This window comes from Cucurbita pepo, chromosome 11, assembly GCF_057944985.1.
Source record: "Cucurbita pepo subsp. pepo isolate OVF chromosome 11, ASM5794498v1, whole genome shotgun sequence".
Classification (NCBI taxonomy): Eukaryota; Viridiplantae; Streptophyta; class Magnoliopsida; order Cucurbitales; family Cucurbitaceae; genus Cucurbita; species Cucurbita pepo.
In genome coordinates this window covers 4,859,769-4,919,572 of record NC_141808.1, presented here as the reverse complement: position 1 = coordinate 4,919,572, position 59,804 = coordinate 4,859,769, and the positions used below count along the sequence as shown (strand labels likewise).

Genomic DNA, 59,804 nt, shown 5'->3' with positions numbered 1-59,804 from the left:
CCTCCATTTGTCACTAAAATGTCAGCTTATTAGTAGAAAAGCTTTGACGAGGATGAAGATCGACGGGAGAAGCCTCGACCATGAGAGGCCCCTACTCTCTCTAGTTAAAATGTTAGAAGCACGTGCTAAAAAAAACTGAGTAACGATCGATGTTTTTCGAAGGTTTCCTTAGGAGGAATAATCAAGCTTGATGATTTAGAATAGAATGTCGAAGAAAAGGAGTTATAAAATAGTAAAAAAATGCTTAAAGATACCCTAATCCAGAACGTTTCAAGCACGTGCTAAAAAAATTGAGTAACAGTTGATGTTTTTCGTAATTTTCTTGGGGAATGATCAAGCTTGATGATTTAGAATTGATCGAACAAAAAAGGAGTGTATAAAACAGTAAAAAAAAGTGTTTAAAATCGAAACCCTAATTTTCGACATTCTATTCTAAGTCATCAAGGTTGATCATTCACCAAGAAAATTTCGAAAAACATCAACGTTACTCAGTATTTTTAGCACGTGCTTCAAAAGTCCCGAATTATGTTTTTCGAAATTCTCTTGGGGAATGATCAACCTTGATGATTTAGAATAGAATGTCGAAGAAAAGGAGTGTATAAAACAGTAAAAAAAAGTGTTTAAAATCTAAACGCCAATCATTTCCAACATTTTCGACCCTTAAAAAGTTGTTTTTGACATTATTGAGGCCATTTTAAGTCCGTAGGACTCCTATTTGCTCAAATTTAATATATTTTTTTTAGCTAAAACTAGGAGTAATCAATATGTTTAGCTAAACTAAGTTTAATACTATGTCCTAAGAACACCTATAAAATAGTTAGGGAGGTTAGACGAACACGACTCTCCACAATGGTATGATATTGTCCACTTTGAGCATAAGCTCTCGTGACTTTGCTTTGGGTTTCCCCAAAAGGCCTCACACCAATGGATAGAGTATTCCTTGTTATAAACCAACGATCATTCCCTAAATTAGCAAATGTGGAACTTTCATCGTTCAACAAGGGAATCTGGGCTAAACAAGTGAGTGACTCTACATTTGTTGGTTGGAAGGATTGTATGATGAAGCATGCTTGCCCTGTGGCCCTTACATGCACACAATTAGGAATGTTATGCTATTTTAAGTATGTTATGTGATGACCTATGAGGCCATGTTATGAATGTGTGTGATGCCATGCTACGTCATGATATGTAATGCCATGTGAAGCCATGTTATGAATGTGTGTGATATAAGTCGTGATAAGTACTATTCATACGTGATTCATATGTGTACTATGACATGAATGAAAGGAAAAACGAAATGATTCTTATTATATGCTATGATTTTAAGCTATTATGCATTTATCAATGTCATGTGCATTAGGATATTTCCTCGTTATGTTATGTTAGTACAGACGCATACCTTCGATATTTTTGTTCATCATCATATCATGTGAGCCTTTCACTCTGTGGTGTCCGGCGACGCATTAGCGTGTTTAGTTCGATGAAGCCAGACCCAGGGGTACGTATACGAGTCTGCCTGCTATGTCCATGTGTGCGTGCGTGGGCCGTGTATGGGGAAGTACCACACATCCAACCCTACCTAAACTGGGCAGAACTCAAGCTCATGATACGTTGTTTTAAAAGATAGGTTCCATCATGTATGTGTATGTTTGCATTACCTGACTCCAACAATGAGATTACTTACTGAGTATTTACTAAAATACTCGAGCTACATGCTAGTCTTATTTTTCATGTAAAGATAAAGCGTCCATGCACGGATAACGATGAATGCTGGAATGGTCATGGAAGCTGAGATAGGACGGTAGTATGCATTGTTTTCAATTAATAGTTCCATAGGTAGCTCTTGATTTTTGTACAAAAAAATCTATGTTACCGACGACGACATTATTTTTATTTATTGTTTTAAATTAAACATGTAAGTTCATGGCTTCGTTTAAAATTTTTATTTAGATTTTCGCATATGTTATTAAAGGCATGCATGTAATGACGTGTCTGATCTAGGTAAGAAAATTAGGGGCGTTACACTATTACTCAGACAAATTAGATTAATCTCATAAACCTTAGAGGTTGGTTAAATTGATTTTTGAAAGTTAATTATCACCTTTTTAAAATAATTAAAAAAAACTAATCCAACTCTAAGTCAACTCAACTCCTACTTACTTACAGATATTTCCTTTCAATCAACTAAAATACCTTAATCTATATAAAACTATCCATAGAGTTTTCTCATAGTCAATTTTTATTTTAAGTTCGTTATTATGAATTATTATATTTATATTAATGAATGAAAGTAATGTTAAGCTAGGTTTTTAATTCTATCTCAAACTAATTTACTTTAGGAATAATCTTGATATTTTACTATTTTCAACAGTTTAAAACAAAACATTATCGGTAATGCCCCTAATTTTTTTAGGTTAATTAGTGACGTTACCCTAGCATGCTTTAATCACATAGGCAGAAATTCATATAAATACTTTTAAAATAAAGGCATTGACTTACATATTCAGTTCGAAACATAAATAAATATAACATGGTTTTTAACATAAAACAAATTGGCATAAAACACCTACCAACTACTAATTAAATTCAAATTCAATGCTGCTGTCCTATCATGATCTATCCTAACTTCCATGGTCTTTCCAGTGTTTATCGTCATTCGTGCATGAGAGTTTTGGCTTTACTTAAAAAATATAGGGTAACATGTGACTTGAGTATTTTACGAAATTCTCGGTAAGTCAACCCACTATTGGAGTTAGTAAAGCAGTCACACACAATACATGATTGAGATCTATCTTTTAAAACCGTAACATGACCTTAGGCTCTTTCTAGTTTCGGATAGGGTTTGATGCATGGTACTTTTTCACTCACGGCCCACGTACACGCTCATGGACCCACTAGGCGGGCTCGTACACGTACCCCTTGGGCCTGACTTGGTTGGGACAAAATATTACACGTCACTGGATGCCTCAGAAAAGGAAAGACCCACATGATATCATGACAAACATAAATATCGAAGGTACGCATCCGTACTAGCATAACATTACGGGGAAGTATCCCGATGTACATGACATACATACATGCATGAGGTCCCATGATTTTCATTCCTAACATAATAGTTGTTTCATTTCGTTTCTCTTTCCCCCCATAACATATTTCATATATGGATCATGTACATGGTATATATCACGTAATCCATCACGTAACTTATATGGTAAGACATAAAATTTCATACATGACATTTCATTTCATTCATAATATAGTGTATTGGATATCACATGCATACATGGTAATACAAAGAGCATATAAGCATCACATAATTAATATGATGCATGCACCATCATACATCAACCAATTAGCTTACTCCAACCGTAAGACCACTAAAAGATTGGCCTTGACCGAAGTTACTAATTACTCGACAGCCGCTTCGAAAACTATATTCCAATGCTTAATTCTCACCTATATCAATTCATATAACATGCTTACGGCATATAAACCTCTTAGCCTAACTAAACATGATGATTATTTCTAACATAAGTCTTACACCTAACTAAATTTGGATGGATAGGAGTCTTACGGGTCTCAAATGCCTTAAATAAGGTAAAAATGGTTTTACGAAGGTCCAAAACTTAGGAAATGGTATATAATTTTTAAACGAGCTGTCTAGCTGAGAAGCCAAGTCCACTGCGCCGCCAAGCTGCGTCCACGCGGGAATGAGGCGGGTCATTATTCAAGTTAACTGCGGGCTGTATGGGTTGGGTTGAGTCACACTGGGCTGATACGTTCCGGGATGGACTGCTTGTATTGGGTCGTGGGCGTTGTAGAAGTGTGGTTCACCTATAGCAGAGGCCCGAGAGAGATACGACAACCTAAAATCCAAGATTTGTCTCCCTTACCTGCCCAGGTCCGTAAATGTGTGGATTTGGATGTGTTTATAAGGGATGAGAGATGTGAATTTAAGGGAGGGTTGTGTTGGTTACTTTTGCAAAAATAATGCCTCGCTGGAAATCGCGAGATATGGGACCAGATTTAAATATATATATTTTAATTCCAAACCATTACATTATCTCAAAGTCTAAATCCATTGAAAACAAATTAAATTTAATTTTAAGCTGCTTGAAACATGAAAAATGTAAACTCATTAGGAAGATAAAACCGTGAATGTGAATGTTAGTTTTGTATGGATAGTTGAATATACTTATGGACTTTTCCTAAATCGATTAATGCAATGTCGAGAATTCAGGGGTATAAAACTTTCTATGACGGATTTTTCATGATAAAATTTATATGACATTCTGAGTTAAAATAAATATAAAATCTTAAATTTAATGCTTCCAATATACTTAAACCATCAAGTTTGCAAATAACATATTACAAATATGAAATTAAAATGCTTACCATGTGACAACATTACTTCAACAATAATTATTTTAATGTATTTAAAATACATTAATTATTTTATTAATGTATTATAATATAATTTTTTTTGTGAGTTGATATAGACCACGTATTAAATATTAATTTGAACTCTGTAATAAATAAACCATTTTTCTTTTATATTTAATATGTTTATGAACCTACATGTCACTTATTTAAATTCTTCATTTAATGATCATTCACTAATTATACGCCATTCCACGATAAATTTAGAGTTGCACTCCTATACGCTGCACGACAAGTTGTTACATAGATGAAATTATTACTAGATCCTTTAAGAGCTTATCGTAATTATGGTTAGGTCAAACGTTTGTTTTGCCCTTGTAACTATATTTAAGTCGTTAATTACAACAAATTCTTGAAAGAACAATTGTTTATGATCCAACCATGATAAGAGGGTAGGGACCTTTTATTCAAGTTCTCATGTCATCACTTAGAAAACTACTCTTTTACTTACTTGATATTAAAATAACTGAATTACATCTCATAAGACATGTCCTCAACTCTCTGTTTGGTTAGTCTCTAAAATGGAAGACATATTGAATTGGTTAGGAAAGTTGTTCAAACCTTGCAAATCAAATGATAAACCCTAATAAGTAGAGTTCGTAACTCACTTAGAATTAAGATCGAGTTGCATATGATCATACGGTAAAATATTAATCTTCTCAAGTAAAAAATTTATTAGAAAGAAAAATGGATAAATTATTTTGGTTTAGTCCTACACAAACTCATTCTACGAGGTATCTCTACTCATATTTTCACTTGAAAGACTTGGATCAAATCATTTGTAACAATCGTGGCTCATAACAACAATGTTATCAGAATAAAGCACCCAACTTTATCCATATTTTATAAACCATTTATATTACTACTTAAACATGATCTTTCCAGAGGTCCACGACGTGACACTAATAACTTTCAATTTTTCATAGGATGGATACTCTTTAAACTCTAAATAAATTTTTTTAAATCAAATTATTAATTACGAGATTTTAAGACATAAATTCTCATGACATTTCTTCAGATTAAACACCAAGTTTATGCACGTTGGAACTAGTTGATCTATAATGTTTATCCGTCATTCCTGTTTTCTTGGAGATACACTGTAGATTGAACCAGTTGATATATTAATGAAACTATCCTTTCCCATCTATTTCGATCAAATAGTGCGTCAAAAATTATTACTTATAAAGTTTTGCTAACTCTACAAAAAATATATTCTTAACGTGTTAGATTAATCTGATTAGACATGAATTTAATAGCCGTTGGATAACGTTGGAACATGGGAATAGTAACATATGAAATGCTCTAATGCATCGCCTACCATAATAAACTTATTACAGACGTCTAAAAGTTCTTTTAAGTGAGAAGGATAACTTGGATTATTTTATTTTTAATAGATTTAAACTATTTTTGTCTATTCCTTTTCAATAGGTCTATTTTTGTCCCAAGACTCATCTTAATCTCTTCATTTTCATTTTCCTCTCATCCTTCCTAAAATATAGTCTACATGTATTAAATGGATTCCATTATGTATAAATTGTAGGTTAAAATTTTGCAAACAGAAAGTCAAGTAGTCGTGTTTAAAAAGTATATAGACCAAAATGAATCAAATTTAAAAATGCAAGAACAAAAAACAACGAACATTTAGAACGTAGAGATATTAAAATGATCAAATGTCAAAGGGGATCCATATAGTAGTTAAACCATACATGTCTAATATCTATGTTGAATAAAAGAAAACTTGGATACAAAAATGGTACTAATTCTATAAAATTGGCTACTCTTTGTAAGGTAGTAACTCAGCTTCGTATGGAGTAATGTGCATCTATACATATGAAGAAACCAACTAATTATTCTCGAAGCTTGTTTGAATTGACCTTTGAAACTCTTTAAAATATTTTTAAATGTAAGAAAATATACTTTAAACTCATGCATTTCCTTGAATATACGGAAATTAATCTCAAAATTTTGTTTGTCTAGTTTATTTTTAGATTCTAAGAAAAAAAAAAAAAGTTAAATAGATCTAGCTTATAAATATTTGAACTTTCCATTTGTGTTTAGTAAATCTCTGACAAAATTAAATTTTTAAAATTTAAATGATATGTTAAATATAAATTTAATACAATATCGGCCTTACTCGAAAGTTTGATTCACTGTTCTTACTATTGACACAAATTACCGGTCTAGGTAGGATCCCTAAGTCTCCAACTCGACTACACAGTCATCTGGATCACATTACTTCACATTTATCTAAAAACAAAAATTAAAAATAATTTTGACGAGTAATTAATTTACTCCTCAACTAGCTAACTTATCATTAACAAATTTTATTATTTTTTGGAAATATTTTAAGTTTTATTCCCAATGGGTTATTCTTAGGCTTTTGGTGTGGATAGAGTCCTCCATCCAACCATTACCTTGGCTCCTAGTCTCATCTACTAGGACCTCCCCGTTGATATTAAGGTGTTCTAGCAACCTTAAGTTTTATTTGTTGGCTCTATTTATGTTCACTACAAATTTTAGACTCGTACGTAAGGCTCACTCTCGGTCAAATACGGTTTGTCCACTAAATTCTCTGGTCATAAATATTTATTGTTCCCAACTTGGCACACATCGCATTGGTTACGGGTTTTGCCGGGATTAGTAGACTAAGAATACTCATTCACATCTCCATATCGTAAATAGTTCATAAGCATAAACTAGAGTCGTACATCATACTTACTAATCACGATTCTCTAATATGCTCACATTTTAGGCATGGATTCATGATTATTATTATTATTATTATTATTATTATTTAGCTCGTGCCATTTACATACATTCAACGTTTCTAGCTCTTAATCCCATGGTAACATGCTTGTTTAGGAGCTTCGAGATACTACTTACATGAATCGTCAATTCCTTTGCTTTCATAATTGTTCATAATATGGTAATTTCGTCACAAATTCTCTTAATTTGACCTATATCTAATGATTTTCAAGGTTAGTATAAGCTAATATTGATAAAACAGGTCAAAAGGAGTTGAACAGAACGAGCTGAAACTTGAAATAAGCCTCCACCACCCACATGCGTACTACACTCGTTGCCCACATGTCCCACTCCTTGGTTACTCGCACCTCCACGTGCGCGTGAAGCCTGTGCACTGATGCGTCGTTCAACCTCGAAATAGCCTGAAATTCTAAATTTTTTTCATCATTTCATTCCATACCCCTTACATGATATCCACTAACTTCATAATTCACGGTGGGTTATCATCCCAGAAAGTTAAATAATATCTTCGAGGATAACACCATTGGGCTCAATTTTGTTTCTCTTCTTGTTTCCTTTAGAAAAGAAACTTTAAAGGAATTCATTGACAAAAGGAACAAGAACAGCCTAAGGAGGTAGAGGGAACCGTGCCCAAACGCTACAACCTATTTTCTGCAAGAGACCGCATAAAGATCCAAAAAAATCACAGCTGAAGGGGATCTTGATCAATCCAAGTGTACTCCGCATGACGTATCACAAGCAACCCTACAACTCCATTCATCCAGAATAATTGAGAAAACAACAGATAAAATTTTATACATTTATATTGATTCTAGAGCGGATTCTAAAAAATAGATTACAAATTTTCTAGAGCTGATTCTGAAAAATATACGGCAAGTGCGCCCAATAGAATGTATCAATCACGTAACAAGACATGTGAAGAATTGAGAGAAAATTGGATCGAGGGTTTGTCCATTAGGATTGGAAATGGACAAGCCCGACTAACCAATTGGGCATGAACGGGCCTCGACCGACCAATATTGCTGAAAAATGACTAAAGAAATTTTTTTTCCATCACATCGTTTTAATATATTTTTGATACACGCTAAAAACAATAAAATCAAAAATATTTATTCTCATCGATATATTTCTCGGGAGAAAAAGAGGAGAACTTGTGAGATAGGAATAAAAGTAAGAAAAGTAGAGAGTAATACTATAGAGTTTGAAAAGTAATATATATAAATGTATATATTAAAATTTTGATAAACTCTTTGAGGATAATTTTTATCGTGTTCTTTTGTTGAAAATTGTAGGATGTACATTTATCTAATATATAAATTTAATGAAGGAGTTATGTTCAACCAAACCAAACCAGTCCTCCCTCCTTTAAGGTAAAACTAATTATAGGGCCTGCCTTAAACCACGTAATTATCTTTTAACAAATTTAGCTAGTTTGAATTGGTTATTTTTGTGTTTGTATATAAAGAGGGTTTGAGTTGGTGAATGCATTCAAATCAATTCTTATTCCTAAGAAGTTTGAGAATTTGTACCAAAAGAAAAGAAAATAAGGTAAGGTAGAAGAGACAGGTGAACTAGAAAGGATGGGATTGATATCAAAGTTTATGGCATTAATACCACTGTTGCTATTGTTGGTGTCTAATGCTACCGTTGATGCTACTAGCGGTGTTTTTGATATTACGACATTTGGTGCCAAACCTAATGCTGATGCTACTAAAGTACGTGTACATTTGTTTAAGTTGATAAACGAAAATTTCATTTTGTACAAAATATTTTTCTCAAATGAAATGGTTGAATTCACAGGCTTTAGCAGATGCATGGAAGGAAGCATGTGCTTCGGCTACTCCAAGTAAAGTATTGGTTCCAAAAGGAACTTATCAATTAGGAGAATCCAGGCTCAAAGGTCCATGTAAAAGTGCTATTGAGCTTCTAGTTGAAGGAACATTACAAGCTTCTCCTACCGACACGGAAGGAGATGGGTTGCTTGTTATGGAATACGTCGATCATTTGACATTGTCTGGTACTGGAGTTTTCGATGGCCAAGGAAAAGCTGGTTGGGAAAAGAATGATTGCCACCTGAAGAAAGAATGCAAAAAGCTTCCCATGGTAAATTCTCGTACTACTTTAATTATAAAAAGAACTTATAATCTGGGTTAGCATTATATGCTTTAACATGGGAGTGTTTTTTCTTTGTTTGTTTAAAATGGGCAGAATTTGAAGTTCAATTTCATCACAAATTCGATAGTGAAGGACATAACTTCGTTGGATAGCAAGAATTTTCATATCAATGTTTTGGCCGGCAAGAATCTTACCTTCGATCACCTGAAAATTACTGCACCACACAATAGTCCCAACACCGATGGAATTCACTTGGGCGATTCAGAAGACGTTTACATTCTCAATACCGCAATTGCAACGGGAGATGATTGTATATCTGTAGGATACACTAACAGAAAAATAACCATTAGTGATGTTACTTGCGGACCGGGACATGGCATTAGCATAGGCAGCTTGGGCAAGTACAAAACTGAAAAAGAAGTAGTAGGAGTTACAGTGAAGAAATGCAAATTAATCGGTACTACAAATGGTGTCAGGATCAAATCATGGCCAGATTCTGCCGTCTCATACCCAGCCTCTGACATGCATTTTGAAGATATTGAAATGGAAAATGTTGCCAACCCTATCATCATAGATCAAGAATATTGTCCATGGAATCAGTGCAACCGAAAGGTGTGTATTAAATTCGAACCTCGTTGGTTTCCAACTTATTTTCTTTTGAACAAGTATTAATTAATGTTTAATGTTTATTTTGAACATCCAGGTTCCATCCGCCATTAAGATTAGCAAAGTTAGTTTCAAGAATATCAGGGGTACATCTTCTACTCCGGTTGCAGTCAAACTCGTTTGCAGTAAAAGTAATCCATGTGAGGGGGTGGAAATTGCTGATATTGACCTCACTTATAGTGGTAAAGAAGGGCCAGCTGTGTCTGAGTGTGCAAATGTGAAACCGACCGTTTCTGGAAAGCAAAACCCTCCCATCTGTGCTAAACCAGCGCCACCTGAGACCACTCCGTCGACTGATTGAATAATCTTTTAATGCCGACAAATGTTTCAAACCATTCTTCCTATCATTTTTATTTTAACTTTCAAAATTCGATTTACAACATGCCATGATGTTGGGCATGTTTTCAATAATTGTATTTTTAAAATTTAGGAGAATTAATACTTAACGATTCTATTTTTATACTATAATAAAGTCCTCTTACATAATTGACATTGCTTTTGCTTTGAAGGAGGAGAAGACCAGAAGACCATGAATTTAGTATCACGCTGTTTGTGGAGGTTCCTTACAATGGAAAAATTACAAATGGAAAGTATTAATAAATAATTTTAAAAATACAGCAATAAGATTTATGGAATACACCATTAAAATTTCAAAATCTGTTATATAAAATATACCGTTTATAAAAAGAAATATTAAGGACAAAGTCTCCCTTTATAATTTAATTCAAAATAAACTATCATTGGAATTAACTTAGAAAATATGGGTAGCAAACTAGAAAGATCTTAATAAAGGAAAATAAAATCATACGTATTTCATTAGTTCATAAGAATAAGTACTAAATTAATCAAAGCTATCAAGAAAAAGGCTATTCTTATAAGAAGAGTTTTGCTGAATCCATTGCAATATAGCAAAAAACGAATGAAAATAATAAAACCAGCAATCATTATGATTTGCTTGTTTCGGAAAATATCTTACCATTATGATTTGCTTGTTTCGAAAAATATCTTATCCCAGAGGGCGTAGAGAGTTTAGAATTCTAATTTAAATAGGAATACAAGATTTTACAATGCAAACAAGGTAAAAACTAGTTTTAGAAGAAACCGACATATTAGATATAAAAACAATTCTAGAAATAGTTGAAATATTCTAAAACAACTGAAAAATGGGAGGGATTATTTGTAAACATATCACAATTTTGTTGGGTGAGGGAGAAGTCAAAAAAAAGTTTTGAGGAGAAAGGGAGAAGTACTTTGGGTCCGATTCAGCCTCCATTTGTCACTAAAATGTCAGCTTATTAGTAGAAAAGCTTTGACGAGGATGAAGATCGACGGGAGAAGCCTCGACCATGAGAGGCCCCTACTCTCTCTAGTTAAAATGTTAGAAGCACGTGCTAAAAAAAACTGAGTAACGATCGATGTTTTTCGAAGGTTTCCTTAGGAGGAATAATCAAGCTTGATGATTTAGAATAGAATGTCGAAGAAAAGGAGTTATAAAATAGTAAAAAAATGCTTAAAGATACCCTAATCCAGAACGTTTCAAGCACGTGCTAAAAAAATTGAGTAACAGTTGATGTTTTTCGTAATTTTCTTGGGGAATGATCAAGCTTGATGATTTAGAATTGATCGAACAAAAAAGGAGTGTATAAAACAGTAAAAAAAAGTGTTTAAAATCGAAACCCTAATTTTCGACATTCTATTCTAAGTCATCAAGGTTGATCATTCACCAAGAAAATTTCGAAAAACATCAACGTTACTCAGTATTTTTAGCACGTGCTTCAAAAGTCCCGAATTATGTTTTTCGAAATTCTCTTGGGGAATGATCAACCTTGATGATTTAGAATAGAATGTCGAAGAAAAGGAGTGTATAAAACAGTAAAAAAAAGTGTTTAAAATCTAAACGCCAATCATTTCCAACATTTTCGACCCTTAAAAAGTTGTTTTTGACATTATTGAGGCCATTTTAAGTCCGTAGGACTCCTATTTGCTCAAATTTAATATATTTTTTTTAGCTAAAACTAGGAGTAATCAATATGTTTAGCTAAACTAAGTTTAATACTATGTCCTAAGAACACCTATAAAATAGTTAGGGAGGTTAGACGAACACGACTCTCCACAATGGTATGATATTGTCCACTTTGAGCATAAGCTCTCGTGACTTTGCTTTGGGTTTCCCCAAAAGGCCTCACACCAATGGATAGAGTATTCCTTGTTATAAACCAACGATCATTCCCTAAATTAGCAAATGTGGAACTTTCATCGTTCAACAAGGGAATCTGGGCTAAACAAGTGAGTGACTCTACATTTGTTGGTTGGAAGGATTGTATGATGAAGCATGCTTGCCCTGTGGCCCTTACATGCACACAATTAGGAATGTTATGCTATTTTAAGTATGTTATGTGATGACCTATGAGGCCATGTTATGAATGTGTGTGATGCCATGCTACGTCATGATATGTAATGCCATGTGAAGCCATGTTATGAATGTGTGTGATATAAGTCGTGATAAGTACTATTCATACGTGATTCATATGTGTACTATGACATGAATGAAAGGAAAAACGAAATGATTCTTATTATATGCTATGATTTTAAGCTATTATGCATTTATCAATGTCATGTGCATTAGGATATTTCCTCGTTATGTTATGTTAGTACAGACGCATACCTTCGATATTTTTGTTCATCATCATATCATGTGAGCCTTTCACTCTGTGGTGTCCGGCGACGCATTAGCGTGTTTAGTTCGATGAAGCCAGACCCAGGGGTACGTATACGAGTCTGCCTGCTATGTCCATGTGTGCGTGCGTGGGCCGTGTATGGGGAAGTACCACACATCCAACCCTACCTAAACTGGGCAGAACTCAAGCTCATGATACGTTGTTTTAAAAGATAGGTTCCATCATGTATGTGTATGTTTGCATTACCTGACTCCAACAATGAGATTACTTACTGAGTATTTACTAAAATACTCGAGCTACATGCTAGCCTTATTTTTCATGTAAAGATAAAGCGTCCATGCACGGATAACGATGGATGCTGGAATGGTCATGGAAGCTGAGATAGGACGGTAGTATGCATTGTTTTCAATTAATAGTTCCATAGGTAGCTTTTGATTTTTGTACAAAAAAATCTATGTTACCGACGACGACATTATTTTTATTTATTGTTTTAAATTAAACATGTAAGTTCATGGCTTCGTTTAAAATTTTATTTAGATTTTCGCATATGTTATTAAAGGCATGCATGTAATGACGTGTCTGATCTAGGTAAGAAAATTAGGGGCGTTACACTATTACTCAGACAAATTAGATTAACCTCATAAACCTTACAGGTTGGTTAAATTGATTTTTGAAAGTTAATTATCAAGTTTTTAAAATAATTAAAAAAAACTAATCCAACTCTAAGTCAACTCAACTCCTACTTACAGATATTTCCTTTCAATCAACTAAAATACCTTAATCTATATAAAACTATCCATAGAGTTTCCTCATAGTCAATTTTTATTTTAAGTTCGTTATTATGAATTATTATATTTATATTAATGAATGAAAGTAATGTTAAGCTAGGTTTTTAATTCTATCTCAAACTAATTTACTTTAGGAATAATCTTGATATTTTACTATTTTCAACAGTTTAAAACAAAACATTATCGGTAATGCCCCTAATTTTTTTAGGTTAATTAGTGACGTTACCCTAGCATGCTTTAATCACATAGGCAGAAATTCATATAAATACTTTTAAAATAAAGGCATTGACTTACATATTCAATTCGAAACATAAATAAATATAACATGGTTTTTAACATAAAACAAATTGGCATAAAACACCTACCAACTACTAATTAAATTCAAATTCAATGCTGTTGTCCTATCATGATCTATCCTAACTTCCATGGTCTTTCCAGTGTTTATCGTCATTCGTGCATGAGAGTTTTGGCTTTACTTAAAAAATATAAGGTAACATGTGACTTGAGTATTTTACGAAATTCTCGGTAAGTCAACCCACTATTGGAGTTAGTAAAGCAGTCACACACAATACATGATTGAGATCTATCTTTTAAAACCGTAACATGACCTTAGGCTCTTTCTAGTTTCGGATAGGGTTTGATGCATGGTACTTTTTCACTCACGGCCCACGTACACGCTCATGGACCCACTAGGCGGGCTCGTACACGTACCCCTTGGGCCTGACTTGGTTGGGACAAAATATTACACGTCACTGGATGCCTCAGAAAAGGAAAGACCCACATGATATCATGACAAACATAAATATCGAAGGTACGCATCCGTACTAGCATAACATTACGGGGAAGTATCCCGATGTACATGACATACATACATGCATGAGGTCCCATGATTTTCATTCCTAACATAATAGTTGTTTCATTTCGTTTCTCTTTCCCCCCATAACATATTTCATATATGGATCATGTACATGGTATATATCACGTAATCCATCACGTAACTTATATGGTAAGACATAAAATTTCATACATGACATTTCATTTCATTCATAATATAGTGTATTGGATATCACATGCATACATGGTAATACAAAGAGCATATAAGCATCACATAATTAATATGATGCATGCACCATCATACATCAACCAATTAGCTTACTCCAACCGTAAGACCACTAAAAGATTGGCCTTGACCGAAGTTACTAATTACTCGACAGCCGCTTCGAAAACTATATTCCAATGCTTAATTCTCACCTATATCAATTCATATAACATGCTTACCGCATATAAACCTCTTAGCCTAACTAAACATGATGATTATTTCTAACATAAGTCTTACACCTAACTAAATTTGGATGGATAGGAGTCTTACGGGTCTCAAATGCCTTAAATAAGGTAAAAATGGTTTTACGAAGGTCCAAAACTTAGGAAATGGTATATAATTTTTAAACGAGCTGTCTAGCTGAGAAGCCAAGTCCACTGCGCCGCCAAGCTGCGTCCACGCGGGAATGAGGCGGGTCATTATTCAAGTTAACTGCGGGCTGTATGGGTTGGGTTGAGTCACACTGGGCTGATACGTTCCGGGATGGACTGCTTGTATTGGGTCGTGGGCGTTGTAGAAGTGTGGTTCACCTATAGCAGAGGCCCGAGAGAGATACGACAACCTAAAATCCAAGATTTGTCTCCCTTACCTGCCCAGGTCCGTAAATGTGTGGATTTGGATGTGTTTATAAGGGATGAGAGATGTGAATTTAAGGGAGGGTTGTGTTGGTTACTTTTGCAAAAATAATGCCTCGCTGGAAATCGCGAGATATGGGACCAGATTTAAATATATATATTTTAATTCCAAACCATTACATTATCTCAAAGTCTAAATCCATTGAAAACAAATTAAATTTAATTTTAAGCTGCTTGAAACATGAAAAATGTAAACTCATTAGGAAGATAAAACCGTGAATGTGAATGTTAGTTTTGTATGGATAGTTGAATATACTTATGGACTTTTCCTAAATCGATTAATGCAATGTCGAGAATTCAGGGGTATAAAACTTTCTATGACGGATTTTTCATGATAAAATTTATATGACATTCTGAGTTAAAATAAATATAAAATCTTAAATTTAATGCTTCCAATATACTTAAACCATCAAGTTTGCAAATAACATATTACAAATATGAAATTAAAATGCTTACCATGTGACAACATTACTTCAACAATAATTATTTTAATGTATTTAAAATACATTAATTATTTTATTAATGTATTATAATATAATTTTTTTTGTGAGTTGATATAGACCACGTATTAAATATTAATTTGAACTCTGTAATAAATAAACCATTTTTCTTTTATATTTAATATGTTTATGAACCTACATGTCACTTATTTAAATTCTTCATTTAATGATCATTCACTAATTATACGCCATTCCACGATAAATTTAGAGTTGCACTCCTATACGCTGCACGACAAGTTGTTACATAGATGAAATTATTACTAGATCCTTTAAGAGCTTATCGTAATTATGGTTAGGTCAAACGTTTGTTTTGCCCTTGTAACTATATTTAAGTCGTTAATTACAACAAATTCTTGAAAGAACAATTGTTTATGATCCAACCATGATAAGAGGGTAGGGACCTTTTATTCAAGTTCTCATGTCATCACTTAGAAAACTACTCTTTTACTTACTTGATATTAAAATAACTGAATTACATCTCATAAGACATGTCCTCAACTCTCTGTTTGGTTAGTCTCTAAAATGGAAGACATATTGAATTGGTTAGGAAAGTTGTTCAAACCTTGCAAATCAAATGATAAACCCTAATAAGTAGAGTTCGTAACTCACTTAGAATTAAGATCGAGTTGCATATGATCATACGGTAAAATATTAATCTTCTCAAGTAAAAAATTTATTAGAAAGAAAAATGGATAAATTATTTTGGTTTAGTCCTACACAAACTCATTCTACGAGGTATCTCTACTCATATTTTCACTTGAAAGACTTGGATCAAATCATTTGTAACAATCGTGGCTCATAACAACAATGTTATCAGAATAAAGCACCCAACTTTATCCATATTTTATAAACCATTTATATTACTACTTAAACATGATCTTTCCAGAGGTCCACGACGTGACACTAATAACTTTCAATTTTTCATAGGATGGATACTCTTTAAACTCTAAATAAATTTTTTTAAATCAAATTATTAATTACGAGATTTTAAGACATAAATTCTCATGACATTTCTTCAGATTAAACACCAAGTTTATGCACGTTGGAACTAGTTGATCTATAATGTTTATCCGTCATTCCTGTTTTCTTGGAGATACACTGTAGATTGAACCAGTTGATATATTAATGAAACTATCCTTTCCCATCTATTTCGATCAAATAGTGCGTCAAAAATTATTACTTATAAAGTTTTGCTAACTCTACGAAAAATATATTCTTAACGTGTTAGATTAATCTGATTAGACATGAATTTAATAGCCGTTGGATAACGTTGGAACATGGGAATAGTAACATATGAAATGCTCTAATGCATCGCCTACCATAATAAACTTATTACAAACGTCTAAAAGTTCTTTTAAGTGAGAAGGATAACTTGGATTATTTTATTTTTAATAGATTTAAACTACTTTCGTCTATTCCTTTTCAATAGGTCTATTTTTGTCCCAAGGCTCATCTTAATCTCTTCATTTTCATTTTCCTCTCATCCTTCCTAAAATATAGTCTACATGTATTAAATGGATTCCATTATGTATAAATTGTAGGTTAAAATTTTGCAAACAGAAAGTCAAGTAGTCGTGTTTAAAAAGTATATAGACCAAAATGAATCAAATTTAAAAATGCAAGAACAAAAAACAACGAACATTTAGAACGTAGAGATATTAAAATGATCAAATGTCAAAGGGGATCCATATAGTAGTTAAACCATACATGTCTAATATCTATGTTGAATAAAAGAAAACTTGGATACAAAAATGGTACTAATTCTATAAAATTGGCTACTCTTTGTAAGGTAGTAACTCAGCTTCGTATGGAGTAATGTGCATCTATACATATGAAGAAACCAACTAATTATTCTCGAAGCTTGTTTGGATTGACCTTTGAAACTCTTTAAAATATTTTTAAATGTAAGAAAATATACTTTAAACTCATGCATTTCCTTGAATATATGGAAATTAATCTCAAAATTTTGTTTGTCTAGTTTATTTTTAGATTCTAAGAAAAAAAAAAAAAGTTAAATAGATCTAGCTTATAAATATTTGAACTTTCCATTTGTGTTTAGTAAATCTCTGACAAAATTAAATTTTTAAAAATTAAATGATATGTTAAATATAAATTTAATACAATATCGGCCTTACTCGAAAGTTTGATTCACTGTTCTTACTATTGACACAAATTACCGGTCTAGGTAGGATCCCTAAGTCTCCAACTCGACTACACAGTCATCTGGATCACATTACTTCACATTTATCTAAAAACAAAAATTAAAAATAATTTTGACGAGTAATTAATTTACTCCTCAACTAGCTAACTTATCATTAACAAATTTTATTATTTTTTGGAAATATTTTAAGTTTTATTCCCAATGGGTTATTCTTAGGCTTTTGGTGTGGATAGAGTCCTCCATCCAACCATTACCTTGGCTCCTAGTCTCATCTACTAGGACCTCCCCGTTGATATTAAGGTGTTCTAGCAACCTTAAGTTTTATTTGTTGGCTCTATTTATGTTCACTACAAATTTTAGACTCGTACGTAAGGCTCACTCTCGGTCAAATACGGTTTGTCCACTAAATTCTCTGGTCATAAATATTTATTGTTCCCAACTTGGCACACATCGCATTGGTTACGGGTTTTGCCGGGATTAGTAGACTAAGAATACTCATTCACATCTCCATATCGTAAATAGTTCATAAGCATAAACTAGAGTCGTACATCATACTTACTAATCACGATTCTCTAATATGCTCACATTTTAGGCATGGATTCATGATTATTATTATTATTATTATTATTATTATTTAACTCGTGCCATTTACATACATTCAACGTTTCTAGCTCTTAATCCCATGGTAACATGCTTGTTTAGGAGCTTCGAGATACTACTTACATGAATCGTCAATTCCTTTGCTTTCATAATTGTTCATAATATGGTAATTTCGTCACAAATTCTCTTAATTTGACCTATATCTAATGATTTTCAAGGTTAGTATAAGCTAATATTGATAAAACAGGTCAAAAGGAGTTGAACAGAACGAGCTGAAACTTGAAATAAGCCTCCACCACCCACATGCGTACTACACTCGTTGCCCACATGTCCCACTCCTTGGTTACTCGCACCTCCACGTGCGCGTGAAGCCTGTGCACTGATGCGTCGTTCAACCTCGAAATAGCCTGAAATTCTAAATTTTTTTCATCATTTCATTCCATACCCCTTACATGATATCCACTAACTTCATAATTCACGGTGGGTTATCATCCCAGAAAGTTAAATAATATCTTCGAGGATAACACCATTGGGCTCAATTTTGTTTCTCTTCTTGTTTCCTTTAGAAAAGAAACTTTAAAGGAATTCATTGACAAAAGGAACAAGAACAGCCTAAGGAGGTAGAGGGAACCGTGCCCAAACGCTACAACCTATTTTCTGCAAGAGACCGCATAAAGATCCAAAAAAATCACAGCTGAAGGGGATCTTGATCAATCCAAGTGTACTCCGCATGACGTATCACAAGCAACCCTACAACTCCATTCATCCAGAATAATTGAGAAAACAACAGATAAAATTCTATACATTTATATTGATTCTAGAGCGGATTCTAAAAAATAGATTACAAATTTTCTAGAGCTGATTCTGAAAAATATACGGCAAGTGCGCCCAATAGAATGTATCAATCACGTAACAAGACATGTGAAGAATTGAGAGAAAATTGGATCGAGGGTTTGTCCATTAGGATTGGAAATGGACAAGCCCGACTAACCAATTGGGCATGAACGGGCCTCGACCGACCAATATTGCTGAAAAATGACTAAAGAAATTTTTTTTCCATCACATCGTTTTAATATATTTTTGATACACGCTAAAAACAATAAAATCAAAAATATTTATTCTCATCGATATATTTCTCGGGAGAAAAAGAGGAGAACTTGTGAGATAGGAATAAAAGTAAGAAAAGTAGAGAGTAATACTATAGAGTTTGAAAAGTAATATATATAAATGTATATATTAAAATTTTGATAAACTCTTTGAGGATAATTTTTATCGTGTTCTTTTGTTGAAAATTGTAGGATGTACATTTATCTAATATATAAATTTAATGAAGGAGTTATGTTCAACCAAACCAAACCAGTCCTCCCTCCTTTAAGGTAAAACTAATTATAGGGCCTGCCTTAAACCACGTAATTATCTTTTAACAAATTTAGCTAGTTTGAATTGGTTATTTTTGTGTTTGTATATAAAGAGGGTTTGAGTTGGTGAATGCATTCAAATCAATTCTTATTCCTAAGAAGTTTGAGAATTTGTACCAAAAGAAAAGAAAATAAGGTAAGGTAGAAGAGACAGGTGAACTAGAAAGGATGGGATTGATATCAAAGTTTATGGCATTAATACCACTGTTGCTATTGTTGGTGTCTAATGCTACCGTTGATGCTACTAGCGGTGTTTTTGATATTACGACATTTGGTGCCAAACCTAATGCTGATGCTACTAAAGTACGTGTACATTTGTTTAAGTTGATAAACGAAAATTTCATTTTGTACAAAATATTTTTCTCAAATGAAATGGTTGAATTCACAGGCTTTAGCAGATGCATGGAAGGAAGCATGTGCTTCGGCTACTCCAAGTAAAGTATTGGTTCCAAAAGGAACTTATCAATTAGGAGAATCCAGGCTCAAAGGTCCATGTAAAAGTGCTATTGAGCTTCTAGTTGAAGGAACATTACAAGCTTCTCCTACCGACACGGAAGGAGATGGGTTGCTTGTTATGGAATACGTCGATCATTTGACATTGTCTGGTACTGGAGTTTTCGATGGCCAAGGAAAAGCTGGTTGGGAAAAGAATGATTGCCACCTGAAGAAAGAATGCAAAAAGCTTCCCATGGTAAATTCTCGTACTACTTTAATTATAAAAAGAACTTATAATCTGGGTTAGCATTATATGCTTTAACATGGGAGTGTTTTTTCTTTGTTTGTTTAAAATGGGCAGAATTTGAAGTTCAATTTCATCACAAATTCGATAGTGAAGGACATAACTTCGTTGGATAGCAAGAATTTTCATATCAATGTTTTGGCCGGCAAGAATCTTACCTTCGATCACCTGAAAATTACTGCACCACACAATAGTCCCAACACCGATGGAATTCACTTGGGCGATTCAGAAGACGTTTACATTCTCAATACCGCAATTGCAACGGGAGATGATTGTATATCTGTAGGATACACTAACAGAAAAATAACCATTAGTGATGTTACTTGCGGACCGGGACATGGCATTAGCATAGGCAGCTTGGGCAAGTACAAAACTGAAAAAGAAGTAGTAGGAGTTACAGTGAAGAAATGCAAATTAATCGGTACTACAAATGGTGTCAGGATCAAATCATGGCCAGATTCTGCCGTCTCATACCCAGCCTCTGACATGCATTTTGAAGATATTGAAATGGAAAATGTTGCCAACCCTATCATCATAGATCAAGAATATTGTCCATGGAATCAGTGCAACCGAAAGGTGTGTATTAAATTCGAACCTCGTTGGTTTCCAACTTATTTTCTTTTGAACAAGTATTAATTAATGTTTAATGTTTATTTTGAACATCCAGGTTCCATCCGCCATTAAGATTAGCAAAGTTAGTTTCAAGAATATCAGGGGTACATCTTCTACTCCGGTTGCAGTCAAACTCGTTTGCAGTAAAAGTAATCCATGTGAGGGGGTGGAAATTGCTGATATTGACCTCACTTATAGTGGTAAAGAAGGGCCAGCTGTGTCTGAGTGTGCAAATGTGAAACCGACCGTTTCTGGAAAGCAAAACCCTCCCATCTGTGCTAAACCAGCGCCACCTGAGACCACTCCGTCGACTGATTGAATAATCTTTTAATGCCGACAAATGTTTCAAACCATTCTTCCTATCATTTTTATTTTAACTTTCAAAATTCGATTTACAACATGCCATGATGTTGGGCATGTTTTCAATAATTGTATTTTTAAAATTTAGGAGAATTAATACTTAACGATTCTATTTTTATACTATAATAAAGTCCTCTTACATAATTGACATTGCTTTTGCTTTGAAGGAGGAGAAGACCAGAAGACCATGAATTTAGTATCACGCTGTTTGTGGAGGTTCCTTACAATGGAAAAATTACAAATGGAAAGTATTAATAAATAATTTTAAAAATACAGCAATAAGATTTATGGAATACACCATTAAAATTTCAAAATCTGTTATATAAAATACACCGTTTATAAAAAGAAATATTAAGGACAAAGTCTCCCTTTATAATTTAATTCAAAATAAACTATCATTGGAATTAACTTAGAAAATATGGGTAGCAAACTAGAAAGATCTTAATAAAGGAAAATAAAATCATACGTATTTCATTAGTTCATAAGAATAAGTACTAAATTAATCAAAGCTATCAAGAAAAAGGCTATTCTTATAAGAAGAGTTTTGCTGAATCCATTGCAATATAGCAAAAAACGAATGAAAATAATAAAACCAGCAATCATTATGATTTGCTTGTTTCGGAAAATATCTTACCATTATGATTTGCTTGTTTCGAAAAATATCTTATCCCAGAGGGCGTAGAGAGTTTAGAATTCTAATTTGAATAGGAATACAGGATTTTACAATGCAAACAAGGTAAAAACTAGTTTTAGAAGAAACCGACATATTAGATATAAAAACAATTCTAGAAATAGTTGAAATATTCTAAAACAACTGAAAAATGGGAGGGATTATTTGTAAACATATCACAATTTTGTTGGGTGAGGGAGAAGTCAAAAAAAAGTTTTGAGGAGAAAGGGAGAAGTACTTTGGGTCCGATTCAGCCTCCATTTGTCACTAAAATGTCAGCTTATTAGTAGAAAAGCTTTGACGAGGATGAAGATCGACGGGAGAAGCCTCGACCATGAGAGGCCCCTACTCTCTCTAGTTAAAATGTTAGAAGCACGTGCTAAAAAAAACTGAGTAACGATCGATGTTTTTCGAAGGTTTCCTTAGGAGGAATGATCAAGCTTGATGATTTAGAATAGAATGTCGAAGAAAAGGAGTTATAAAATAGTAAAAAAGTGCTTAAAGATACCCTAATCCAGAACGTTTCAAGCACGTGCTAAAAAAATTGAGTAACAGTTGATGTTTTTCGTAATTTTCTTGGGGAATGATCAAGCTTGATGATTTAGAATTGATCGAACAAAAAAGGAGTGTATAAAACAGTAAAAAAAAGTGTTTAAAATCGAAACCCTAATTTTCGACATTCTATTCTAAGTCATCAAGGTTGATCATTCACCAAGAAAATTTCGAAAAACATCAACGTTACTCAGTATTTTTAGCACGTGCTTCAAAAGTCCCGAATTATGTTTTTCGAAATTCTCTTGGGGAATGATCAACCTTGATGATTTAGAATAGAATGTCGAAGAAAAGGAGTGTATAAAACAGTAAAAAAAAGTGTTTAAAATCTAAACGCCAATCATTTCCAACATTTTCGACCCTTAAAAAGTTGTTTTTGACAGTATTGAGGCCATTTTAAGTCCGTAGGACTCCTATTTGCTCAAATTTAATATATTTTTTTTAGCTAAAACTAGGAGTAATCAATATGTTTAGCTAAACTAAGTTTAATACTATGTCCTAAGAACACCTATAAAATAGTTAGGGAGGTTAGACGAACACGACTCTCCACAATGGTATGATATTGTCCACTTTGAGCATAAGCTCTCGTGACTTTGCTTTGGGTTTCCCCAAAAGGCCTCACACCAATGGATAGAGTATTCCTTGTTATAAACCAACGATCATTCCCTAAATTAGCAAATGTGGAACTTTCATCGTTCAACAAGGGAATCTGGGCTAAACAAGTGAGTGACTCTACATTTGTTGGTTGGAAGGATTGTATGATGAAGCATGCTTGCCCTGTGGCCCTTACATGCACACAATTAGGAATGTTATGCTATTTTAAGTATGTTATGTGATGACCTATGAGGCCATGTTATGAATGTGTGTGATGCCATGCTACGTCATGATATGTAATGCCATGTGAAGCCATGTTATGAATGTGTGTGATATAAGTCGTGATAAGTACTATTCATACGTGATTCATATGTGTACTATGACATGAATGAAAGGAAAAACGAAATGATTCTTATTATATGCTATGATTTTAAGCTATTATGCATTTATCAATGTCATGTGCATTAGGATATTTCCTCGTTATGTTATGTTAGTACAGACGCATACCTTCGATATTTTTGTTCATCATCATATCATGTGAGCCTTTCACTCTGTGGTGTCCGGCGACGCATTAGCGTGTTTAGTTCGATGAAGCCAGACCCAGGGGTACGTATACGAGTCTGCCTGCTATGTCCATGTGTGCGTGCGTGGGCCGTGTATGGGGAAGTACCACACATCCAACCCTACCTAAACTGGGCAGAACTCAAGCTCATGATACGTTGTTTTAAAAGATAGGTTCCATCATGTATGTGTATGTTTGCATTACCTGACTCCAACAATGAGATTACTTACTGAGTATTTACTAAAATACTCGAGCTACATGCTAGTCTTATTTTTCATGTAAAGATAAAGCGTCCATGCACGGATAACGATGAATGCTGGAATGGTCATGGAAGCTGAGATAGGACGGTAGTATGCATTGTTTTCAATTAATAGTTCCATAGGTAGCTCTTGATTTTTGTACAAAAAAATCTATGTTACCGACGACGACATTATTTTTATTTATTGTTTTAAATTAAACATGTAAGTTCATGGCTTCGTTTAAAATTTTTATTTAGATTTTCGCATATGTTATTAAAGGCATGCATGTAATGACGTGTCTGATCTAGGTAAGAAAATTAGGGGCGTTACACTATTACTCAGACAAATTAGATTAATCTCATAAACCTTAGAGGTTGGTTAAATTGATTTTTGAAAGTTAATTATCACCTTTTTAAAATAATTAAAAAAAACTAATCCAACTCTAAGTCAACTCAACTCCTACTTACTTACAGATATTTCCTTTCAATCAACTAAAATACCTTAATCTATATAAAACTATCCATAGAGTTTTCTCATAGTCAATTTTTATTTTAAGTTCGTTATTATGAATTATTATATTTATATTAATGAATGAAAGTAATGTTAAGCTAGGTTTTTAATTCTATCTCAAACTAATTTACTTTAGGAATAATCTTGATATTTTACTATTTTCAACCGTTTAAAACAAAACATTATTGGTAATGCCCCTAATTTTTTTAGGTTAATTAGTGACGTTACCCTAGCATGCTTTAATCACATAGGCAGAAATTCATATAAATACTTTTAAAATAAAGGCATTGACTTACATATTCAGTTCGAAACATAAATAAATATAACATGGTTTTTAACATAAAACAAATTGGCATAAAACACCTACCAACTACTAATTAAATTCAAATTCAATGCTGCTGTCCTATCATGATCTATCCTAACTTCCATGGTCTTTCCAGTGTTTATCGTCATTCGTGCATGAGAGTTTTGGCTTTACTTAAAAAATATAAGGTAACATGTGACTTGAGTATTTTACGAAATTCTCGGTAAGTCAACCCACTATTGGAGTTAGTAAAGCAGTCACACACAATACATGATTGAGATCTATCTTTTAAAACCGTAACATGACCTTAGGCTCTTTCTAGTTTCGGATAGGGTTTGATGCATGGTACTTTTTCACTCACGGCCCACGTACACGCTCATGGACCCATTAGGCGGGCTCGTACACCTACCCCTTGGGCCTCACTTGGTTGGGACAAAATATTACACGTCACTGGATGCCTCAGAAAAGGAAAGACCCACATGATATCATGACAAACATAAATATCGAAGGTACGCATCCGTACTAGCATAACATTACGGGGAAGTATCCCGATGTACATGACATACATACATGCATGAGGTCCCATGATTTTCATTCCTAACATAATAGTTGTTTCATTTCGTTTCTCTTTCCCCCCATAACATATTTCATATATGGATCATGTACATGGTATATATCACGTAATCCATCACGTAACTTATATGGTAAGACATAAAATTTCATACATGACATTTCATTTCATTCATAATATAGTGTATTGGATATCACATGCATACATGGTAATACAAAGAGCATATAAGCATCACATAATTAATATGATGCATGCACCATCATACATCAACCAATTAGCTTACTCCAACCGTAAGACCACTAAAAGATTGGCCTTGACCGAAGTTACTAATTACTCGACAGCCGCTTCGAAAACTATATTCCAATGCTTAATTCTCACCTATATCAATTCATATAACATGCTTACGGCATATAAACCTCTTAGCCTAACTAAACATGATGATTATTTCTAACATAAGTCCTACACCTAACTAAATTTGGATAGATAGGAGTCTTACGGATCTCAAATGCCTTAAATAAGGTAAAAATGGTTTTAGGAAGGTCCAAAACTTAGGAAATGGTATATAATTTTTAAACGAGCTGTCTAGCTGAGAAGCCAAGTCCACTGCGCCGCCAAGCTGCGTCAACGCGGGAATGAGGCGGGTCATTATTCAAGTTAACTGCGGGCTGTATGGGTTGGGTTGAGTCACACTGGGCTGATACGTTCCGGGATGGACTGCTTGTATTGGGTCGTGGGCGTTGTAGAAGTGTGGTTCACCTATAGCAGAGGCCCGAGAGAGATACGACAACCTAAAATCCAAGATTTGTCTCCCTTACCTGCCCAGGTCCGTAAATGTGTGGATTTGGATGTGTTTATAAGGGATGAGAGATGTGAATTTAAGGGAGGGTTGTGTTGGTTACTTTTGCAAAAATAATGCCTCGCCCGAAATCGCGAGATATGGGACCAAATTTAAATATATATATTTTAATTCCAAACCATTACATTATCTCAAAGTCTAAATCCATTGAAAACAAATTAAATTTAATTTTAAGCTGCTTGAAACATGAAAAATGTAAACTCATTAGGAAGATAAAACCGTGAATGTGAATGTTAGTTTTGTATGGATAGTTGAATATACTTATGGACTTTTCCTAAATCGATTAATGCAATGTCGAGAATTCAGGGGTATAAAACTTTCTATGACGGATTTTTCATGATGAAATTTATATGACATTCTGAGTTAAAATAAATATAAAATCTTAAATTTAATGCTTCCAATATACTTAAACCATCAAGTTTGCAAATAACATATTACAAATATGAAATTAAAATGCTTACCATGTGACAACATTACTTCAACAATAATTATTTTAATGTATTTAAAATACATTAATTATTTTATTAATGTATTATAATATAATTTTTTTTGTGAGTTGATATAGACCACGTATTAAATATTAATTTGAACTCTGTAATAAATAAACCATTTTTCTTTTATATTTAATATGTTTATGAACCTACATGTCACTTATTTAAATTCTTCATTTAATGATCATTCACTAATTATACGCCACTCCACGATAAATTTAGAGTTGCACTCCTATACGCTGCACGACAAGTTGTTACATAGATGAAATTATTACTAGATCCTTTAAGAGCTTATCGTAATTATGGTTAGGTCAAACGTTTGTTTTGCCCTTGTAACTATATTTAAGTTGTTAATTACCACAAATTCTTGAAAGAACAATTGTTTATGATCCAACCATGATAAGAGGGTAGGGACCTTTTATTCAAGTTCTCATGTCATCACTTAGAAAACTACTCTTTTACTTACTTGATATTAAAATAACTGAATTACATCTCATAAGACATGTCCTCAACTCTCTGTTTGGTTAGTCTCTAAAATGGAAGACATATTGAATTGGTTAGGAAAGTTGTTCAAACCTTGCAAATCAAATGATAAACCCTAATAAGTAGAGTTCGTAACTCACTTAGAATTAAGATCGAGTTGCATATGATCATACGGTAAAATATTAATCTTCTCAAGTAAAAAATTTATTAGAAAGAAAAATAGATAAATTATTTTGGTTTAGTCCTACACAAACTCATTCTACGAGGTATCTCTACTCATATTTTCACTTGAAAGACTTGGATCAAATCATTTGTAACAATCGTGGCTCATAACAACAATGTTATCAGAATAAAGCACCCAACTTTATCCATATTTTATAAACCATTTATATTACTACTTAAACATGATCTTTCCAGAGGTCCACGACGTGACACTAATAACTTTCAATTTTTCATAGGATGGATACTGTTTAAACTCTAAATAAATTTTTTTAAATCAAATTATTAATTACGAGATTTTAAGACATAAATTCTCATGACATTTCTTCAGATTAAACACCAAGTTTATGCACGTTGGAACTAGTTGATCTATAATGTTTATCCGTCATTCCTGTTTTCTTGGAGATACACTGTAGATTGAACCAGTTGATATATTAATGAAACTATCCTTTCCCATCTATTTCGATCAAATAGTGCGTCAAAAATTATTACTTATAAAGTTTTGCTAACTCTACAAAAAATATATTCTTAACGTGTTAGATTAATCTGATTAGACATGAATTTAATAGCCGTTGGATAACGTTGGAACATGGGAATAGTAACATATGAAATGCTCTAATGCATCGCCTACCATAATAAACTTATTACAAACGTCTAAAAGTTCTTTTAAGTGAGAAGGATAACTTGGATTATTTTATTTTTAATAGATTTAAACTATTTTTGTCTATTCTTTTCAATAGGTCTATTTTTGTCCCAAGGCTCATCTTAATCTCTTCATTTTCATTTTCCTCTCATCCTTCCTAAAATATAGTCTACATGTATTAAATGGATTCCATTATGTATAAATTGTAGGTTAAAATTTTGCAAACAGAAAGTCAAGTAGTCGTGTTTAAAAAGTATATAGACCAAAATGAATCAAATTTAAAAATGCAAGAACAAAAAACAACGAACATTTAGAACGTAGAGATATTAAAATGATCAAATGTCAAAGGGGATCCATATAGTAGTTAAACCATACATGTCTAATATCTATGTTGAATAAAAGAAAACTTGGATACAAAAATGGTACTAATTCTATAAAATTGGCTACTCTTTGTAAGGTAGTAACTCAGCTTCGTATGGAGTAATGTGCATCTATACATATGAAGAAACCAACTAATTATTCTCGAAGCTTGTTTGGATTGACCTTTGAAACTCTTTAAAATATTTTTAAATGTAAGAAAATATACTTTAAACTCATGCATTTCCTTGAATATACGGAAATTAATCTCAAAATTTTGTTTGTCTAGTTTATTTTTAGATTCTAAGAAAAAAAAAAAAAAGTTAAATAGATCTAGCTTATAAATATTTGAACTTTCCATTTGTGTTTAGTAAATCTCTGACAAAATTAAATTTTTAAAAATTAAATGATATGTTAAATATAAATTTAATACAATATCGGCCTTACTCGAAAGTTTGATTCACTGTTCTTACTATTGACACAAATTACCGGTCTAGGTAGGATCCCTAAGTCTCCAACTCGACTACACAGTCATCTGGATCACATTACTTCACATTTATCTAAAAACAAAAATTAAAAATAATTTTGACGAGTAATTAATTTACTCCTCAACTAGCTAACTTATCATTAACAAATTTTATTATTTTTTGGAAATATTTTAAGTTTTATTCCCAATGGGTTATTCTTAGGCTTTTGGTGTGGATAGAGTCCTCCATCCAACCATTACCTTGGCTCCTAGTCTCATCTACTAGGACCTCCCCGTTGATATTAAGGTGTTCTAGCAACCTTAAGTTTTATTTGTTGGCTCTATTTATGTTCACTACAAATTTTAGACTCGTACGTAAGGCTCACTCTCGGTCAAATACGGTTTGTCCACTAAATTCTCTGGTCATAAATATTTATTGTTCCCAACTTGGCACACATCGCATTGGTTACGGGTTTTGCCGGGATTAGTAGACTAAGAATACTCATTCACATCTCCATATCGTAAATAGTTCATAAGCATAAACTAGAGTCGTACATCATACTTACTAATCACGATTCTCTAATATGCTCACATTTTAGGCATGGATTCATGATTATTATTATTATTATTATTATTATTATTTAACTCGTGCCATTTACATACATTCAACGTTTCTAGCTCTTAATCCCATGGTAACATGCTTGTTTAGGAGCTTCGAGATACTACTTACATGAATCGTCAATTCCTTTGCTTTCATAATTGTTCATAATATGGTAATTTCGTCACAAATTCTCTTAATTTGACCTATATCTAATGATTTTCAAGGTTAGTATAAGCTAATATTGATAAAACAGGTCAAAAGGAGTTGAACAGAACGAGCTGAAACTTGAAATAAGCCTCCACCACCCACATGCGTACTACACTCGTTGCCCACATGTCCCACTCCTTGGTTACTCGCACCTCCACGTGCGCGTGAAGCCTGTGCACTGATGCGTCGTTCAACCTCGAAATAGCCTGAAATTCTAAATTTTTTTCATCATTTCATTCCATACCCCTTACATGATATCCACTAACTTCATAATTCACGGTGGGTTATCATCCCAGAAAGTTAAATAATATCTTCGAGGATAACACCATTGGGCTCAATTTTGTTTCTCTTCTTGTTTCCTTTAGAAAAGAAACTTTAAAGGAATTCATTGACAAAAGGAACAAGAACAGCCTAAGGAGGTAGAGGGAACCGTGCCCAAACGCTACAACCTATTTTCTGCAAGAGACCGCATAAAGATCCAAAAAAATCACAGCTGAAGGGGATCTTGATCAATCCAAGTGTACTCCGCATGACGTATCACAAGCAACCCTACAACTCCATTCATCCGGAATAATTGAGAAAACAACAGATAAAATTCTATACATTTATATTGATTCTAGAGCGGATTCTAAAAAATAGATTACAAATTTTCTAGAGCTGATTCTGAAAAATATACGGCAAGTGCGCCCAATAGAATGTATCAATCACGTAACAAGACATGTGAAGAATTGAGAGAAAATTGGATCGAGGGTTTGTCCATTAGGATTGGAAATGGACAAGCCCGACTAACCAATTGGGCATGAACGGGCCTCGACCGACCAATATTGCTGAAAAATGACTAAAGAAATTTTTTTTCCATCACATCGTTTTAATATATTTTTGATAACGCTAAAAACAATAAAATAAAAAATATTTATTCTCATCGATATATTTCTCGGGAGAAAAAGAGGAGAACTTGTGAGATAGGAATAAAAGTAAGAAAAGTAGAGAGTAATACTATAGAGTTTGAAAAGTAATATATATAAATGTATATATTAAAATTTTGATAAACTCTTTGAGGATAATTTTTATCGTGTTCTTTTGTTGAAAATTGTAGGATGTACATTTATCTAATATATAAATTTAATGAAGGAGTTATGTTCAACCAAACCAAACCAGTCCTCCCTCCTTTAAGGTAAAACTAATTATAGGGCCTGCCTTAAACCACGTAATTATCTTTTAACAAATTTAGCTAGTTTGAATTGGTTATTTTTGTGTTTGTATATAAAGAGGGTTTGAGTTGGTGAATGCATTCAAATCAATTCTTATTCCTAAGAAGTTTGAGAATTTGTACCAAAAGAAAAGAAAATAAGGTAAGGTAGAAGAGACAGGTGAACTAGAAAGGATGGGATTGATATCAAAGTTTATGGCATTAATACCACTGTTGCTATTGTTGGTGTCTAATGCTACCGTTGATGCTACTAGCGGTGTTTTTGATATTACGACATTTGGTGCCAAACCTAATGCTGATGCTACTAAAGTACGTGTACATTTGTTTAAGTTGATAAACGAAAATTTCATTTTGTACAAAATATTTTTCTCAAATGAAATGGTTGAATTCACAGGCTTTAGCAGATGCATGGAAGGAAGCATGTGCTTCGGCTACTCCAAGTAAAGTATTGGTTCCAAAAGGAACTTATCAATTAGGAGAATCCAGGCTCAAAGGTCCATGTAAAAGTGCTATTGAGCTTCTAGTTGAAGGAACATTACAAGCTTCTCCTACCGACACGGAAGGAGATGGGTTGCTTGTTATGGAATACGTCGATCATTTGACATTGTCTGGTACTGGAGTTTTCGATGGCCAAGGAAAAGCTGGTTGGGAAAAGAATGATTGCCACCTGAAGAAAGAATGCAAAAAGCTTCCCATGGTAAATTCTCGTACTACTTTAATTATAAAAAGAACTTATAATCTGGGTTAGCATTATATGCTTTAACATGGGAGTGTTTTTTCTTTGTTTGTTTAAAATGGGCAGAATTTGAAGTTCAATTTCATCACAAATTCGATAGTGAAGGACATAACTTCGTTGGATAGCAAGAATTTTCATATCAATGTTTTGGCCGGCAAGAATCTTACCTTCGATCACCTGAAAATTACTGCACCACACAATAGTCCCAACACCGATGGAATTCACTTGGGCGATTCAGAAGACGTTTACATTCTCAATACCGCAATTGCAACGGGAGATGATTGTATATCTGTAGGATACACTAACAGAAAAATAACCATTAGTGATGTTACTTGCGGACCGGGACATGGCATTAGCATAGGCAGCTTGGGCAAGTATAAAACTGAAAAAGAAGTAGTAGGAGTTACAGTGAAGAAATGCAAATTAATCGGTACTACAAATGGTGTCAGGATCAAATCATGGCCAGATTCTGCCGTCTCATACCCAGCCTCTGACATGCATTTTGAAGATATTGAAATGGAAAATGTTGCCAACCCTATCATCATAGATCAAGAATATTGTCCATGGAATCAATGCAACCGAAAGGTGTGTATTAAATTCGAACCTCGTTGGTTTCCAACTTATTTTCTTTTGAACAAGTATTAATTAATGTTTAATGTTTATTTTGAACATCCAGGTTCCATCCGCCATTAAGATTAGCAAAGTTAGTTTCAAGAATATCAGGGGTACATCTTCTACTCCGGTTGCAGTCAAACTCGTTTGCAGTAAAAGTAATCCATGTGAGGGGGTGGAAATTGCTGATATTGACCTCACTTATAGTGGTAAAGAAGGGCCAGCTGTGTCTGAGTGTGCAAATGTGAAACCGACCGTTTCTGGAAAGCAAAACCCTCCCATCTGTGCTAAACCAGCGCCACCTGAGACCACTCCGTCGACTGATTGAATAATCTTTTAATGCCGACAAATGTTTCAAACCATTCTTCCTATCATTTTTATTTTAACTTTCAAAATTCGATTTACAACATGCCATGATGTTGGGCATGTTTTCAATAATTGTATTTTTAAAATTTAGGAGAATTAATACTTAACGATTCTATTTTTATACTATAATAAAGTCCTCTTACATAATTGACATTGCTTTTGCTTTGAAGGAGGAGAAGACCAGAAGACCATGAATTTAGTATCACGCTGTTTGTGGAGGTTCCTTACAATGGAAAAATTACAAATGGAAAGTATTAATAAATAATTTTAAAAATACAGCAATAAGATTTATGGAATACACCATTAAAATTTCAAAATCTGTTATATAAAATACACCGTTTATAAAAAGAAATATTAAGGACAAAGTCTCCCTTTATAATTTAATTCAAAATAAACTATCATTGGAATTAACTTAGAAAATATGGGTAGCAAACTAGAAAGATCTTAATAAAGGAAAATAAAATCATACGTATTTCATTAGTTCATAAGAATAAGTACTAAATTAATCAAAGCTATCAAGAAAAAGGCTATTCTTATAAGAAGAGTTTTGCTGAATCCATTGCAATATAGCAAAAAACGAATGAAAATAATAAAACCAGCAATCATTATGATTTGCTTGTTTCGGAAAATATCTTACCATTATGATTTGCTTGTTTCGAAAAATATCTTATCCCAGAGGGCGTAGAGAGTTTAGAATTCTAATTTGAATAGGAATACAGGATTTTACAATGCAAACAAGGTAAAAACTAGTTTTAGAAGAAACCGACATATTAGATATAAAAACAATTCTAGAAATAGTTGAAATATTCTAAAACAACTGAAAAATGGGAGGGATTATTTGTAAACATATCACAATTTTGTTGGGTGAGGGAGAAGTCAAAAAAAAGTTTTGAGGAGAAAGGGAGAAGTACTTTGGGTCCGATTCAGCCTCCATTTGTCACTAAAATGTCAGCTTATTAGTAGAAAAGCTTTGACGAGGATGAAGATCGACGGGAGAAGCCTCGACCATGAGAGGCCCCTACTCTCTCTAGTTAAAATGTTAGAAGCACGTGCTAAAAAAAACTGAGTAACGATCGATGTTTTTCGAAGGTTTCCTTAGGAGGAATGATCAAGCTTGATGATTTAGAATAGAATGTCGAAGAAAAGGAGTTATAAAATAGTAAAAAAGTGCTTAAAGATACCCTAATCCAGAACGTTTCAAGCACGTGCTAAAAAAATTGAGTAACAGTTGATGTTTTTCGTAATTTTCTTGGGGAATGATCAAGCTTGATGATTTAGAATTGATCGAACAAAAAAGGAGTGTATAAAACAGTAAAAAAAAGTGTTTAAAATCGAAACCCTAATTTTCGACATTCTATTCTAAGTCATCAAGGTTGATCATTCACCAAGAAAATTTCGAAAAACATCAACGTTACTCAGTATTTTTAGCACGTGCTTCAAAAGTCCCGAATTATGTTTTTCGAAATTCTCTTGGGGAATGATCAACCTTGATGATTTAGAATAGAATGTCGAAGAAAAGGAGTGTATAAAACAGTAAAAAAAAGTGTTTAAAATCTAAACGCCAATCATTTCCAACATTTTCGACCCTTAAAAAGTTGTTTTTGACAGTATTGAGGCCATTTTAAGTCCGTAGGACTCCTATTTGCTCAAATTTAATATATTTTTTTTAGCTAAAACTAGGAGTAATCAATATGTTTAGCTAAACTAAGTTTAATACTATGTCCTAAGAACACCTATAAAATAGTTAGGGAGGTTAGACGAACACGACTCTCCACAATGGTATGATATTGTCCACTTTGAGCATAAGCTCTCGTGACTTTGCTTTGGGTTTCCCCAAAAGGCCTCACACCAATGGATAGAGTATTCCTTGTTATAAACCAACGATCATTCCCTAAATTAGCAAATGTGGAACTTTCATCGTTCAACAAGGGAATCTGGGCTAAACAAGTGAGTGACTCTACATTTGTTGGTTGGAAGGATTGTATGATGAAGCATGCTTGCCCTGTGGCCCTTACATGCACACAATTAGGAATGTTATGCTATTTTAAGTATGTTATGTGATGACCTATGAGGCCATGTTATGAATGTGTGTGATGCCATGCTACGTCATGATATGTAATGCCATGTGAAGCCATGTTATGAATGTGTGTGATATAAGTCGTGATAAGTACTATTCATACGTGATTCATATGTGTACTATGACATGAATGAAAGGAAAAACGAAATGATTCTTATTATATGCTATGATTTTAAGCTATTATGCATTTATCAATGTCATGTGCATTAGGATATTTCCTCGTTATGTTATGTTAGTACAGACGCATACCTTCGATATTTTTGTTCATCATCATATCATGTGAGCCTTTCACTCTGTGGTGTCCGGCGACGCATTAGCGTGTTTAGTTCGATGAAGCCAGACCCAGGGGTACGTATACGAGTCTGCCTGCTATGTCCATGTGTGCGTGCGTGGGCCGTGTATGGGGAAGTACCACACATCCAACCCTACCTAAACTGGGCAGAACTCAAGCTCATGATACGTTGTTTTAAAAGATAGGTTCCATCATGTATGTGTATGTTTGCATTACCTGACTCCAACAATGAGATTACTTACTGAGTATTTACTAAAATACTCGAGCTACATGCTAGTCTTATTTTTCATGTAAAGATAAAGCGTCCATGCACGGATAACGATGAATGCTGGAATGGTCATGGAAGCTGAGATAGGACGGTAGTATGCATTGTTTTCAATTAATAGTTCCATAGGTAGCTCTTGATTTTTGTACAAAAAAATCTATGTTACCGACGACGACATTATTTTTATTTATTGTTTTAAATTAAACATGTAAGTTCATGGCTTCGTTTAAAATTTTTATTTAGATTTTCGCATATGTTATTAAAGGCATGCATGTAATGACGTGTCTGATCTAGGTAAGAAAATTAGGGGCGTTACACTATTACTCAGACAAATTAGATTAATCTCATAAACCTTAGAGGTTGGTTAAATTGATTTTTGAAAGTTAATTATCACCTTTTTAAAATAATTAAAAAAAACTAATCCAACTCTAAGTCAACTCAACTCCTACTTACTTACAGATATTTCCTTTCAATCAACTAAAATACCTTAATCTATATAAAACTATCCATAGAGTTTTCTCATAGTCAATTTTTATTTTAAGTTCGTTATTATGAATTATTATATTTATATTAATGAATGAAAGTAATGTTAAGCTAGGTTTTTAATTCTATCTCAAACTAATTTACTTTAGGAATAATCTTGATATTTTACTATTTTCAACCGTTTAAAACAAAACATTATTGGTAATGCCCCTAATTTTTTTAGGTTAATTAGTGACGTTACCCTAGCATGCTTTAATCACATAGGCAGAAATTCATATAAATACTTTTAAAATAAAGGCATTGACTTACATATTCAGTTCGAAACATAAATAAATATAACATGGTTTTTAACATAAAACAAATTGGCATAAAACACCTACCAACTACTAATTAAATTCAAATTCAATGCTGCTGTCCTATCATGATCTATCCTAACTTCCATGGTCTTTCCAGTGTTTATCGTCATTCGTGCATGAGAGTTTTGGCTTTACTTAAAAAATATAAGGTAACATGTGACTTGAGTATTTTACGAAATTCTCGGTAAGTCAACCCACTATTGGAGTTAGTAAAGCAGTCACACACAATACATGATTGAGATCTATCTTTTAAAACCGTAACATGACCTTAGGCTCTTTCTAGTTTCGGATAGGGTTTGATGCATGGTACTTTTTCACTCACGGCCCACGTACACGCTCATGGACCCATTAGGCGGGCTCGTACACCTACCCCTTGGGCCTCACTTGGTTGGGACAAAATATTACACGTCACTGGATGCCTCAGAAAAGGAAAGACCCACATGATATCATGACAAACATAAATATCGAAGGTACGCATCCGTACTAGCATAACATTACGGGGAAGTATCCCGATGTACATGACATACATACATGCATGAGGTCCCATGATTTTCATTCCTAACATAATAGTTGTTTCATTTCGTTTCTCTTTCCCCCCATAACATATTTCATATATGGATCATGTACATGGTATATATCACGTAATCCATCACGTAACTTATATGGTAAGACATAAAATTTCATACATGACATTTCATTTCATTCATAATATAGTGTATTGGATATCACATGCATACATGGTAATACAAAGAGCATATAAGCATCACATAATTAATATGATGCATGCACCATCATACATCAACCAATTAGCTTACTCCAACCGTAAGACCACTAAAAGATTGGCCTTGACCGAAGTTACTAATTACTCGACAGCCGCTTCGAAAACTATATTCCAATGCTTAATTCTCACCTATATCAATTCATATAACATGCTTACGGCATATAAACCTCTTAGCCTAACTAAACATGATGATTATTTCTAACATAAGTCCTACACCTAACTAAATTTGGATAGATAGGAGTCTTACGGATCTCAAATGCCTTAAATAAGGTAAAAATGGTTTTAGGAAGGTCCAAAACTTAGGAAATGGTATATAATTTTTAAACGAGCTGTCTAGCTGAGAAGCCAAGTCCACTGCGCCGCCAAGCTGCGTCAACGCGGGAATGAGGCGGGTCATTATTCAAGTTAACTGCGGGCTGTATGGGTTGGGTTGAGTCACACTGGGCTGATACGTTCCGGGATGGACTGCTTGTATTGGGTCGTGGGCGTTGTAGAAGTGTGGTTCACCTATAGCAGAGGCCCGAGAGAGATACGACAACCTAAAATCCAAGATTTGTCTCCCTTACCTGCCCAGGTCCGTAAATGTGTGGATTTGGATGTGTTTATAAGGGATGAGAGATGTGAATTTAAGGGAGGGTTGTGTTGGTTACTTTTGCAAAAATAATGCCTCGCCCGAAATCGCGAGATATGGGACCAAATTTAAATATATATATTTTAATTCCAAACCATTACATTATCTCAAAGTCTAAATCCATTGAAAACAAATTAAATTTAATTTTAAGCTGCTTGAAACATGAAAAATGTAAACTCATTAGGAAGATAAAACCGTGAATGTGAATGTTAGTTTTGTATGGATAGTTGAATATACTTATGGACTTTTCCTAAATCGATTAATGCAATGTCGAGAATTCAGGGGTATAAAACTTTCTATGACGGATTTTTCATGATGAAATTTATATGACATTCTGAGTTAAAATAAATATAAAATCTTAAATTTAATGCTTCCAATATACTTAAACCATCAAGTTTGCAAATAACATATTACAAATATGAAATTAAAATGCTTACCATGTGACAACATTACTTCAACAATAATTATTTTAATGTATTTAAAATACATTAATTATTTTATTAATGTATTATAATATAATTTTTTTTGTGAGTTGATATAGACCACGTATTAAATATTAATTTGAACTCTGTAATAAATAAACCATTTTTCTTTTATATTTAATATGTTTATGAACCTACATGTCACTTATTTAAATTCTTCATTTAATGATCATTCACTAATTATACGCCACTCCACGATAAATTTAGAGTTGCACTCCTATACGCTGCACGACAAGTTGTTACATAGATGAAATTATTACTAGATCCTTTAAGAGCTTATCGTAATTATGGTTAGGTCAAACGTTTGTTTTGCCCTTGTAACTATATTTAAGTTGTTAATTACCACAAATTCTTGAAAGAACAATTGTTTATGATCCAACCATGATAAGAGGGTAGGGACCTTTTATTCAAGTTCTCATGTCATCACTTAGAAAACTACTCTTTTACTTACTTGATATTAAAATAACTGAATTACATCTCATAAGACATGTCCTCAACTCTCTGTTTGGTTAGTCTCTAAAATGGAAGACATATTGAATTGGTTAGGAAAGTTGTTCAAACCTTGCAAATCAAATGATAAACCCTAATAAGTAGAGTTCGTAACTCACTTAGAATTAAGATCGAGTTGCATATGATCATACGGTAAAATATTAATCTTCTCAAGTAAAAAATTTATTAGAAAGAAAAATAGATAAATTATTTTGGTTTAGTCCTACACAAACTCATTCTACGAGGTATCTCTACTCATATTTTCACTTGAAAGACTTGGATCAAATCATTTGTAACAATCGTGGCTCATAACAACAATGTTATCAGAATAAAGCACCCAACTTTATCCATATTTTATAAACCATTTATATTACTACTTAAACATGATCTTTCCAGAGGTCCACGACGTGACACTAATAACTTTCAATTTTTCATAGGATGGATACTGTTTAAACTCTAAATAAATTTTTTTAAATCAAATTATTAATTACGAGATTTTAAGACATAAATTCTCATGACATTTCTTCAGATTAAACACCAAGTTTATGCACGTTGGAACTAGTTGATCTATAATGTTTATCCGTCATTCCTGTTTTCTTGGAGATACACTGTAGATTGAACCAGTTGATATATTAATGAAACTATCCTTTCCCATCTATTTCGATCAAATAGTGCGTCAAAAATTATTACTTATAAAGTTTTGCTAACTCTACAAAAAATATATTCTTAACGTGTTAGATTAATCTGATTAGACATGAATTTAATAGCCGTTGGATAACGTTGGAACATGGGAATAGTAACATATGAAATGCTCTAATGCATCGCCTACCATAATAAACTTATTACAAACGTCTAAAAGTTCTTTTAAGTGAGAAGGATAACTTGGATTATTTTATTTTTAATAGATTTAAACTATTTTTGTCTATTCCTTTTCAATAGGTCTATTTTTGTCCCAAGGCTCATCTTAATCTCTTCATTTTCATTTTCCTCTCATCCTTCCTAAAATATAGTCTACATGTATTAAATGGATTCCATTATGTATAAATTGTAGGTTAAAATTTTGCAAACAGAAAGTCAAGTAGTCGTGTTTAAAAAGTATATAGACCAAAATGAATCAAATTTAAAAATGCAAGAACAAAAAACAACGAACATTTAGAACGTAGAGATATTAAAATGATCAAATGTCAAAGGGGATCCATATAGTAGTTAAACCATACATGTCTAATATCTATGTTGAATAAAAGAAAACTTGGATACAAAAATGGTACTAATTCTATAAAATTGGCTACTCTTTGTAAGGTAGTAACTCAGCTTCGTATGGAGTAATGTGCATCTATACATATGAAGAAACCAACTAATTATTCTCGAAGCTTGTTTGGATTGACCTTTGAAACTCTTTAAAATATTTTTAAATGTAAGAAAATATACTTTAAACTCATGCATTTCCTTGAATATACGGAAATTAATCTCAAAATTTTGTTTGTCTAGTTTATTTTTAGATTCTAAGAAAAAAAAAAAAAAGTTAAATAGATCTAGCTTATAAATATTTGAACTTTCCATTTGTGTTTAGTAAATCTCTGACAAAATTAAATTTTTAAAAATTAAATGATATGTTAAATATAAATTTAATACAATATCGGCCTTACTCGAAAGTTTGATTCACTGTTCTTACTATTGACACAAATTACCGGTCTAGGTAGGATCCCTAAGTCTCCAACTCGACTACACAGTCATCTGGATCACATTACTTCACATTTATCTAAAAACAAAAATTAAAAATAATTTTGACGAGTAATTAATTTACTCCTCAACTAGCTAACTTATCATTAACAAATTTTATTATTTTTTGGAAATATTTTAAGTTTTATTCCCAATGGGTTATTCTTAGGCTTTTGGTGTGGATAGAGTCCTCCATCCAACCATTACCTTGGCTCCTAGTCTCATCTACTAGGACCTCCCCGTTGATATTAAGGTGTTCTAGCAACCTTAAGTTTTATTTGTTGGCTCTATTTATGTTCACTACAAATTTTAGACTCGTACGTAAGGCTCACTCTCGGTCAAATACGGTTTGTCCACTAAATTCTCTGGTCATAAATATTTATTGTTCCCAACTTGGCACACATCGCATTGGTTACGGGTTTTGCCGGGATTAGTAGACTAAGAATACTCATTCACATCTCCATATCGTAAATAGTTCATAAGCATAAACTAGAGTCGTACATCATACTTACTAATCACGATTCTCTAATATGCTCACATTTTAGGCATGGATTCATGATTATTATTATTATTATTATTATTATTATTTAACTCGTGCCATTTACATACATTCAACGTTTCTAGCTCTTAATCCCATGGTAACATGCTTGTTTAGGAGCTTCGAGATACTACTTACATGAATCGTCAATTCCTTTGCTTTCATAATTGTTCATAATATGGTAATTTCGTCACAAATTCTCTTAATTTGACCTATATCTAATGATTTTCAAGGTTAGTATAAGCTAATATTGATAAAACAGGTCAAAAGGAGTTGAACAGAACGAGCTGAAACTTGAAATAAGCCTCCACCACCCACATGCGTACTACACTCGTTGCCCACATGTCCCACTCCTTGGTTACTCGCACCTCCACGTGCGCGTGAAGCCTGTGCACTGATGCGTCGTTCAACCTCGAAATAGCCTGAAATTCTAAATTTTTTTCATCATTTCATTCCATACCCCTTACATGATATCCACTAACTTCATAATTCACGGTGGGTTATCATCCCAGAAAGTTAAATAATATCTTCGAGGATAACACCATTGGGCTCAATTTTGTTTCTCTTCTTGTTTCCTTTAGAAAAGAAACTTTAAAGGAATTCATTGACAAAAGGAACAAGAACAGCCTAAGGAGGTAGAGGGAACCGTGCCCAAACGCTACAACCTATTTTCTGCAAGAGACCGCATAAAGATCCAAAAAAATCACAGCTGAAGGGGATCTTGATCAATCCAAGTGTACTCCGCATGACGTATCACAAGCAACCCTACAACTCCATTCATCCGGAATAATTGAGAAAACAACAGATAAAATTCTATACATTTATATTGATTCTAGAGCGGATTCTAAAAAATAGATTACAAATTTTCTAGAGCTGATTCTGAAAAATATACGGCAAGTGCGCCCAATAGAATGTATCAATCACGTAACAAGACATGTGAAGAATTGAGAGAAAATTGGATCGAGGGTTTGTCCATTAGGATTGGAAATGGACAAGCCCGACTAACCAATTGGGCATGAACGGGCCTCGACCGACCAATATTGCTGAAAAATGACTAAAGAAATTTTTTTTCCATCACATCGTTTTAATATATTTTTGATAACGCTAAAAACAATAAAATAAAAAATATTTATTCTCATCGATATATTTCTCGGGAGAAAAAGAGGAGAACTTGTGAGATAGGAATAAAAGTAAGAAAAGTAGAGAGTAATACTATAGAGTTTGAAAACTAATATATATAAATGTATATATTAAAATTTTGATAAACTCTTTGAGGATAATTTTTATCGTGTTCTTTTGTTGAAAATTGTAGGATGTACATTTATCTAATATATAAATTTAATGAAGGAGTTATGTTCAACCAAACCAAACCAGTCCTCCCTCCTTTAAGGTAAAACTAATTATAGGGCCTGCCTTAAACCACGTAATTATCTTTTAACAAATTTAGCTAGTTTGAATTGGTTATTTTTGTGTTTGTATATAAAGAGGGTTTGAGTTGGTGAATGCATTCAAATCAATTCTTATTCCTAAGAAGTTTGAGAATTTGTACCAAAAGAAAAGAAAATAAGGTAAGGTAGAAGAGACAGGTGAACTAGAAAGGATGGGATTGATATCAAAGTTTATGGCATTAATACCACTGTTGCTATTGTTGGTGTCTAATGCTACCGTTGATGCTACTAGCGGTGTTTTTGATATTACGACATTTGGTGCCAAACCTAATGCTGATGCTACTAAAGTACGTGTACATTTGTTTAAGTTGATAAACGAAAATTTCATTTTGTACAAAATATTTTTCTCAAATGAAATGGTTGAATTCACAGGCTTTAGCAGATGCATGGAAGGAAGCATGTGCTTCGGCTACTCCAAGTAAAGTATTGGTTCCAAAAGGAACTTATCAATTAGGAGAATCCAGGCTCAAAGGTCCATGTAAAAGTGCTATTGAGCTTCTAGTTGAAGGAACATTACAAGCTTCTCCTACCGACACGGAAGGAGATGGGTTGCTTGTTATGGAATACGTCGATCATTTGACATTGTCTGGTACTGGAGTTTTCGATGGCCAAGGAAAAGCTGGTTGGGAAAAGAATGATTGCCACCTGAAGAAAGAATGCAAAAAGCTTCCCATGGTAAATTCTCGTACTACTTTAATTATAAAAAGAACTTATAATCTGGGTTAGCATTATATGCTTTAACATGGGAGTGTTTTTTCTTTGTTTGTTTAAAATGGGCAGAATTTGAAGTTCAATTTCATCACAAATTCGATAGTGAAGGACATAACTTCGTTGGATAGCAAGAATTTTCATATCAATGTTTTGGCCGGCAAGAATCTTACCTTCGATCACCTGAAAATTACTGCACCACACAATAGTCCCAACACCGATGGAATTCACTTGGGCGATTCAGAAGACGTTTACATTCTCAATACCGCAATTGCAACGGGAGATGATTGTATATCTGTAGGATACACTAACAGAAAAATAACCATTAGTGATGTTACTTGCGGACCGGGACATGGCATTAGCATAGGCAGCTTGGGCAAGTATAAAACTGAAAAAGAAGTAGTAGGAGTTACAGTGAAGAAATGCAAATTAATCGGTACTACAAATGGTGTCAGGATCAAATCATGGCCAGATTCTGCCGTCTCATACCCAGCCTCTGACATGCATTTTGAAGATATTGAAATGGAAAATGTTGCCAACCCTATCATCATAGATCAAGAATATTGTCCATGGAATCAATGCAACCGAAAGGTGTGTATTAAATTCGAACCTCGTTGGTTTCCAACTTATTTTCTTTTGAACAAGTATTAATTAATGTTTAATGTTTATTTTGAACATCCAGGTTCCATCCGCCATTAAGATTAGCAAAGTTAGTTTCAAGAATATCAGGGGTACATCTTCTACTCCGGTTGCAGTCAAACTCGTTTGCAGTAAAAGTAATCCATGTGAGGGGGTGGAAATTGCTGATATTGACCTCACTTATAGTGGTAAAGAAGGGCCAGCTGTGTCTGAGTGTGCAAATGTGAAACCGACCGTTTCTGGAAAGCAAAACCCTCCCATCTGTGCTAAACCAGCGCCACCTGAGACCACTCCGTCGACTGATTGAATAATCTTTTAATGCCGACAAATGTTTCAAACCATTCTTCCTATCATTTTTATTTTAACTTTCAAAATTCGATTTACAACATGCCATGATGTTGGGCATGTTTTCAATAATTGTATTTTTAAAATTTAGGAGAATTAATACTTAACGATTCTATTTTTATACTATAATAAAGTCCTCTTACATAATTGACATTGCTTTTGCTTTGAAGGAGGAGAAGACCAGAAGACCATGAATTTAGTATCACGCTGTTTGTGGAGGTTCCTTACAATGGAAAAATTACAAATGGAAAGTATTAATAAATAATTTTAAAAATACAGCAATAAGATTTATGGAATACACCATTAAAATTTCAAAATCTGTTATATAAAATACACCGTTTATAAAAAGAAATATTAAGGACAAAGTCTCCCTTTATAATTTAATTCAAAATAAACTATCATTGGAATTAACTTAGAAAATATGGGTAGCAAACTAGAAAGATCTTAATAAAGGAAAATAAAATCATACGTATTTCATTAGTTCATAAGAATAAGTACTAAATTAATCAAAGCTATCAAGAAAAAGGCTATTCTTATAAGAAGAGTTTTGCTGAATCCATTGCAATATAGCAAAAAACGAATGAAAATAATAAAACCAGCAATCATTATGATTTGCTTGTTTCGGAAAATATCTTACCATTATGATTTGCTTGTTTCGAAAAATATCTTATCCCAGAGGGCGTAGAGAGTTTAGAATTCTAATTTGAATAGGAATACAGGATTTTACAATGCAAACAAGGTAAAAACTAGTTTTAGAAGAAACCGACATATTAGATATAAAAACAATTCTAGAAATAGTTGAAATATTCTAAAACAACTGAAAAATGGGAGGGATTATTTGTAAACATATCACAATTTTGTTGGGTGAGGGAGAAGTCAAAAAAAAGTTTTGAGGAGAAAGGGAGAAGTACTTTGGGTCCGATTCAGCCTCCATTTGTCACTAAAATGTCAGCTTATTAGTAGAAAAGCTTTGACGAGGATGAAGATCGACGGGAGAAGCCTCGACCATGAGAGGCCCCTACTCTCTCTAGTTAAAATGTTAGAAGCACGTGCTAAAAAAAACTGAGTAACGATCGATGTTTTTCGAAGGTTTCCTTAGGAGGAATGATCAAGCTTGATGATTTAGAATAGAATGTCGAATCCAGAACGTTTCAAGCACGTGCTAAAAAAATTGAGTAACAGTTGATGTTTTTCGTAATTTTCTTGGGGAATGATCAAGCTTGATGATTTAGAATTGATCGAACAAAAAAGGAGTGTATAAAACAGTAAAAAAAAGTGTTTAAAATCGAAACCCTAATTTTCGACATTCTATTCTAAGTCATCAAGGTTGATCATTCACCAAGAAAATTTCGAAAAACATCAACGTTACTCAGTATTTTTAGCACGTGCTTCAAAAGTCCCGAATTATGTTTTTCGAAATTCTCTTGGGGAATGATCAACCTTGATGATTTAGAATAGAATGTCGAAGAAAAGGAGTGTATAAAACAGTAAAAAAAAAGTGTTTAAAATCTAAACGCCAATCATTTCCAACATTTTCGACCCTTAAAAAGTTGTTTTTGACATTATTGAGGCCATTTTAAGTCCGTAGGACTCCTATTTGCTCAAATTTAATATATTTTTTTTAGCTAAAACTAGGAGTAATCAATATGTTTAGCTAAACTAAGTTTAATACTATGTCCTAAGAACACCTATAAAATAGTTAGGGAGGTTAGACGAACACGACTCTCCACAATGGTATGATATTGTCCACTTTGAGCATAAGCTCTCGTGACTTTGCTTTGGGTTTCCCCAAAAGGCCTCACACCAATGGATAGAGTATTCCTTGTTATAAACCAACGATCATTCCCTAAATTAGCAAATGTGGAACTTTCATCGTTCAACAAGGGAATCTGGGCTAAACAAGTGAGTGACTCTACATTTGTTGGTTGGAAGGATTGTATGATGAAGCATGCTTGCCCTGTGGCCCTTACATGCACACAATTAGGAATGTTATGCTATTTTAAGTATGTTATGTGATGACCTATGAGGCCATGTTATGAATGTGTGTGATGCCATGCTACGTCATGATATGTAATGCCATGTGAAGCCATGTTATGAATGTGTGTGATATAAGTCGTGATAAGTACTATTCATACGTGATTCATATGTGTACTATGACATGAATGAAAGGAAAAACGAAATGATTCTTATTATATGCTATGATTTTAAGCTATTATGCATTTATCAATGTCATGTGCATTAGGATATTTCCTCGTTATGTTATGTTAGTACAGACGCATACCTTCGATATTTTTGTTCATCATCATATCATGTGAGCCTTTCACTCTGTGGTGTCCGGCGACGCATTAGCGTGTTTAGTTCGATGAAGCCAGACCCAGGGGTACGTATACGAGTCTGCCTGCTATGTCCATGTGTGCGTGCGTGGGCCGTGTATGGGGAAGTACCACACATCCAACCCTACCTAAACTGGGCAGAACTCAAGCTCATGATACGTTGTTTTAAAAGATAGGTTCCATCATGTATGTGTATGTTTGCATTACCTGACTCCAACAATGAGATTACTTACTGAGTATTTACTAAAATACTCGAGCTACATGCTAGTCTTATTTTTCATGTAAAGATAAAGCGTCCATGCACGGATAACGATGAATGCTGGAATGGTCATGGAAGCTGAGATAGGACGGTAGTATGCATTGTTTTCAATTAATAGTTCCATAGGTAGCTCTTGATTTTTGTACAAAAAAATCTATGTTACCGACGACGACATTATTTTTATTTATTGTTTTAAATTAAACATGTAAGTTCATGGCTTCGTTTAAAATTTTTATTTAGATTTTCGCATATGTTATTAAAGGCATGCATGTAATGACGTGTCTGATCTAGGTAAGAAAATTAGGGGCGTTACACTATTACTCAGACAAATTAGATTAATCTCATAAACCTTAGAGGTTGGTTAAATTGATTTTTGAAAGTTAATTATCACCTTTTTAAAATAATTAAAAAAAACTAATCCAACTCTAAGTCAACTCAACTCCTACTTACTTACAGATATTTCCTTTCAATCAACTAAAATACCTTAATCTATATAAAACTATCCATAGAGTTTTCTCATAGTCAATTTTTATTTTAAGTTCGTTATTATGAATTATTATATTTATATTAATGAATGAAAGTAATGTTAAGCTAGGTTTTTAATTCTATCTCAAACTAATTTACTTTAGGAATAATCTTGATATTTTACTATTTTCAACCGTTTAAAACAAAACATTATTGGTAATGCCCCTAATTTTTTTAGGTTAATTAGTGACGTTACCCTAGCATGCTTTAATCACATAGGCAGAAATTCATATAAATACTTTTAAAATAAAGGCATTGACTTACATATTCAGTTCGAAACATAAATAAATATAACATGGTTTTTAACATAAAACAAATTGGCATAAAACACCTACCAACTACTAATTAAATTCAAATTCAATGCTGCTGTCCTATCATGATCTATCCTAACTTCCATGGTCTTTCCAGTGTTTATCGTCATTCGTGCATGAGAGTTTTGGCTTTACTTAAAAAATATAAGGTAACATGTGACTTGAGTATTTTACGAAATTCTCGGTAAGTCAACCCACTATTGGAGTTAGTAAAGCAGTCACACACAATACATGATTGAGATCTATCTTTTAAAACCGTAACATGACCTTAGGCTCTTTCTAGTTTCGGATAGGGTTTGATGCATGGTACTTTTTCACTCACGGCCCACGTACACGCTCATGGACCCATTAGGCGGGCTCGTACACCTACCCCTTGGGCCTCACTTGGTTGGGACAAAATATTACACGTCACTGGATGCCTCAGAAAAGGAAAGACCCACATGATATCATGACAAACATAAATATCGAAGGTACGCATCCGTACTAGCATAACATTACGGGGAAGTATCCCGATGTACATGACATACATACATGCATGAGGTCCCATGATTTTCATTCCTAACATAATAGTTGTTTCATTTCGTTTCTCTTTCCCCCCATAACATATTTCATATATGGATCATGTACATGGTATATATCACGTAATCCATCACGTAACTTATATGGTAAGACATAAAATTTCATACATGACATTTCATTTCATTCATAATATAGTGTATTGGATATCACATGCATACATGGTAATACAAAGAGCATATAAGCATCACATAATTAATATGATGCATGCACCATCATACATCAACCAATTAGCTTACTCCAACCGTAAGACCACTAAAAGATTGGCCTTGACCGAAGTTACTAATTACTCGACAGCCGCTTCGAAAACTATATTCCAATGCTTAATTCTCACCTATATCAATTCATATAACATGCTTACGGCATATAAACCTCTTAGCCTAACTAAACATGATGATTATTTCTAACATAAGTCCTACACCTAACTAAATTTGGATAGATAGGAGTCTTACGGATCTCAAATGCCTTAAATAAGGTAAAAATGGTTTTAGGAAGGTCCAAAACTTAGGAAATGGTATATAATTTTTAAACGAGCTGTCTAGCTGAGAAGCCAAGTCCACTGCGCCGCCAAGCTGCGTCAACGCGGGAATGAGGCGGGTCATTATTCAAGTTAACTGCGGGCTGTATGGGTTGGGTTGAGTCACACTGGGCTGATACGTTCCGGGATGGACTGCTTGTATTGGGTCGTGGGCGTTGTAGAAGTGTGGTTCACCTATAGCAGAGGCCCGAGAGAGATACGACAACCTAAAATCCAAGATTTGTCTCCCTTACCTGCCCAGGTCCGTAAATGTGTGGATTTGGATGTGTTTATAAGGGATGAGAGATGTGAATTTAAGGGAGGGTTGTGTTGGTTACTTTTGCAAAAATAATGCCTCGCCCGAAATCGCGAGATATGGGACCAAATTTAAATATATATATTTTAATTCCAAACCATTACATTATCTCAAAGTCTAAATCCATTGAAAACAAATTAAATTTAATTTTAAGCTGCTTGAAACATGAAAAATGTAAACTCATTAGGAAGATAAAACCGTGAATGTGAATGTTAGTTTTGTATGGATAGTTGAATATACTTATGGACTTTTCCTAAATCGATTAATGCAATGTCGAGAATTCAGGGGTATAAAACTTTCTATGACGGATTTTTCATGATGAAATTTATATGACATTCTGAGTTAAAATAAATATAAAATCTTAAATTTAATGCTTCCAATATACTTAAACCATCAAGTTTGCAAATAACATATTACAAATATGAAATTAAAATGCTTACCATGTGACAACATTACTTCAACAATAATTATTTTAATGTATTTAAAATACATTAATTATTTTATTAATGTATTATAATATAATTTTTTTTGTGAGTTGATATAGACCACGTATTAAATATTAATTTGAACTCTGTAATAAATAAATAAACCATTTTTCTTTTATATTTAATATGTTTATGAACCTACATGTCACTTATTTAAATTCTTCATTTAATGATCATTCACTAATTATACGCCACTCCACGATAAATTTAGAGTTGCACTCCTATACGCTGCACGACAAGTTGTTACATAGATGAAATTATTACTAGATCCTTTAAGAGCTTATCGTAATTATGGTTAGGTCAAACGTTTGTTTTGCCCTTGTAACTATATTTAAGTTGTTAATTACCACAAATTCTTGAAAGAACAATTGTTTATGATCCAACCATGATAAGAGGGTAGGGACCTTTTATTCAAGTTCTCATGTCATCACTTAGAAAACTACTCTTTTACTTACTTGATATTAAAATAACTGAATTACATCTCATAAGACATGTCCTCAACTCTCTGTTTGGTTAGTCTCTAAAATGGAAGACATATTGAATTGGTTAGGAAAGTTGTTCAAACCTTGCAAATCAAATGATAAACCCTAATAAGTAGAGTTCGTAACTCACTTAGAATTAAGATCGAGTTGCATATGATCATACGGTAAAATATTAATCTTCTCAAGTAAAAAATTTATTAGAAAGAAAAATGGATAAAATATTTTGGTTTAGTCCTACACAAACTCATTCTACGAGGTATCTCTACTCATATTTTCACTTGAAAGACTTGGATCAAATCATTTGTAACAATCGTGGCTCATAACAACAATGTTATCAGAATAAAGCACCCAACTTTATCCATATTTTATAAACCATTTATATTACTACTTAAACATGATCTTTCCAGAGGTCCACGACGTGACACTAATAACTTTCAATTTTTCATAGGATGGATACTGTTTAAACTCTAAATAAATTTTTTTAAATCAAATTATTAATTACGAGATTTTAAGACATAAATTCTCATGACATTTCTTCAGATTAAACACCAAGTTTATGCACGTTGGAACTAGTTGATCTATAATGTTTATCCGTCATTCCTGTTTTCTTGGAGATACACTGTAGATTGAACCAGTTGATATATTAATGAAACTATCCTTTCCCATCTATTTCGATCAAATAGTGCGTCAAAAATTATTACTTATAAAGTTTTGCTAACTCTACAAAAAATATATTCTTAACGTGTTAGATTAATCTGATTAGACATGAATTTAATAGCCGTTGGATAACGTTGGAACATGGGAATAGTAACATATGAAATGCTCTAATGCATCGCCTACCATAATAAACTTATTACAAACGTCTAAAAGTTCTTTTAAGTGAGAAGGATAACTTGGATTATTTTATTTTTAATAGATTTAAACTATTTTTGTCTATTCCTTTTCAATAGGTCTATTTTTGTCCCAAGGCTCATCTTAATCTCTTCATTTTCATTTTCCTCTCATCCTTCCTAAAATATAGTCTACATGTATTAAATGGATTCCATTATGTATAAATTGTAGGTTAAAATTTTGCAAACAGAAAGTCAAGTAGTCGTGTTTAAAAAGTATATAGACCAAAATGAATCAAATTTAAAAATGCAAGAACAAAAAACAACGAACATTTAGAACGTAGAGATATTAAAATGATCAAATGTCAAAGGGGATCCATATAGTAGTTAAACCATACATGTCTAATATCTATGTTGAATAAAAGAAAACTTGGATACAAAAATGGTACTAATTCTATAAAATTGGCTACTCTTTGTAAGGTAGTAACTCAGCTTCGTATGGAGTAATGTGCATCTATACATATGAAGAAACCAACTAATTATTCTCGAAGCTTGTTTGGATTGACCTTTGAAACTCTTTAAAATATTTTTAAATGTAAGAAAATATACTTTAAACTCATGCATTTCCTTGAATATACCGAAATTAATCTCAAAATTTTGTTTGTCTAGTTTATTTTTAGATTCTAAGAAAAAAAAAAAGTTAAATAGATCTAGCTTATAAATATTTGAACTTTCCATTTGTGTTTAGTAAATCTCTGACAAAATTAAATTTTTAAAAATTAAATGATATGTTAAATATAAATTTAATACAATATCGGCCTTACTCGAAAGTTTGATTCACTGTTCTTACTATTGACACAAATTACCGGTCTAGGTAGGATCCCTAAGTCTCCAACTCGACTACACAGTCATCTGGATCACATTACTTCACATTTATCTAAAAACAAAAATTAAAAATAATTTTGACGAGTAATTAATTTACTCCTCAACTAGCTAACTTATCATTAACAAATTTTATTATTTTTTGGAAATATTTTAAGTTTTATTCCCAATGGGTTATTCTTAGGCTTTTGGTGTGGATAGAGTCCTCCATCCAACCATTACCTTGGCTCCTAGTCTCATCTACTAGGACCTCCCCGTTGATATTAAGGTGTTCTAGCAACCTTAAGTTTTATTTGTTGGCTCTATTTATGTTCACTACAAATTTTAGACTCGTACGTAAGGCTCACTCTCGGTCAAATACGGTTTGTCCACTAAATTCTCTGGTCATAAATATTTATTGTTCCCAACTTGGCACACATCGCATTGGTTACGGGTTTTGCCGGGATTAGTAGACTAAGAATACTCATTCACATCTCCATATCGTAAATAGTTCATAAGCATAAACTAGAGTCGTACATCATACTTACTAATCACGATTCTCTAATATGCTCACATTTTAGGCATGGATTCATGATTATTATTATTATTATTATTATTATTATTTAGCTCGTGCCATTTACATACATTCAACGTTTCTAGCTCTTAATCCCATGGTAACATGCTTGTTTAGGAGCTTCGAGATACTACTTACATGAATCGTCAATTCCTTTGCTTTCATAATTGTTCATAATATGGTAATTTCGTCACAAATTCTCTTAATTTGACCTATATCTAATGATTTTCAAGGTTAGTATAAGCTAATATTGATAAAACAGGTCAAAAGGAGTTGAACAGAACGAACTGAAACTTGAAATAAGCCTCCACCACCCACATGCGTACTACACTCGTTGCCCACATGTCCCACTCCTTGGTTACTCGCACCTCCACGTGCGCGTGAAGCCTGTGCACTGATGCGTCGTTCAACCTCGAAATAGCCTGAAATTCTAAATTTTTTTCATCATTTCATTCCATACCCCTTACATGATATCCACTAACTTCATAATTCACGGTGGGTTATCATCCCAGAAAGTTAAATAATATCTTCGAGGATAACACCATTGGGCTCAATTTTGTTTCTCTTCTTGTTTCCTTTAGAAAAGAAACTTTAAAGGAATTCATTGACAAAAGGAACAAGAACAGCCTAAGGAGGTAGAGGGAACCGTGCCCAAACGCTACAACCTATTTTCTGCAAGAGACCGCATAAAGATCCAAAAAAATCACAGCTGAAGGGGATCTTGATCAATCCAAGTGTACTCCGCATGACGTATCACAAGCAACCCTACAACTCCATTCATCCGGAATAATTGAGAAAACAACAGATAAAATTCTATACATTTATATTGATTCTAGAGCGGATTCTAAAAAATAGATTACAAATTTTCTAGAGCTGATTCTGAAAAATATACGGCAAGTGCGCCCAATAGAATGTATCAATCACGTAACAAGACATGTGAAGAATTGAGAGAAAATTGGATCGAGGGTTTGTCCATTAGGATTGGAAATGGACAAGCCCGACTAACCAATTGGGCATGAACGGGCCTCGACCGACCAATATTGCTGAAAAATGACTAAAGAAATTTTTTTTCCATCACATCGTTTTAATATATTTTTGATACACGCTAAAAACAATAAAATAAAAAATATTTATTCTCATCGATATATTTCTCGGGAGAAAAAGAGGAGAACTTGTGAGATAGGAATAAAAGTAAGAAAAGTAGAGAGTAATACTATAGAGTTTGAAAACTAATATATATAAATGTATATATTAAAATTTTGATAAACTCTTTGAGGACAATTTTTATCGTGTTCTTTTGTTGAAAATTGTAGGATGTACATTTATCTAATATATAAATTTAATGAAGGAGTTATGTTCAACCAAACCAAACCAGTCCTCCCTCCTTTAAGGTAAAACTAATTATAGGGCCTGCCTTAAACCACGTAATTATCTTTTAACAAATTTAGCTAGTTTGAATTGGTTATTTTTGTGTTTGTATATAAAGAGGGTTTGAGTTGGTGAATGCATTCAAATCAATTCTTATTCCTAAGAAGTTTGAGAATTTGTACCAAAAGAAAAGAAAATAAGGTAAGGTAGAAGAGACAGGTGAACTAGAAAGGATGGGATTGATATCAAAGTTTATGGCATTAATACCACTGTTGCTATTGTTGGTGTCTAATGCTACCGTTGATGCTACTAGCGGTGTTTTTGATATTACGACATTTGGTGCCAAACCTAATGCTGATGCTACTAAAGTACGTGTACATTTGTTTAAGTTGATAAACGAAAATTTCATTTTGTACAAAATATTTTTCTCAAATGAAATGGTTGAATTCACAGGCTTTAGCAGATGCATGGAAGGAAGCATGTGCTTCGGCTACTCCAAGTAAAGTATTGGTTCCAAAAGGAACTTATCAATTAGGAGAATCCAGGCTCAAAGGTCCATGTAAAAGTGCTATTGAGCTTCTAGTTGAAGGAACATTACAAGCTTCTCCTACCGACACGGAAGGAGATGGGTTGCTTGTTATGGAATACGTCGATCATTTGACATTGTCTGGTACTGGAGTTTTCGATGGCCAAGGAAAAGCTGGTTGGGAAAAGAATGATTGCCACCTGAAGAAAGAATGCAAAAAGCTTCCCATGGTAAATTCTCGTACTACTTTAATTATAAAAAGAACTTATAATCTGGGTTAGCATTATATGCTTTAACATGGGAGTGTTTTTTCTTTGTTTGTTTAAAATGGGCAGAATTTGAAGTTCAATTTCATCACAAATTCGATAGTGAAGGACATAACTTCGTTGGATAGCAAGAATTTTCATATCAATGTTTTGGCCGGCAAGAATCTTACCTTCGATCACCTGAAAATTACTGCACCACACAATAGTCCCAACACCGATGGAATTCACTTGGGCGATTCAGAAGACGTTTACATTCTCAATACCGCAATTGCAACGGGAGATGATTGTATATCTGTAGGATACACTAACAGAAAAATAACCATTAGTGATGTTACTTGCGGACCGGGACATGGCATTAGCATAGGCAGCTTGGGCAAGTATAAAACTGAAAAAGAAGTAGTAGGAGTTACAGTGAAGAAATGCAAATTAATCGGTACTACAAATGGTGTCAGGATCAAATCATGGCCAGATTCTGCCGTCTCATACCCAGCCTCTGACATGCATTTTGAAGATATTGAAATGGAAAATGTTGCCAACCCTATCATCATAGATCAAGAATATTGTCCATGGAATCAGTGCAACCGAAAGGTGTGTATTAAATTCGAACCTCGTTGGTTTCCAACTTATTTTCTTTTGAACAAGTATTAATTAATGTTTAATGTTTATTTTGAACATCCAGGTTCCATCCGCCATTAAGATTAGCAAAGTTAGTTTCAAGAATATCAGGGGTACATCTTCTACTCCGGTTGCAGTCAAACTCGTTTGCAGTAAAAGTAATCCATGTGAGGGGGTGGAAATTGCTGATATTGACCTCACTTATAGTGGTAAAGAAGGGCCAGCTGTGTCTGAGTGTGCAAATGTGAAACCGACCGTTTCTGGAAAGCAAAACCCTCCCATCTGTGCTAAACCAGCGCCACCTGAGACCACTCCGTCGACTGATTGAATAATCTTTTAATGCCGACAAATGTTTCAAACCATTCTTCCTATCATTTTTATTTTAACTTTCAAAATTCGATTTACAACATGCCATGATGTTGGGCATGTTTTCAATAATTGTATTTTTAAAATTTAGGAGAATTAATACTTAACGATTCTATTTTTATACTATAATAAAGTCCTCTTACATAATTGACATTGCTTTTGCTTTGAAGGAGGAGAAGACCAGAAGACCATGAATTTAGTATCACGCTGTTTGTGGAGGTTCCTTACAATGGAAAAATTACAAATGGAAAGTATTAATAAATAATTTTAAAAATACAGCAATAAGATTTATGGAATACACCATTAAAATTTCAAAATCTGTTATATAAAATACACCGTTTATAAAAAGAAATATTAAGGACAAAGTCTCCCTTTATAATTTAATTCAAAATAAACTATCATTGGAATTAACTTAGAAAATATGGGTAGCAAACTAGAAAGATCTTAATAAAGGAAAATAAAATCATACGTATTTCATTAGTTCATAAGAATAAGTACTAAATTAATCAAAGCTATCAAGAAAAAGGCTATTCTTATAAGAAGAGTTTTGCTGAATCCATTGCAATATAGCAAAAAACGAATGAAAATAATAAAACCAGCAATCATTATGATTTGCTTGTTTCGGAAAATATCTTACCATTATGATTTGCTTGTTTCGAAAAATATCTTATCCCAGAGGGCGTAGAGAGTTTAGAATTCTAATTTGAATAGGAATACAGGATTTTACAATGCAAACAAGGTAAAAACTAGTTTTAGAAGAAACCGACATATTAGATATAAAAACAATTCTAGAAATAGTTGAAATATTCTAAAACAACTGAAAAATGGGAGGGATTATTTGTAAACATATCACAATTTTGTTGGGTGAGGGAGAAGTCAAAAAAAAGTTTTGAGGAGAAAGGGAGAAGTACTTTGGGTCCGATTCAGCCTCCATTTGTCACTAAAATGTCAGCTTATTAGTAGAAAAGCTTTGACGAGGATGAAGATCGACGGGAGAAGCCTCGACCATGAGAGGCCCCTACTCTCTCTAGTTAAAATGTTAGAAGCACGTGCTAAAAAAAACTGAGTAACGATCGATGTTTTTCGAAGGTTTCCTTAGGAGGAATGATCAAGCTTGATGATTTAGAATAGAATGTCGAATCCAGAACGTTTCAAGCACGTGCTAAAAAAATTGAGTAACAGTTGATGTTTTTCGTAATTTTCTTGGGGAATGATCAAGCTTGATGATTTAGAATTGATCGAACAAAAAAGGAGTGTATAAAACAGTAAAAAAAAGTGTTTAAAATCGAAACCCTAATTTTCGACATTCTATTCTAAGTCATCAAGGTTGATCATTCACCAAGAAAATTTCGAAAAACATCAACGTTACTCAGTATTTTTAGCACGTGCTTCAAAAGTCCCGAATTATGTTTTTCGAAATTCTCTTGGGGAATGATCAACCTTGATGATTTAGAATAGAATGTCGAAGAAAAGGAGTGTATAAAACAGTAAAAAAAAAGTGTTTAAAATCTAAACGCCAATCATTTCCAACATTTTCGACCCTTAAAAAGTTGTTTTTGACATTATTGAGGCCATTTTAAGTCCGTAGGACTCCTATTTGCTCAAATTTAATATATTTTTTTTAGCTAAAACTAGGAGTAATCAATATGTTTAGCTAAACTAAGTTTAATACTATGTCCTAAGAACACCTATAAAATAGTTAGGGAGGTTAGACGAACACGACTCTCCACAATGGTATGATATTGTCCACTTTGAGCATAAGCTCTCGTGACTTTGCTTTGGGTTTCCCCAAAAGGCCTCACACCAATGGATAGAGTATTCCTTGTTATAAACCAACGATCATTCCCTAAATTAGCAAATGTGGAACTTTCATCGTTCAACAAGGGAATCTGGGCTAAACAAGTGAGTGACTCTACATTTGTTGGTTGGAAGGATTGTATGATGAAGCATGCTTGCCCTGTGGCCCTTACATGCACACAATTAGGAATGTTATGCTATTTTAAGTATGTTATGTGATGACCTATGAGGCCATGTTATGAATGTGTGTGATGCCATGCTACGTCATGATATGTAATGCCATGTGAAGCCATGTTATGAATGTGTGTGATATAAGTCGTGATAAGTACTATTCATACGTGATTCATATGTGTACTATGACATGAATGAAAGGAAAAACGAAATGATTCTTATTATATGCTATGATTTTAAGCTATTATGCATTTATCAATGTCATGTGCATTAGGATATTTCCTCGTTATGTTATGTTAGTACAGACGCATACCTTCGATATTTTTGTTCATCATCATATCATGTGAGCCTTTCACTCTGTGGTGTCCGGCGACGCATTAGCGTGTTTAGTTCGATGAAGCCAGACCCAGGGGTACGTATACGAGTCTGCCTGCTATGTCCATGTGTGCGTGCGTGGGCCGTGTATGGGGAAGTACCACACATCCAACCCTACCTAAACTGGGCAGAACTCAAGCTCATGATACATTGTTTTAAAAGATAGGTTCCATCATGTATGTGTATGTTTGCATTACCTGACTCCAACAATGAGATTACTTACTGAGTATTTACTAAAATACTCGAGCTACATGCTAGCCTTATTTTTCATGTAAAGATAAAGCGTCCATGCACGGATAACGATGGATGCTGGAATGGTCATGGAAGCTGAGATAGGACGGTAGTATGCATTGTTTTCAATTAATAGTTCCATAGGTAGCTTTTGATTTTTGTACAAAAAAATCTATGTTACCGACGACGACATTATTTTTATTTATTGTTTTAAATTAAACATGTAAGTTCATGGCTTCGTTTAAAATTTTTATTTAGATTTTCGCATATGTTATTAAAGGCATGCATGTAATGACGTGTCTGATCTAGGTAAGAAAATTAGGGGCGTTACACTATTACTCAGACAAATTAGATTAACCTCATAAACCTTACAGGTTGGTTAAATTGATTTTTGAAAGTTAATTATCAAGTTTTTAAAATAATTAAAAAAAACTAATCCAACTCTAAGTCAACTCAACTCCTACTTACAGATATTTCCTTTCAATCAACTAAAATACCTTAATCTATATAAAACTATCCATAGAGTTTCCTCATAGTCAATTTTTATTTTAAGTTCGTTATTATGAATTATTATATTTATATTAATGAATGAAAGTAATGTTAAGCTAGGTTTTTAATTCTATCTCAAACTAATTTACTTTAGGAATAATCTTGATATTTTACTATTTTCAACAGTTTAAAACAAAACATTATCGGTAATGCCCCTAATTTTTTTAGGTTAATTAGTGACGTTACCCTAGCATGCTTTAATCACATAGGCAGAAATTCATATAAATACTTTTAAAATAAAGGCATTGACTTACATATTCAATTCGAAACATAAATAAATATAACATGGTTTTTAACATAAAACAAATTGGCATAAAACACCTACCAACTACTAATTAAATTCAAATTCAATGTTGTTGTCCTATCATGATCTATCCTAACTTCCATGGTCTTTCCAGTGTTTATCGTCATTCGTGCATGAGAGTTTTGGCTTTACTTAAAAAATATAAGGTAACATGTGACTTGAGTATTTTACGAAATTCTCGGTAAGTCAACCCACTATTGGAGTTAGTAAAGCAGTCACACACAATACATGATTGAGATCTATCTTTTAAAACCGTAACATGACCTTAGGCTCTTTCTAGTTTCGGATAGGGTTTGATGCATGGTACTTTTTCACTCACGGCCCACGTACACGCTCATGGACCCACTAGGCGGGCTCGTACACGTACCCCTTGGGCCTGACTTGGTTGGGACAAAATATTACACGTCACTGGATGCCTCAGAAAAGGAAAGACCCACATGATATCATGACAAACATAAATATCGAAGGTACGCATCCGTACTAGCATAACATTACGGGGAAGTATCCCGATGTACATGACATACATACATGCATGAGGTCCCATGATTTTCATTCCTAACATAATAGTTGTTTCATTTCGTTTCTCTTTCCCCCCATAACATATTTCATATATGGATCATGTACATGGTATATATCACGTAATCCATCACGTAACTTATATGGTAAGACATAAAATTTCATACATGACATTTCATTTCATTCATAATATAGTGTATTGGATATCACATGCATACATGGTAATACAAAGAGCATATAAGCATCACATAATTAATATGATGCATGCACCATCATACATCAACCAATTAGCTTACTCCAACCGTAAGACCACTAAAAGATTGGCCTTGACCGAAGTTACTAATTACTCGACAGCCGCTTCGAAAACTATATTCCAATGCTTAATTCTCACCTATATCAATTCATATAACATGCTTACCGCATATAAACCTCTTAGCCTAACTAAACATGATGATTATTTCTAACATAAGTCTTACACCTAACTAAATTTGGATGGATAGGAGTCTTACGGGTCTCAAATGCCTTAAATAAGGTAAAAATGGTTTTACGAAGGTCCAAAACTTAGGAAATGG

The 59,804-nt window shown here is 33.4% G+C and overlaps 5 protein-coding genes across 5 annotated transcripts; all 5 read left to right on the top strand.

Annotated features, from left to right (window-relative positions):
- Positions 1-8,786: 8,786 nt before the first annotated feature.
- LOC147790127 (exopolygalacturonase-like) lies at positions 8,787-10,288 on the top strand. The gene is made up of 4 exons (XM_087128324.1): positions 8,787-8,921; positions 9,007-9,309; positions 9,406-9,933; positions 10,025-10,288. The coding sequence occupies exons 1-4, from the start codon at positions 8,787-8,789 to the stop codon at positions 10,286-10,288; spliced, it is 1,230 nt and encodes a 409-aa protein (XP_086984450.1).
- A 9,746-nt stretch (positions 10,289-20,034) lies between these two features.
- LOC147790126 (exopolygalacturonase-like) lies at positions 20,035-21,536 on the top strand. The gene is made up of 4 exons (XM_087128323.1): positions 20,035-20,169; positions 20,255-20,557; positions 20,654-21,181; positions 21,273-21,536. Exons 1-4 carry the CDS (start codon positions 20,035-20,037, stop codon positions 21,534-21,536), a joined length of 1,230 nt encoding a protein of 409 aa, XP_086984449.1.
- Positions 21,537-31,265: 9,729 nt separating this feature from the next.
- On the top strand, positions 31,266-32,912 carry LOC147790125 (exopolygalacturonase-like). Its single transcript, XM_087128562.1, has 4 exons — positions 31,266-31,421; positions 31,507-31,809; positions 31,915-32,433; positions 32,525-32,912. Exons 1-4 carry the CDS (start codon positions 31,287-31,289, stop codon positions 32,786-32,788), a joined length of 1,221 nt encoding a protein of 406 aa, XP_086984688.1. The 5' UTR covers positions 31,266-31,286; the 3' UTR covers positions 32,789-32,912.
- Positions 32,913-42,518: 9,606 nt separating this feature from the next.
- LOC147790124 (exopolygalacturonase-like) lies at positions 42,519-44,165 on the top strand. Its single transcript, XM_087128563.1, has 4 exons — positions 42,519-42,674; positions 42,760-43,062; positions 43,168-43,686; positions 43,778-44,165. The coding sequence occupies exons 1-4, from the start codon at positions 42,540-42,542 to the stop codon at positions 44,039-44,041; spliced, it is 1,221 nt and encodes a 406-aa protein (XP_086984689.1). The 5' UTR covers positions 42,519-42,539; the 3' UTR covers positions 44,042-44,165.
- Positions 44,166-53,947: 9,782 nt separating this feature from the next.
- On the top strand, positions 53,948-55,375 carry LOC147790123 (exopolygalacturonase-like). The gene is made up of 3 exons (XM_087128567.1): positions 53,948-54,272; positions 54,378-54,896; positions 54,988-55,375. The coding sequence occupies exons 1-3, from the start codon at positions 53,949-53,951 to the stop codon at positions 55,249-55,251; spliced, it is 1,107 nt and encodes a 368-aa protein (XP_086984693.1). The 5' UTR covers position 53,948; the 3' UTR covers positions 55,252-55,375.
- The last annotated feature ends 4,429 nt before the right edge of the window (positions 55,376-59,804 follow it).

What these genes read in the sequence shown, in the direction of transcription:
- LOC147790127 (XM_087128324.1), top strand. Translation starts at nt 8,787, where the DNA reads ATGGGATTGATATCAAAGTTTATGGCATTAATACCACTGTTGCTATTG. An exon ending in AATGCAAAAAGCTTCCCATG is followed by an intron (nt 9,310 to 9,405) that starts GTAAATTCTCGT and finishes TTGTTTGTTTAA; the next exon opens with AATGGGCAGAATTTGAAGTT. An exon ending in GGAATCAGTGCAACCGAAAG is followed by an intron (nt 9,934 to 10,024) that starts GTGTGTATTAAA and finishes TTGAACATCCAG; the next exon opens with GTTCCATCCGCCATTAAGAT.
- LOC147790126 (XM_087128323.1), top strand. Translation starts at nt 20,035, where the DNA reads ATGGGATTGATATCAAAGTTTATGGCATTAATACCACTGTTGCTATTG. An exon ending in AATGCAAAAAGCTTCCCATG is followed by an intron (nt 20,558 to 20,653) that starts GTAAATTCTCGT and finishes TTGTTTGTTTAA; the next exon opens with AATGGGCAGAATTTGAAGTT. An exon ending in GGAATCAGTGCAACCGAAAG is followed by an intron (nt 21,182 to 21,272) that starts GTGTGTATTAAA and finishes TTGAACATCCAG; the next exon opens with GTTCCATCCGCCATTAAGAT.
- LOC147790125 (XM_087128562.1), top strand. Translation starts at nt 31,287, where the DNA reads ATGGGATTGATATCAAAGTTTATGGCATTAATACCACTGTTGCTATTG. An exon ending in CTAATGCTGATGCTACTAAA is followed by an intron (nt 31,422 to 31,506) that starts GTACGTGTACAT and finishes TTGAATTCACAG; the next exon opens with GCTTTAGCAGATGCATGGAA. An exon ending in AATGCAAAAAGCTTCCCATG is followed by an intron (nt 31,810 to 31,914) that starts GTAAATTCTCGT and finishes TAAAATGGGCAG; the next exon opens with AATTTGAAGTTCAATTTCAT.
- LOC147790124 (XM_087128563.1), top strand. Translation starts at nt 42,540, where the DNA reads ATGGGATTGATATCAAAGTTTATGGCATTAATACCACTGTTGCTATTG. An exon ending in CTAATGCTGATGCTACTAAA is followed by an intron (nt 42,675 to 42,759) that starts GTACGTGTACAT and finishes TTGAATTCACAG; the next exon opens with GCTTTAGCAGATGCATGGAA. An exon ending in AATGCAAAAAGCTTCCCATG is followed by an intron (nt 43,063 to 43,167) that starts GTAAATTCTCGT and finishes TAAAATGGGCAG; the next exon opens with AATTTGAAGTTCAATTTCAT.
- LOC147790123 (XM_087128567.1), top strand. Translation starts at nt 53,949, where the DNA reads ATGAAATGGTTGAATTCACAGGCTTTAGCAGATGCATGGAAGGAAGCA. An exon ending in AATGCAAAAAGCTTCCCATG is followed by an intron (nt 54,273 to 54,377) that starts GTAAATTCTCGT and finishes TAAAATGGGCAG; the next exon opens with AATTTGAAGTTCAATTTCAT. An exon ending in GGAATCAGTGCAACCGAAAG is followed by an intron (nt 54,897 to 54,987) that starts GTGTGTATTAAA and finishes TTGAACATCCAG; the next exon opens with GTTCCATCCGCCATTAAGAT.